Below are 72,089 nucleotides of genomic sequence, written 5' to 3' on the forward strand. Positions count from 1 at the left end.
TTACTCAGTTGAATCAATACAATTTTTTAAAATTAATCAAATTAAAATAATAAATTATAAAAAATATATATTTTATTGTGTTAATGATATATTATTCAATCCTAGTTGAATTTTAATTGGATCTTTGAAAACTTTTAACTCCACCAGTACAATAACCGGTTTGACCTTCAGAACCTTAGACACACTTAGTATGTGAGCAATTGTGCTAGTAATCTATTGTGTATTAGATCTTAACTCAAATGATAGATTAAAATTAAATAGTTGTTCAAAAAGAAAAAGCAAGTCACTGTTCTTACTCTCGTTTGATCCACTAGTTTCTGTTTTCTACTTTTCTTAACCATTCATTTTTTTAAGCAATGTTTAGTGATGACTATTATATATATAACAAATTGACACTCACAAGTACGACCAATGACTATTTCATATTCTCACAACTCTCTAAACAAAATTAAAGAACTCTTCTCCAACGTAAACCAGCTAAAAGATAAGATAAGAAAGAGTTGTGTGAATGATTACCATGAGAGAGACACCAGTGACACTGAACCATGAGTTGGCAAGAGTGGAACCAGCAAGCTGAAGGTCACCAAGGTGACCAACAAGCATTACTGAAACCAAAGTGATTAAGTAATACAACAAGTTTGTAACAATCATGGGCAGTGAAAACAGTAGTTGATGCTTTGCCTCATCCATATCCAAGATTCTCTTCCACCATTCTTCATGTTGTGCATCTTCTCCTTCTTCTCTATCACCTAATAAGAGAGGTGTTGTTGTTGCTGCACTGCCATGGCAACTTTTGTTTTTACTTCCTAACATTATTATTATTATTATCTCCGAATTAATGAGTTTTATGTGGTCACGTTTCCTCTCTTCTCTTCTACTTCGCTTGTATTTTGTTCAATTCTTTTCGGGAGCCGACGCATACATATTTATATCATGAAAAATATTTTTTATATTTAAATTATTTTTAATTAATAAATATATATATTTAATTATTAAAAAATATATTTATAATTATAGTGATTATATAAGTGTCGTTAAAATTAAAATTATATTTTTTATATATTTTAGTAATATTTTTTATTTTTAAATTTAAAAATGTTAAATCATTAAAAAATTACTTTAATTTTAATTTTATATTTTTTAAATACTGTAACTATCATAGTATAAGTACCATATATGCATATATTTTAGCAACATTAACGTTTTTTAAAATGAATATTGATATATTAAAAACAATTGTTTGTTTGACTCACAATTTAGTACTATCAGATTCACTTAGCATATTCAATATAGTAGGCCATATGTAAGACTCTTGTAGTCTTGTGAGTCCCACACCACTGGCGGATATATGAGACTATTCAACTTTAAGAGAAGAGAACAATCTTTAACATAAATGATAAAGATAAGACATGATATTGCTAAGGAAATATAAATGAGAAAGATATAAAAGGTAATATTTTTATACTTTATTTAGTTATAAATTAAAATAAATTATAAAAATCTAACTCTATAATTTAGATTTTTATAATTAAAAAAATATAATTATAAAAAATAATAAGAATAATAAAAAATAAAAAATAAATTAATTTTTTTATTAAAATAAACACAAAATATATTAATTTAATATTTTTAGATACAATATTTTTATCTATAATTTATCTGTCAAATATAAGTTTATATATGTCTCTCTGTTTCTATTTCAATGTTCCGTGTCTATAAACAAATGCAACTTTAATCTTAATAATACATGTAATAACTACTTACACTAAATGTTGATAACCACTTAAAATATTAGAATTTATTATAATATTAATATTCTGAAAGTTAATTGAAACGGTGATATGGGTCTGAACGTGAGGTTCAGACTCTTTTTGGGGCAGCGTCCGACTTCTGTTGGAGCCGAGATGCTGCCGTCCGAGTTCCTCGTGAGGATGTGAGGGTGGTACTTGCAAGAGACTCTGATATTTAAGTTAGTAAGGATTTTGGCAGATTTTTAATAGATTGAGTCCTGAATATACCTGAGATTATGTCAATGTATTTATAGTAAAAGGATAACCACCTTTAGAGTAATTCCACCTTTGATGGTGGATGATCGTTCCCTTTATCTTGGAAATTTATTGAGATTTCTCTTTTAGATAAAGTAGAGAGATAGTAGGAGATATTTAGTGGTAGTTACTTATTCAGATAAGTAGGGTTGAACCACCCTTGTCGTGCTCAGCCTCTTGAGGTCAGGTAAGTAGATGAGGCCACCATTTTGGGTGGGCTTTTATTCTTATTTGGCCTTTCTTTATATTTTTGGGTCAGGGTATGAACAGTCCCCCTACTGGAGTCCGAGTTTTTATGAGGTCGGACTCGAGCATTTGTGGCTTCATCAGTTTTCTTTGTTGAGTATACAACTTTCAAGAGGTCGGGTACTCGAGGTATTTTAAAATTTTTTGAAAACGTTGTGCCATTTAATGACATTGCATGCATTACATTATAGTTTTTTTGGGATCCATGCACGTCATTAATGAAGGGTACAAAATGTCACTTTTGCCCTTGGCGTCTTATAAATATTTCATTCTTCCTTCTTTCTTTCTTTTTTTGCTTCTAAAATGTTAGCTTTGTAACCTTTTTCACTCCTTCTTTATTGCACTTTGCTCCAGTATTCAAGATTTCTTCATCTTAAAACTTTTTAGAGGATTTTGTTCATGCTTTGGGAGAGGATCCTTTGAGTTTCTGCAGTTTGTATCGCCCTTCTGTTTTTGCGCTCCTTCAAGATTGGTGCTTTTATTCCTCTTTTGTTGTTTTTATGTATTATGGGTTGTATCTATGTTTGAATGAATGGTATTTTTGAAATCTTGCTTGTGATTGTCACTTTGACTTTGGAGTTTTGCGTTCTTGAAAATCTGATTTTGGTTGTTAAAAGATTTTTATTGTTGCTATGGTTCTAAACATGGGGTTCTATATTACCCCCAAATGATGCCATTTTCATGTAGGAGATGGCCTCATTTCTATGTGTAAGAGGTATTACATAACTGTTTGGGCTCTGGGAGGGTTTCACAATGTTGACCCGACCTTTTTTGAGTTTGTGAATGCATGTGTTGCTTTTGCTTTACATTCGGAATGTTAGTGTCGATCTTTGAAATTGCCCCGACCTTCTAATTGCTTGCTTTGTTTTGTCTGATTTGTAGTGATGGATTTTTGTTTTGTTGTATTATAGGTGTAGCTTATATGTGTCTGTCAGCAGTTCACAGCATATCGTTTAAGGTCCCATCCGACTTGAGATGAGTAGATTTAACTGTTCTTACCCTTGTCCTTGTGATTGATAATGAATATGCTGATGCCTTTTGTAGATATCATAGGTTATGTTTAAGTCAAGATGATGCGAGAAACTATGAGATTGTTGTTGCTAACCCTGAGAAGAGGGTCTGCTTCCCCCGACTTGATAGGTTGGAGTGACATTTAATATATGTTTATGATTATTTTTTCACGAAGTTAGGGGTTACCTTTCTTTTTTCTGAGTTTGAGTCCGAGGTCCTTAAATTCTTCAATGTTGTCCCTACCCAATTGCATTCAAATTCTTGGGGTTTCTTAAAAATATACTAAATTCTTTGTCAAAAACTGGATGTCGGACCTTTTCTTAAGGTCTTCTTTTACCTCTTCATTCTCACCAAACCTTTTAGCTCTAAAAAATAAGGTTGGCTCTCTTTCTGTGCTATGCAGGGTAGGAAAGTTTTAACTATTTTTAACGAGTCCTTCCACGACTTTAAGAATTATTTCTTTAAGGTCCGAGCTGTAAACGGTGTCTGATCTTTTTTTCTGAATGATGAGGATGAGCCTATTTTTCTTTTGTATTGGAAAGAAAATCCTGTGATAATTAAATATAACTCGGATGACTTAGACGAGGTAGAAGAGGGTCTGGTCGAGGTGTTTCAAGAGTTTTGGGGCCGAGCTCCTTATGTGGATACAAAAAGGTATTTAGAGAATCTGAGCCATCTTTAGTCCGAGCTAGGTAGTTCTATAGAGATTTGCATTGGCAAGGATCATTGTTATCACTACTAGATTGTAATGGCCAGGTGTCATCCATTGTGCATCCTCTTTTGTAAATGAGATTGTCGGTATATCAGAAATTCTATTATCTTCCCCGACTTGGTATACTTCTTTAAGATGCCTTTTATGGGAGGATTTAGAGATTCCTCCTCCTGCAAACCCTCCATTTATCATGAGTATGTGCCTCTCAGGAGTTTGTGAGGGTCGATCTCGCCGTCCTCCGTCATCATCGTCTCTTTTCCTCTTTCTTTGATCGTCCGATCTCTCGGACAAGTACCTTTCAAACCGGCCTTTTCTGTGCAATTTTTCTATGACATTCTTTAAATAATAATCATTAGTAGGATATCCGTACAGATTGTGGTACTCGCAATATTCCGTCTGACTTTCAGCCTTTTGTGTTTGATGGGCTGAGGAGGTGGAAGGTTTTCGGTGTGACATATCTCACTGTAAACATCTACAAGAGAAACTCGGAGTGGGATGTAGTTATGGCATCTTCGAGGCTTTTCTGAGTTGTACTCTTCCCTTTTCTTAGATTCCTTCTCCTTGTCTCGAGCTTGATTGGACAAGTTGGGCCACGGGAGAAGCTCTCTAAGTCAAAAATTTTCCTCCATATTGATATACTTTTCTGCCCGCTCTTATACTTCATACAAGGAGGTCGGGTGTCGCTTGGATATGAATTGGAAGAATGGCCATTATTACCGCTTCAGGAGGTAAGTTTTGTATTTTCAGATAGGCTTTGTTGAATATCTCCATATAATCTCCTTGTATCTCTCCAACTTCTTACTTGACCCCTAGTAGACTTAGAGCATGCTTGACTTTATCTTTCTGAATTGAAAATCGGGTAAGAAACTTTCTTGCCAAGTCATCAAAGCAAGTCACCGACCTGGGTGGTAAGTCTTCAAACTATTTCGTTGTTGCTTTAGTCAGAGTTGTCATTCCATCATAGAGAACTATGTCAGGGATCTTGAAATTTTTGGGTACCCTAGCTTGCATGATCTCTTCAACAAATGGATCTTCCCCTCCAAGAGGACTTTCGTCCTGATCTGTCCGTCAGCTTCTAATTTCAAGAGCTTTTCCTCCAGCTCTTTCCGCGTCGTACTTCTTTTTGTCTCTCTCTGCTTCTTGCTATCGTTCAGCCTCCAGCTCAAGTTGTTCCAATCAGCCACGATGGCCGTGAACTAACCTTAATATCTCCATTGGATGCGGAGGTTCTTCGTCTTCAGCTGGGTGGACCTCCGAGTGAATCCGTCACGGGTGATGGTTTCTCGATGTTCCCTCTTTTGGGGGGGGGGGGGGCATTTGTTCTTTCCAGGGGTGGAGGTAATGCCAGTGTCAGGTCATCGTTGTGAGATCTGGTTCTGACTCAAATACCGTATGACCATCTTCATAATGGTTGTCTGTCATTCGTAGGTGTAAACTTTTAGGACTCCGGCAATGGCGCCAATATTTTGAGGGTTACCTGAAACGGTGATATGGGTCTGAACGTAAGGTATAGACTCTTTCTGGGGCAGCATATGACTTCTGTTAGAGTCGAGGTGCCACCGTTCGAGTTTCTCATGAGAAGGTGGGGGTGGTACCTACAAGAGCTCTGATGTTTAAGTTAGCAAGGATTTTAACAGATTTTTTGTTGATTGGGTCCTGAATATGCCTGAAGTTCTGTCAGTGTATTTATAATAAAAGGATAACCACTTTTAGAGTAGTTCCACTTTTGATGGTGAATGACCGTTTTCTTTATTTTAAAAATTTGTTAAAATCTTCTTTTTAAATAATGTAGAGAGATAATAGGAGATATTTCAGAGAATAATTACTTATTCAGATAAATAGGATTGAATGATTCTTGTCGTACCCGACCTCATAGAAATCGGGTAAATAGATGATGCACATTTTTTTGTGGGCTTTTACTTTTATTGGGTTTGGTTTTATGTTTTTTTAGTCAGAATATGAATAATTAATTTATATTATCGTATTATTAATTTAATAAGAAAAACAACACTTTTCATCGTTGCAAAATCTTTAAATAAAAAAGTTTAAAATTTTAAATAACTAATATCTTCTTCTTCCATTAATTTAATAAATGAATCAATTTATAATAAAACTTTAATTTTACATTGATAAAATACTTATTTTACGCGTAATTCCTCCTGCATTTTTGTATTCCTTCATGTTGTTGTTGTTCTTGTGCATCTTTCACTTCTTTTCTATCACCTAAAAAGAGAGGTGTTGCCGTTGTTGCTGCAGTGCCATGGGAACCTTATTTTGTTTTTATTATTATTATTATCTCCGAATGAGTTCTATGTGCTCACGTTCCTCTGATTTGTTCTACTGCACTTATTTTTTGTTTTCTCTTTAATTTATTTGTTCAATGACCCGATGCATACATATAAACATACTTATATCACGAACAATATTATATAAACTAAATACATATTAATATTACATGAAAATCTCAAAACAAATAACATTACATATATGTTTTCGTTTATAATTTTATATAAATCGAATTATTAAATTTAAATTAGTTATTATAGTACTAAATCGAATAAAAAAAATTCGAATGAGTAGACTTCAATGTAAAATCGAATTTATTAGTATCAATTTACATAAGGTTGAATTTCAAAATGAGTACCTATCCATAATTTAGACCTCTAATAAATTGATACAAGTTATTTCAATTTAAGCTCATTGTTTTATACCTCCTAATAAATCGAATGGAGTGATTCGATTTAACAAATCCTAATAAATCAAATTGATTAAATTCGATTTATGAGCAATGGCCAGTAATGATAAATCGAAGCCACTAAATTTGATTTAACTTATATATACCTATATATAGAATTCGAATTCACATATTTCGAATTACATTTCACCAAATCCCAACTCTCTCCTTCTAAAAAAACACCAAAACTGAATAAAAATGAGGAAAGAAAACCACAAAATTTATACTGCGAAAATGGAAAATGACAAGAATCGTATCTATTGATTGGACGGAGTTACCCATATTGCTAATAGCATTCATGAAAAGGTTAGTGAATGAAAATATTTTTTCAAGATAGATTAGTAACATTAGTAGCATTAAGCCACTTATTATAGTAGTTGTTTATAAAGGTTAGATAGAAATTAGAATTTTTAAACTTGAAATGGTGGTTAGAGTAGTCATTTAGCGAGAGTAGTGATTAAAAATAACCGTTAGTTCAAGTAGTGACTAGAGACTCTATCAAATTTTGTAAGTTGGCAGAGCTGAGGCAGAAGCTTTGGAGGTTCTACCGACGGTAGAAGAAATCAGGGAGGCGGTTTGGGATTGTGATTCTTCTAAAGCACCAGGGAGTGATGGGTACAATATGAACTTCATTAAGAAATGCTGGGAAGATATTGGTCATGAGTTCACTGCAGCGGTGATGGAATTCTTCCATAGTTCAAAGATACCAACGGAATGTGAATACCACATGGGTGGCCCTGGCCCCAAAATTTGTGGGTGCAAAGGAGATCAAGGATCTTCGCCCGATCAGTTTGGTGGGATGTGTGTATAAAGTGATTTCGAAGGTCCTGGTCAGAAGAATGCGATCAGTTATGCCGGGGTTGGTGGGGGAGACTCAGACTGCGTTTGTCAAAGGCAGAAAAATTCATGATGGTGCTCTCATCGCCTGTGAGACTGTCTATTGGCTGAAGGCGCGGAGGAAAAAAGCAACAATCATCAAGCTGGATTTTCACAAAGCTTATGATAGAGTTCGATGGAGCTTTGTGGATATAGTGTTACAGAAAATGGGGTTTGGACAGCGCTGGAGGAATTGGGTGAAGGAGTGCGTTAGTACGGCCACTATGTCTGTTCTGATAAATGGGTCACCGTCCAAGCCGTTTCATATGGAGCGAGGCCTTAGACAAGGAGACCCTCTCTCTCCGTTCTTGTTTGTGCTAGTGGTCGAGGTGTTGCATCGGATGTTGGGAGAAGCAATTAGGAATGGACGCATTGCTCCACTACTGGTCGGAGGAGAGCATATTGAATTGTCACACTTACAATTTGCAGATGATACGATCCTGTTTTGTCCACCAGACACAGACACAATTGTAAATTATAAGAAACTGCTGCGGTGTTTCGAGTTGATGTCGGGGTTCAGCATTAATTTTGATAAGTCAAATCTGATATCAGTGAATTGTGATCAGGAATGGGTAGATCAGGCGTGTGGTATGCTGGAGTGCAATGAAGCGGTTTTACCAGTGAGGTACCTTGGCATCCCCTTGGTGCGAATCCGCGCATGGTGAAAACTTGGAAACCGATAATAGACAAGGTGGAAGAGAAACTTAGCCTATGGAAAGCGATGGTTCTGAACAAAGCGGGTAAGCTGGTGCTCATCAAATCAGTGCTGAATAGCCTACCAATATATTACCTTAGTTTGTACAGGATGCCAAAGGCGGTTGCGGATAAACTTATTGTGTTACAAAGGAGATTTTTGTGGTCTAAGGGGGATGGTAATGATGGTATCCCGTTAGTTAAGTGGGAGTTGGTTCAGGCACCGAAAAAGGTTGGGGGCTTGGGGATTGGGGATGCAATGCTTCGAAACACAGCTCTCTTATTCAAATGGTGGTGGCGGTTTTCAAAGGAGGAATGTCCATTGTGAAAAAAGATTGTACGCTCGTGTAACAACCTGAACTCTGATGAAATGCTCATAAATCAGCAGTTGCCGAGTAGAGGAGGGCCATGGAAAGACATTTGTCATTTGAACATTAAGGAGCAGCGGCTAAAGGACAAACTGCTTACTGGCCTGGCGAAGGAGGTAGGGAATGGGAGGAGCACCCTGTTTTGGGAAGATAACTGGCTGCAAGGTGAGCCCCTAAAACGGACTTTTCCAAGACTATTTTCTATTTCAAACCAACAAGGGTCTATGATAGGGGATTGTGGTTTTTGGGATGGACTCGAGTGGATATGGAATTTTCAGTGGAGAAGGGAGTTGTTCCAATGGGAGTTGGAGCTTGTCAACCAGCTTCATGAGAGGTTAAGGACGGTGACATTGGCAGATGGGCAAGAGGATCATAGTTTGGAAGTTGATTGTAAATGGATATCTCTACCAACTCTGTCGTGAAGGTCCTACAATCGGAGACTCTGTCAGCGGAGGTAACGAGCTACAGTTTTACAAGTGCAGTCTGGAGAGGAGTGGTACCTCCGAGAATTGAGCTTTTTGGATGGTTTGTGCTTGTTGGTAGAGTTAATACCAAGGAGAGGTTGACCCGGCTAGGCGTTATTTTGCCAACTGATAATATCTGTGTTCTTTGCAAGAAGGAGGTAGAATCGGTCAAGCATTTATTTCTTCTCTGTGACCTTACATGGAAGGTGTGGTGCAGTTGGTTGAGGTCCTTTGGTGAAGATTGGGTTATTCCTGGTACCGTTAGAGAACTGTTTGAGAGTTGGACTGGTTGGCATAAGCGAAAACAAGAACAGAAGAGGAGGCTGACTGGGTTCTTCGCAATGATTTGGAATATTTGGGTGGAACGAAATGTTAGAATCTTTAATGATAAGGAAACAGGTGTTGACTTCGTAATAAGGAGAACAATCCAGAGTTACAATGAATGGTCTGCTAGTGATTCTGCGGGTTGTTGATGGCATTGTCGATTTAGACTCATATGTTATATTTTTCCATGTAGTTTTTGTTGTTTAACTTGTTTGCTCCACTTTACAGTGTTGAGCTTCCTCTGTTTCAAAAAAAATAAATGTTGGATTGAATAGTGATGACATTATAAATGTTATAAATTAACTCGTAATAAGATTTTTTAAAAATTTTGTGTCTTACAAAAAAGTTTCATTTTTTTTGAAATAAGTGTGACATTATATACTTTTTTAGAATTTCTAGCATAATTGACAAATTTTTAGTTTCAAAATAATTTTGTACTCTATTTTTTATTTTTTAATTTTTTTTATTTTCTTAATTAATTATGATTGTAATTATTCATCACAAATTTATATTTTGTAGAAAACATTTATCAATTATAAAATTTCGAAGACTTAACCAAAAAATTTAAAAATATTGATTAATCACAAAATAAAAAATTATGAATGGTACTTTAATTATGTTGTAAAATACAAATTGAGACTATTTAAAATTATTTTTTTTACCATTAATGTTAACTTAAATTATAATAAGGTAAAAAGTAAAAATAGTATATAATAATTTAATTTAATTATTTATACTACTAAAATTATTCTTTATTATATCTCATTTATTTTTATTCATTGGTGATCTTTAATTATCTATTTTACATAAAAAATTGAATTGATTGAATTGATTTTTTTCAATTAGTAATATAATTATTGTGATATTTACTTTTTTTAGTAATATTTTTTAATTTATTTAATCTGATTAATCATTTTTTTCATATTTTATGCTAATTTAACTAATTAAAGTTAATAAAGTTTCAGTTATTTTAATTCTTGCAACTTTTTATTCTAATAATGTATTTCAATTAATGTATTAATACAATTTTTATATTTATATGTCATTAATAATAATAATTTTATTTTAAAATGACGTTTTATTTATTATCTCCAATATATTTATAATATGTTTAATTGTAAAAAATTTACTTTTTTTATACGATTAGATTAGATATATTTATATTCAATTTATTTGATTGCTTAATTAAAATTAATTATATTAAAAGATTATATTAAGATTTTGATAGACTAATTATATTATTATTAATTAATTATATTAAAAAATTATGATTATGATAGATTATCATTATTTTATTATTTTTTATTTTTTATATTAATTCAGATATTTAATTTTTTTTATTTTTATTTTTTATTCTCTTATTCTATGTGTTTATTTCCATAAATCTTACTAAATTATTAAACAAGATACTATATATCTTCTTTTTATTCCTCTTTTATATACACATAAAATTTATTAAATTATTTCTCTTCTGTTTAATAATTTGTTTCTCTTCTATTTATATTTCTTTCCTTTAATATTTTATGGGTTCTTATTTTTCTAAATTTTATTTTAATTTATATATTTATTCTTATTATACCTAATATTTTTTATTTATGTGTAATATACATTCTTATTGTTATAGAAATATGATTTAATTTCATTAACTTGCCAAATTTTTTAAAAAAATCTAAAGCTAAATCACAAAAATATATTTTTACATATTTTAAATTTTTTTAACTAAAAAGTATAATATTTTTTGTCATATTTGTTGAAATCCTAAGTTAAATATGAATATTGATTTTTGAAATAGAATAAATATATTTTAAATTTTTAACATCTAAAAATAATATTCTATCAATGTTAGAATTATTTAGATGGATAAGTAATAGTGAATATAGAATTATTTAGGATGAATAGAACTAAGTACATCTTTTTATTGAAAATATGAATTTAAAAATATTATATTCAATTTTTAATAGTCAACTTCTCATTGAACTATTGTAAGTTCAAAATATTTTTGAAAAAATGAAATAATTTTAGGTATATAATTTTTTGTAAAAATTTAATTAATTCAAGATATTTATTGTTGTTGATTAAAAAAGTAAATTGAAATGACAATTTTATTTCTATACTCTTAAAATATTATTTATTTATTTTTTTAGTATTCTTTACCATCCAATGATCACATTAATATAATTTAATTCAATAAATTTATTTATCATCGTTTGATTGAATAAAAATTCTATCTTACTGAAAATTTTAGGATTTCTCAACCTCAAGATTATTCATGTTAAATCATTAATAAATATAACTGAGAGTGCGGAAGCGTCTCTTTATTCGAGAGCATGATTGACATCAGAGAACTTGGCTTTTGTGGTTCTTTGATCTTCGTCAACCAAAACTTTATGTCTCCCTGATAGGGCTGAATCACAACTCCACTGTGAAAAAAGAGTTACGGAGGCGAATTTGATCTGTTGGAGACCAAAATCCTGAAGTCATTATTTACATTTGAGTGTGACACTCATTAAACCCTCAAACTCAAATAAAATAGTATTTGTGGTTTTAACCTCATTTATCCAAATCAAAATTAATAATAACTTATTTAATTCAATATTTATGACAATAAATGAAATCACCGTTATATATAAGTCATCTCATGTGAAATTACTTAATTTACGATTATAATTAATATATGTATTGCCCATAAATATATTAAGAAATAATAATTTTGTAACATTCTTCTATTTGTTCTATACATATATTTTTCTGAGATAATCACATCTTATATTTTTATGCGCATATCTGAATGTTATTTCCCTGATTACTTTAATAATCTCGTTTGTCTCATTTATAAGTTATGAAATTACCGTAACTTTTATCACATTAGTGTCGCAACGAAACCACAATGATCGCCGTACTAAAATGAGACCACATAGCTCAAATTTGGATGAGAAAATTCAGAAATTACATGCCAAAATGATCTCATGCATTCTTATTTCTAACTGGTCCAACTTGAATAAAAATTCTATTTTATTCGATGACAGACTCAAATGAAACTGTAAGGGCAATGCCTAGGCTCATAGCGACGGTGACTAAGTGATAAGTGTGTGGAAGAAGAAGAGAAGAACTCAACAGACTCACACCACAGAGAGAGAGAAAGAGAGAGAGGGGGAATTTACCTAGGGACTCGGCAAGAGAAAAGTGGCGGCGGGCTCAACAGCGGCAGTAACGAGATAAGCAACGATTGCTACATGAGCTGTGAAGGGGTAGGCGGCGATCGGCGCAGCAACGATGATGGCAGGAGCTATGAGGATTTTTTTGAAGAAGTCGAGAAAAAGAAGACTTTGGGTGAAGATGACTGGATTTCTCTTGCATGACTATAGAGTATGGATTGAAGTTATGAATCACTAAATCTGTCCTAATTCCTAAAAAAATATTTATATGTATATATTTGGGGTGGGTACACCTTAACCCCGACCATGTCCTGTCCTGAGCAAAATCAGCTCTGACTCGGATCAAGTTATTACCCTCCCCAACCGGGTATGGACAGGTCGGGTATCCGCGTATTCGTGTGCTCCTGCCAAGTTTAACCACGTATTGATGCTCCATTTATTAAAGGTTTACCGCTAGCCAATGGATTGCTACACATACAAGGCGAGATTCTAACTCCTAATAATTGTTTAAGCGGACGAATGAGATTATCACTCAACAAACTCAAATTGATTAAGATAAATACTAATTATTTTTAATATTTTAATATTAAAAATTTTGAGAATTTAATTTTAATTATAACTTTGTAAAATACTTATAATAATAATTATTACATATATTTTATTTAATTTTTTAATAAAATTTGTTATATAATTTTATGTATTATTCCATACAGAAAACAAAAACATACACTAGTTTTAATAAAAAATGAACTTAATTAGATGTAATTTATTTTAAGTTTTTTTTGTGTAGTATTGAATATTTGAATACATTAAAATTACGAATGGATCATAAACGCGAAAACTTAATGAAATATCCATACTTCATAAGAAATATATCACGAGTACTATTAAATCTTTATTTTATGGGACAAAAAATCTATATTTTAGTTATAGAACATGATATTATTAAGTCGAATAAGATCTATTCAAAACATAATTTGACTTTAACCAAAAACTAACACCAGATAAAAATAATAGATTCAAGTCGAATTTCAAGTTTAATAAGACTCTTAAACTTTTTTTATCGGAGAGTTATTTTTTTTAAAAAAATACAATAATTTTAGAATATTCTGTACTTTATTTTACATCAAACACAAAAAGTAAGTATCAATTCTTTTGTATTTTTAACAAAAATTAGCTCAAGAGAACATATTAAAATTTTTATTATAAAAGTTTAATTATAATTTTTTAAATTATAAATACCTAATAAAAAATTTGATGAAATTACGAGAATTAACATAGTAATTAGACTTAGAATGTACATGTTTGGTTTTAAGTGATGATCTATGTGGCGAAGAAATTACACCCAGTATATCTTAGGAAAAAAAAAAAGCGGATGATGTTTGTTTAAAATCGGGGCTAACGTGAGAGATGGTGAAGTGAAGGGGTTGACTTGGTATTAGAAGAAAATTGATTAAGGGTCAATTTCAAAATACATGACAGAACACATAAACCAGTAATTGAATTACATTAAAATTTGATAAGCGTGTTAAATCTAGAATGAATCTGAAAAATTAATAATGATCGGTCCACAATGAGTCAATATGAGTTCTAGATGTGTAGCATTTTGAATTTTCCAATTTAAGCAATTACTTGCAAATATATTGAGCATTTTCATAGTATAATACATGGATGATGCCAAATTAAGAACAAAGTAGATGCAATTTCTTGTGCATGCTTAGAATATTTTTAATACAATCAAAGAAATTAAAGTATATATATATAGATAACATAGTAAATTAAAATGGAGGTAATACATTACATTACAATAACATGGTGAATTTTCAGTCCTTCTTTTCTTCTTTCTTTTCTTCTTGCTTGGTTTCTTTGACCTCTTTGGCTTCCTTGACTTTTGCAGGGCCCTTCTTTGGCTTCATGAAGCAAAAGCATGAGCAACAAGGACACTGAAACAAGAACTTCATTGTCCCTATTCAATTCAATTCTTCCCTTAGATCTCAGATTCCTGCTCTACAATGGAAAAACAGAAAAAGCCTCACCTTTTTTATTATTGTTTTGTGACCTATCTGCTTTATCTTCTTTCCTAGTGTAATAATGTATACTACTACTTATTTAATTAATTCCTTTCTCTTTTTTTTTTCTGTTCCCTTTTTCTATATTTTCATTTATTTATTTACACTGTTTTGTACAAAGTAAATATTATTGGATATTCAAGTAACTGTTACGTTTCTCAAACACACTCAATGCAATTTTCTTTCTCAAAAATACAATACTGTGAACTATATGTTTAAAAAAATAATAATAAAAGGCATTTTCATACTTGTCTGATAATACTTGTAAATAATATAAAGAGAAAAAGATAATAGTAATTTTTGTTTCTAATTTTTAGAGAAATAAAAAAATAAATTTAATTTATGCCTTAAAATATATTTCCTATCTTGTACCTATCTCTAATTTTTAACTCATTTTTGTCTTGTCTGATCTTTGTATTTATCTTTGAATTCTAAAATACAATCGAAAAACTTACAATGTATTTTGTAAAAATTCAATTCTTAGTGTTAATGTAAGAATTATTTTGATAGATGTACCAGAAGTTTCTAGTATGAGTTGTGAGATGGATTTGATGCCCAAATCATAATGGATTTAAGAAATATAAGGTGTGAGGAATTAGTGAGCACCTCAGAAGATTTTTGGCTCCCCTTTATATAGCTAATACTAGTTATCTTATCTTATTTTATCTGGCTAAGACAATGGAAGTATTTATCATTTTATTTTATCTGGCTAAAATAAGAGAGATATTTAAATTCAAATATTGAATATATTGAAAATTATTGATTCATTTTTGAGCCGTGGGGATGGCCCAATCTTAAAATTGTCAGATTTACTCACCGTTCCGAAAAAAGACTCAAAAATGAAATCCTTAACAATAAATAATATATAAATATTTCTATCAGCATTTTAAGAATTATACATAGAAATATTTTGTATGCTCTAAGAACAAATAAATAAAATTTTTGTTTTCGTAATTTGTTTTTCTAATTTGATGTTAATTTTTATTTAAAATTTTAGAAATTAAAATTTAAAATTTTATTTTATTAATATTTTTAACCTTTAAATTAAAAATAATATTAAAACTATAATACTGATAAAAAAAAGACAATTAATTAATTACAATAAAAACACTTACATGTTTTGTAAACATGTGAGAATTTCTCTCAAATATTTAGTACGTTTATGAAAATAAGAAATAAAAAAACATTGCCCATTGGATTCCACCTCAATCACTTTCAATGAAGATGCTTATCTAATAACGCCAGCTTTAGAGTGATGAAAGGTTAGCGGGGCTAGGATAGCCATGTTGAAAATAGGTCTTATTAGTCCCAATTGCTGAGATAATTAGAATTTTAATTTTAAACATTTTTTGATATTATAATTTTAAATAAATCAATTGATTTTATAAAATTTGTATTAAATTTAATTATTTTATAATTTAACTTTTGTTATAATTTTATATTTTATGTATTTAATTTATTTTTTAAATTTCATATAAAATTACAATTTTTTCTTCCTTATCTATTATTGCTGCTTTCTTGTGGGTCAACTTGGCCATGCCATTGATGTACATTCTCCATTTTTCTTGTTCTTTGTCCACCACCAATGAACCTCCTAAGCTGGCAAGCAATTGAGCTATATATAATAGTAATAATTCTTGTTCTAGTTCTAGATCTAAAAGGAACCCTTCTTTTCTTGATTTGAAACTTTAGTCCTATTTTTTATAATAATGAACCAAATTTCAATCTCTTTTTATCATAGTAATATTTTGTATTTAAAGCTTAACTAAGTAAAGTTTGACAAGCCAACACCACACTCTAATTGTGGTTTTCTGTAAGACTATAACGTAAGGGTCGTGTATAAGATAACAGAATAAGGATCCACATCTACATTAAATACACAAGTATATTAATTAATAGATAATAGATAGTAAGAGTATACAATTTTTACTAATTTTATTCCAAGATTTTTCTTCCATATACCATATGTATGAGAAATTACTTGCATATTTTTACAGATCAGAAAATGTACGTAGAGATAGTGTAAAACATTAAATAAGACAAACAAAACATGTACAGATGTAATAACAATTCAATGACCATAGCCTTGCACTTTGTCGTGCCATGTGAAATGGATACATCATACACCAAACAACCTCCTCAAATCGGTAAAGGATCCAACAAATTTTAACAATAATATATATATAATAATAGGTGAATTATAGTGTACAGAACAAAAAATTATACAGATTTAAAGATATGCGTTTTTGTTCATACATTATACAACACATAGCTTGAGTGATGTAATGATAATGTAAGAAAGAGAAAATAAACTTGGTAATTATTACAGTATAGTTAGAGACTACTATTTTTGTTACGAAACAGTAAAAACACCGAATTTTTGAGAATTAAAAGATGACTTAATATTCTGTTAAAATTTTTTTAGTATAATATTAAATAAAAATTATTACAAAACATTGTTTATACTACATGTAGATTAAAATAATTTTAGATATAAATTAAAAATAATTTTTTAAAAATAACAGTTAAGACATTGTTTTTAATTAAATTTGTTCGAATAACTTAAAAAAATAATTGACAAAGATAATACTAATTTAATATTAGCTGAATTTATTTTATTTTTTTAACAAGAAATTAGTATGCTAAAATAATGTTCTTAATTTTTTAAATAATTTTGCTTCAAATAAATTAGTACTTAATAAATAAATATTGAAATTTTAATTCACGATATTTTATTGAATAAATTAGTTTTTTAATAATATAAAAAGACAAATTAATTTCTTCTATTTTCAATTTTGTTAATTTGATTCTTTTATTAATTTATTTTTAGAAAAATAAATGAAATTTGTCACTTTATAAAATAGGGTTTAGCTATTTTGTCTCTTAAAAATATATGTTAATATCATAAATTAATTTTTTTTATTGAAAACAAAAAATTTAAAATTTTAATATATTTATTTTATATTTATTAAATACAAATATTTAAAATATTTTACTAATAATAATCTTATTTTGTGTCCAAAATATACATATTAACTAAATTCTATAAAATATACTATAGCCTAAATTATTCCTTTTTTTATTAGAGGTTAATATATTTAATATTTTAAAATATTTAATGCTAATTTGATAATTTTAAAAAATAGTTTGGATGTTACTTTCTTAGTTTTCTAAATAAATAAAATACACATTAAGATAAATTACATATAATAATAAATATTTGGTTATATATATATATATATATATATATATATATATATATATATATATATATATATATATATTATTTGATTAAACTATCGAAATCGTATAATCCACTTCAAACTATAAGTAGAAGAGGTATATTTAGTTATAATGAGTTTGACTTTGTCCATATTAGATATATTATTTTTGTAAATTTATTAGATTTTATTAATTGAAATCAAGTGATTTAATAAAATAAATATACCGAATGATTTTAATAAATACAAACAACAAATTATCGAAAATTAAATATCTTGTTATTAAAAAATAAAAAATAAAAAAATATTATACTGATATTAAGTGTTAACTACTAAAATTATTTTTTAACATCATACATACATATATATATATATATAGACAAAATTATAATATTCTTTTCGCCTCTCATTTTATTTTATTTTTTTCTTTGATAAAGAACAAAACTTAAAATAAGATGAAAATTAAAGAAATGAATTTTTCTGTCTCAATTTAATTTTTTGAACAATTAAAGAAATTATTCTATTTTTTTTTTGTTTACACTTAAGTTTCTTAAAGAAACTAAAAAAATTATTCATTAAAAGATTTTAAAAAAAAAGTGGCTACAAGATTAGTTTAGAAGAGATTTTTATATCTCTTAAATTTAGACCACAACTCATAAGTTTACTAAAATAAAAAATAGATCAAATCATAATTGGACCTAAAATAAACAAAATAAAATAAACATAAAATAAATAATAATAAAGTGATGCATATTTGATCTACCTTAACTAATGAAAATCTTTAATACAATTTGTAAAAAGTAAAACGTTTAGGTTTCTTTAATCGTTAATCATTATCTTACCTAATTCTTGATGTATTTCCTAGACAAATGATTTAACTATATTTACAAAACGTTTTTTTTATTCTCTTAGTTGTTGCTTTTGTAAGCGAGCAATTGATATATGGCAGCTTTTAATTTGTCCCACAGAGTTCGTATTATTCCCTTTCTCCTAAAAAAGATTTGTCCTCGAACCTGCATCAAAATTAAAAGAAGATAGCTCAAAGACATTAAAAGTAGATGGCACATATATTCACCGAAAAGTCAATCTTGTAAGCATTGTCATTGATTCTTTCTAGCACCTGAAATAGACCATCACTTTTAGAGTCTAACTTGAATTTTATTTGAATAGGAAACCTCTTCTTTTTCAAATGAATCCATATCTAGCCACTAGATTTAAAGACAAGTTATCTTCGACCTTTATTCACTATTTGAACAGTCAACTTGTTTTTCTTATTAATTAACTCACTTGCTTTCAAGTGCATTACTTTAACCTTTTTAACTTTACCTTCTGCATCCGAATTAATAAAATCACTTAAAGGTAAAAATAATAAGTCTAAAATAATTCAAAAGAATTAAAACCATACATAAGTTTAAAATAAAAAAAACTTGTAGAAGAATAAATGGTTCTACTATAAGCAAACTAAATAAAAAGTAAATAATCTTTTCAAGTTTTTAAATTCTTACCAACAACAACAGCATATAATAAGATCCCTAACATTGATTTACCACTTTAGTTTGACTAGAATAGAGTATAATAATTTTGTGCTCAACATATTCCACAACACTTTCTAAAAATTATTCAAAAATTTTATGTCATGATCAGAAACAATAGTTTGGAGAACATTATGTAAGCACACAACCTCTTTAAAAAACAGATAAGTAATATTTGTTATATCATCAGTTTTGTGGCATTAAATGAAATGAGCCATTTTACTCAATCTATCTATCATAACAAAAATGTTATTTTTATATTTCTTAGTTTTAGGCAAAATAAAAACAAAATCCATACAACAATATTAACCTATAAATATACAAGAACAGATAAATTAAAAAAAAATATAAATGATGTAATAAAGATTTAGATTTAGTCTATTCACATACAAAATATTTTATCTTTTAAATTTTGTACAATAAAAGACATTTTAAAAAAAATTAGGCACCAAAATATTTCTATATCTCTTTTATATAATAAATAGATTATAATTATTTGATGTGATTTGAATTAGTAAATAATATATAATTTTGTTGTATATAAAAAATATTTTATGGCTGAAAATTGTATTTAAATTAAACTGTAAAAATTGGGCTATCTAATTTTATTAAGTTGTTTAAAATCTTGTATTAAGAATTTAATTGTTAGATATATAAATTTGAAAAACTATTTAAAATAAAATTAAAATCATCTTTCTTCAGGAAAGACAATGTAATTTTAATAAAAAAAAATACAGTTCATATACTTTGACTAAGTTATATATCATGTTAGAATAATTTCTGTTAATTAATAAAAATTAAACATAAATATAATAATGTTTTAATTTTGTTTAACATGTTTAATTATTTCCATGTAAAAATGAAAAGAAAACAAACTAATAAAATATTAAAATGTTTATAACAAATTAACAATATACGTTATATTATAATTATTTTTTAATATACACTTATAAATGAATATTTAACAATTTTTTTATATATCATAGGAATACTATTTCTTTATAATTATCATTTAAAAAGTTGTGAATAAAGACGTAAAGAAGAAAAAATAAAAAATGTGTTATTATTGTTTAAATAGTTAAATATGTATTATTTTACTGAATTATAATTATAAATTATTTAATCTATTGGTATATTATATCAAGAAAAAAAAAGAAAATAAACTTGAATCAATAATCCGAATCGAAAAAGTCATGGTCGCTGTATAAAAAAAGAAGTATAATAAATTTTAATAATTTTTAATTGCTTCAACTATTTTCAAACGGAGTTAGTAAGTAATATTTAATAAGAGGTAACTACCAATCGGTATCCGAAAAATTTTGACGCTGACAATATGGTACCTGATTTTTATTATTGACAAAATAGTCTCTAAAAAATTTTAAAATTTGACAAGCGTGTCTCCGAGCTCGTCGGAGTAAATCTCCGGCAAGTACAATGCTAAAGTGGCCACCGTAACCTGGCAAACCACCCCCAAACCCTAATCCCTCCCTCCCCAGCGCATACTCCCCCTTCCTCTCCCTCCCATCGCAACCCCCCTCCCCTCTCCATCCCCAATGCACACTTCCCCCTTCCTCTCCCTCTCCATCGCAACCCTCCCCCTACCCAATGCACACTCCCTCCCCATTGCAGCCCCTTTCCCTTTCCCTCCCCATCGCAGCCCCTCCCCAATGCACATTCTCCCCTCCCTCCCTCCACTACCACTTGCAGCAACAACCACCTCAACATCAACAGCAACAACAACAACAAGCAACTCCAACGCACACTTTTCTCTTCTTCCTATCGCAGCAACAACATCAAAAGCAATAGCAACTTCAACGGCAAGAGCACTATCAAGGACCATTGCCACCACCATCGGAGCGACAACAAGGCTTGGAATAGCCGCATCTCCTCAGCCCCTCAGCCTTTCTCTCTTTCTTTTTTTATATTTATATATGTAGGTTATGTGTTTGTGTAAATGTCTGTGTGTGTGAATGGATATTGTTATTGTTATGATTCTCCGATAAGAGAATGAAGAAACGAGGAAAAAGAGAGAAAGAGGAACAAGCAAGGTTATATTTTGAATGTGCAGGTTCTTCTATTGGTTCTATTTTGGGTTCTGATGGTGTTGTTTCTGCTGTTATTGAGGCTTCTGCTGCTGCAATTGGGGAGGGAGAGGGAATGAAGTAGTGAGCGTTGGAGAGGGGGCTGCAATGGAAAGGGAGAGGGAAGGGGGTTGCGATGGGGAGAGAGTGTGTATTGGGTAGGGGGTTGCGATGGAGAGGGAGGGAGGAGTGTCATTGGAAAGGGAGAGGGAAGGGGCTGCGATGGGGAGGAGGGACTAGGGTTTGGAGGTGGTTTACCAAGTCACAGCGGCCACATTAGCATTGTTCTTGCCGGAGATTTGCTCCGACGAGTTTGAGGACACGCTTGTCAAATTTTAAAATTTTTTAAGGACTATTTTGTTAATAATAAAAGTCAGGTACCATTTTATCAGCGTCAAAATTTTTCGAATACCGATTTGATATTTAACTCTAATTAATAATCTACAAATAATTATACGTATTACAATTACGGCCTTTGCATTTATATTGGAACTTTCTCTAATAAACGAAAAAATGGCACATATCACTAATTTTAACTAAAAAAAATATCTGTATAAAATCTGTAGAAAATAATCTTTACACTAGTGTGACCCATAATAATATCATGTGATTGTCATGCTTAATTAGAATATTTTGCTAAATAAAAAGTGATTAGTGTTAATGTTCTAATTAGTTATATATATAGTTCGTTTTTTATATAGAGTGGTTTTGCTATTCACTTCTTTTGTGTGCTCCTATTTCTTTCTTTCCTTCTTGCTAACCTCTTCATCTTCTTTTATTTATTGTTTCTATACCCTTAAAGTTTTAGTGCTTTATCATGGTGCGATGAGTCTTTCTCCTCTTCTTTTTTTCTTCCTTCGCACAACTTATCCAACAGAAATTGATGAGAGTGTATCGTCTCCTTTTCTTGTAATTGTACGAAACGATAACTCCGATCAACGAGTAGGCAAAAGAACGATTTAGATTTGTTCATTTCGTAGTGACTCTATGGCCGACTCCGTTTCCAGCAATAGTGTTTTTCCAGGGTTTGATATTCACACTCTATCTCATCTCCCCATCTCCTCAAGTGTATTTTTTCTTCATCCAAATAAAAATTCTGGAGTTTCAATTATTTCTGTGAAATTGGATACCAAAAACTACAATGAATAGTTCAGAGCGACGTTAATTGCGCTAAAATCTAAAATTAAGCTTGAATTTGTAGATGGCACATTACCGAAACCTAGTGTAGATGATTCCAATTTTTCAGCATGGGACAAGTGTAATACCTTTGTCGTGGCATGGATTCTTCAATCCTTGAGTAATGAAAATTCGAAGTGTCATTTGGAATGATATTGATGTGGATATTTGGAATGATTTGAGGCATCGTTACTATCAAGGTGACATCTTCAAGATTGCAGAACTGGAAGAAAATTTGTTCTCTTTGAAGCAGGAAGATTCAAGCATCATTGATTACTTTACAAACTTGAAGGCTATTTGGGAAGAAATTAAAAATTTTAAGTTTATTTCCCTTTGTGTAGCATGTGAATCCACGTGTATTTGTGGGCTGGAAAAAACTTTGAATTCAGAAAAAGGAGACTTATATTGTTCGATTCCTTAGGGACTTAATGAGCAATATCACAATGTTCGTTCACAAGTTATGCTTCCTAAACCTCTTTCAGATGTTAATGAATTTTTTTTTTTGTTCACACAACAAGAAAGACATTTGAGTTTGACCGATGAAAATATACATGATCCACAAATCGTGCTAGCTGCTGCAAATTCTTATAGCTTCGTTAGTCGTGACTGAAATTCAAGATTCAATTCTTGTAGTAGGGGTGGATCTGGAAGAAGCAATAGAGGGAGGGGTCGAGGTAGTTTTGGTAGAGGCTACCCTAAAATTTGTTCATTTTGCAATAAGATTGGGCACTTAGTAGATATTTGCTACCAAAAATACAAGTTCTTTCCCCATATGAAGCAGCAACCTAGAAGCACTAGCATCAACATGGCCACAGAAAAAAAATGTGATGACAAGAGTAGTTCAAACTCAACTCAACTGACAGATCCAACTAGCTCTACAATGACATTGTCTCTTGAATAGGCAACTCCTTATGTCTATCATCCAACAAGAAGATACTCAGCCTCAAGGTGCCAACCCAGCTCCTCATTCAACATATTTTTTCCTTGTTTACAATGAAAATTTTTTTTTCAAAATCTTGGATTATGGACACAGAAGCCACTGACCATGTTACTCACACCATATTAAATTTTGTAAGTTATAGACACATCAATCCTATTTTAGTTAAACTTTTCAATGGCTCGCAAATTACAACATAGATCATTAGCACCATTATCTTCACCAAAGACTTATTTCTCACCAATGTATATTTCATCACTCAATTTTAATCTCATTTCAGTTTTAAAATTAATTAAAAATCTATATTGTAAGTGTTCTATAACCGATTTAAGGTGTCAAATTCAGAATCTAAATACCTAAAAGATGATTGGCACAACTAAGATGAATCAAAAACTTTACATGCTCAAACTGTCTGCAAATCAGAAATTGATTTTTCTTCCAATTCAAGTCATATCACACATAGCACAAATAGACATAGCACATAAATTAGATAATAAAAGTTTTGTGGCATTTTAGATTAGGACACATACCACAAGATAGAACGTGTAGCATTCAAAAACTATATCCATTCATTCATGGTAAAAAAGGTATTATATCATGTGATTCTTGTCATTTTTCAAGACAAAAGAAATTATCTTTTTTCGATAGTATTACAGAAATAAAATGTTGCTTTGATCTTATTCATGTGGATATATAAAAATTTATTGCTACTTTTTTTATTAATGGTTACAAGTATTTTTTTACTATCGTGGATAAAAAAAGTAAATTTATATGGATATTTTTTATGAAACTCAAATCAAAGGCAAGTTCCCTCAATGACACTTACCGGATTGAAGATTTGACTTTGAATAGGATTTTTGTCCCAATTTATAACAGGAGTTTAGAAATATTTTTGAATTACAACGTATGTCCCTTTTCTCTACTCTAAATGGTTTTTAGAATTCTCCATCCATTGGTACTTTTAAGATTAATTGTGATGCTAGTTATTTTGGTTCGGGTGATAGTGTTGGTTTTGCTTGTGTTATTAGAGATTGTAATGAGAGTTGGCAAAGGGGGTGTTTGGGAATGATTGAGAGTAATAGTATTCTTCAAGGAGAATTGTTTGCTATTTGGAGAGGATATCTCTTAGCTTGGGATGTGGGTCAACGAGATGTTATTTGTGAGACGGATTGTGTGGAAGCATTTAATCTTGTTACTCAAGATAGTTTTGGGTTTATTGATCCATTGGTGCTCAAAATAAGAGATATCATGCATTGGAATTGGCGTGTTGACTTTCGTTTGATTATGAGAGATGCAAACACGGTGGCAGATACTATGGCAAAGATAGCGATGAAGTTACAACTTTCGCATGTGGAGCTTCTTTCACCTTAGGAAGAGTTTAAGAGTAATCTTAAACGGGACTGCCCCTCTATTTAAGCAGTTCCTTGTTTTGTTTGTTTTGTTTTTCTTTGTTTAATTTATTTCAGTCACCAAAAAAATATCGTGCATCTCAATTCACGTCCTCCTTATTCTATAGGATTCATTCTCGGACCATCTTTTTACTTATCCAAAATAATTCAACAGAAAAAATGATTGGAAGGCTTCTTCCATATTTTCAACTGAATTGTAAATAATGACCATTTTGAATGGGCTCATAAATTTTACTTCAGACAAAGTATGCCAATCTTGGAATAGATAAGAGATGGTGTCTTCCTCATCTATAGGAATTACTGACTCTCCAATAACACTCCTTTGCAATTTCTTTATCATACTTGGTTCCATACTACCTTTAACAATTTTCGCCATTACCCGATCTTTGTTTTTGCACTTCTCAACCACTTTATCATCTTTTCAATAATCAGAGCCAATAAGACACTCTTTAAAAGATCTTCTATAACCCACATGTCCGTTTTCCTCCGTTCTTTGAGAACATTGTTTCTCCTTCATGTTATAACCATTAGGATTGGCACTATAACCATCCTTAGTATCACCTTTCTCATACTTAGCTTCTAACACCGGTAACTATACTCCACTTACATTCCAACCATCACGGTGATAAACTGCCCTCTATATATGGTTGTTGAAAGCGTATCTGACAAAAGTAAACTTATGAGAAATCTTCAACCGTTTCTTTTTCGATAGAAAAATATCAACAATCTATCCCTCTTTACTAAATATTTCCCACAACCATTGAAGATTCACCAATTGTGGTATATTATCCACAAAAATAATAAATGATCTCTACTCTACTCTTATAAAATTTTTAAATGTCTTTGGGTTTCGAATATTTTTAGAATTTACTTCCTGCTTCTTAGCAAAAAATTCTCTATTTTAGAACTGATCTTGATGAATACTTGAGATTTTATTCTTAACATGTATTTGTTGACTTTTTTTTTCATCATCTTTCTATTTTTCACTTCTATTATCATTCTCCATAATATTCAAAGAAAAACTCCTTCTAACTAAAATATATATGAGAAAGTAGCATTACAGTGTGCCCGGACTCCGCTGGTAGCGCAAACAAAATGACCAATACTTTTTAAGCAAAAAAAAATTATTAATTAATAAGATATTTTTTGAAACGTTTGGACATTTTGATATGTTTTTTATTTGATTTTTGGAAATTATTTTTGGGCTTTCGATCATTTAGCTTAAATCACATTTTATACTCACTTTTTTTTTAACTTAAGACTACTATATACATCTTTAGTTTAAAATCTTGAGTCATAATGTATATGATGATTTCAGAAGGTATATGGGAGAATTGATACGGCATTTCATTCGACGAAAGAATCTTTATTGGAGCTAGCATATCTTCAAACCCCATCATCGTAGTCCAACAAGCACCTACAGTGTTTGTAGCTTCAATGGAATATGACCATGTTACAAGAAAAAATAGTATTTGTAATAAAAAAATTATTATAAAAAATTTGAATTTTGAAACAAAAAATAATTTATAACAAAAAAAATTATTACAGGATTATATATTGTAGTACATCTCATTATAAAAAATTTTTGTAACAAAAAATAAAATTATTATAATACAAAATAATATTTTATAACATTTTTTAATATAAAAACTAAAATTTATTACAAAAATAAAAATAATTTTTATTTTTAAAATATTTTTCGTAACAATATATTTTTTTTCATAAAAATTTTGTTATAAAATATAACTTAATTTTATAATATTTTTCATTCCTTTAGTTACAAAAACACATTTATTTTGCAACAATAATTTTTTTCATACAAATTATATAGATCTTTATATATAACAATATAAATTCTTTATGTGTAACAATATAGATTCTTTTTATAGGTCTAAATAAATTATTATTTGTTAAAATATACATAATTAATTTATTATTGGATACAATATTATAAAATTAATTTAAGTGGAAGGTGACCATATCTTTTTATAATAGTATATAAAATATATCATATATAATAATTCATCATGAACTTTAGATAGATTGGCATCCATTTTAAAAAATTTCCTAAAATCAAATAATGACAGATTCGGCCAAAACAATGTCTAAAAAGTCTAAAATAAAACATCTTATTAATTAGTAATAATTATTGCTGCTTAAAAAAATGGTTATTATCCAATTTAATCTCTTAGCTAAAGTGTGACAAAAGACTGCAACACATTTGACATTTGATGACAACTTGATGAAACTGTAACTTTTGTCGTTTTTTGGAGACATTTGACATTTGCTGGTTTTGTCGACAAATTTTTACACATGCAGATATGCACTTTTGAATTTTAAATGGGTATCACACAACATTATTAGGGATTATGGTGTTTGATGCTATGATGATAGAAGAGAGCAATCGGACGGTCATTTGAGTTAGTAACAGTTCGATTTATGTATGACAGCCACGTGTCGCACATGCACCAATGGCGTGCTCCACTAATCATGCGGATACTAGGGATAATAAACATCTCATGTCATAAAATTACTCATCCCAAAAACTTAAGTTGATTTTGGAGTTCACCAAGGATCGAACCCTTGACTTTTCAAAACTAGAATTCTAATACCATGTCATGAACCCACTCATCCCAAAAGCATAACCTAACAGGATAATATAACACTGATGGTCATATCTCTAATACTTCCTAAACCTCCATTATACACATTATACGCTTAGACCATTGGTTCCTATACTTTTCCTTATATTATTAATTATTTTAGTCATCTTAATATATAAGTTATTATTTTTAAATTTTTTTATTTAATAAAAATAATAATAATAATAATAATAATAATACAAAAACACATTTATTTTGCAACAATAATTTTTTTCATACAAATTATATAGATCTTTATATATAACAATATAAATTCTTTATGTGTAACAATATAGATTCTTTTTATAGGTCTAAATAAATTATTATTTGTTAAAATATACATAATTAATTTATTATTGGATACAATATTATAAAATTAATTTAAGTGGAAGGTGACCATATCTTTTTATAATAGTATATAAAATATATCATATATAATAATTCATCATGAACTTTAGATAGATTGGCATCCATTTTAAAAAATTTCCTAAAATCAAATAATGACAGATTCGGCCAAAACAATGTCTAAAAAGTCTAAAATAAAACATCTTATTAATTAGTAATAATTATTGCTGCTTAAAAAAAATGGTTATTATCCAATTTAATCTCTTAGCTAAAGTGTGACAAAAGACTGCAACACATTTGACATTTGATGACAACTTGATGAAACTGTAACTTTTGTCGTTTTTTGGAGACATTTGACATTTGCTGGTTTTGTCGACAAATTTTTACACATGCAGATATGCACTTTTGAATTTTAAATGGGTATCACACAACATTATTAGGGATTATGGTGTTTGATGCTATGATGATAGAAGAGAGCAATCGGACGGTCATTTGAGTTAGTAACAGTTCGATTTATGTATGACAGCCACGTGTCGCACATGCACCAATGGCGTGCTCCACTAATCATGCGGATACTAGGGATAATAAACATCTCATGTCATAAAATTACTCATCCCAAAAACTTAAGTTGATTTTGGAGTTCACCAAGGATCGAACCCTTGACTTTTCAAAACTAGAATTCTAATACCATGTCATGAACCCACTCATCCCAAAAGCATAACCTAACAGGATAATATAACACTGATGGTCATATCTCTAATACTTCATAAACCTCCATTATACACATTATACGCTTAGACCATTGGTTCCTATACTTTTCCTTATATTATTAATTATTTTAGTCATCTTAATATATAAGTTATTATTTTTAAATTTTTTTATTTAATAAAAATAATAATAATAATAATAATATAAATCAATGTTGCTTATAAAGATTAAGTGATAATTAGCATGTTGTATTTAGAGATGTTATGCACTGAATTTAGCTAATAATGTTGTTGACATAGGCTTATATACATTAGATAATACATGTTCCGGTGCGATTAGTGTATTTAATAATTATTAGAATTATAATTTTAGATATATTTAAGTTTTATTAGTAATTGTTAGAAATTAAATATAATTGTGGAATTTTTCTAAAATATATTTAGCATATTTTGAGTAACTAATGAGTTAATTATTATAATTATATTAGTTATGTGTTAATAAAAATATATGTTTTAAATTTAATTAATTAATTATTGTTATATATATAATATAATACAGTATATAACTATATATAATTAATATATTTATTATAATTAAATTTTTAATTTTTTAGATATAATTATTATCGTTATTATAATAATATTAGTTAAGTAATTAATATAATAGCCGTAAGTGTCAATGAATGAATTTAGTGTTAATAAATTAATTATATTTATTTAATACAATTAATTTATTAATACTAAATTTATTGTTAATTTAATAAATTATTTATTGTTATTAATAAATTAGATATTTTTAAAATTTTTGGATATATAAGTACTAAGTTATTTTAAGTAATTAATTATTATTTTAGTTATATAAGCCTTGTTTGTATGTATGTGAATAATAGAATAAACGTGGACCTCTACTTTTAATAATAATATTAGTGTTATTAAAAAATTATAATTAATTATGATATTATATTATTATTCGGATAATTAATAGTAATTTGTTAAATATAATTAAATTATGTTAATGACAACAAATAATTTTGTTTTTGACAGGATAATAGAACAGAATAACAGAAGTTTGTTAGAGTCACTTAGCAATTAGTTAGCAACTAATTAGTGGTAGCAGGTGCAGCAAGTCACGTGTCTCAACATATGTATATAAACTCTTATCAGCTGTAACTGCTACACAATAATCACATTCTCATTCTCTTATTCATTCATCTAAGCTTCATCTCTCTCTCACACAACACTCTGAGTTACCGATACCATTACATGGTATCAGAGTTCTAGGGTTCAATGACAGAAACGTCTCAAGCCATGGCTATTCCACCACCAGTAAGTGGAAGCATTGCAATAAATCAACCAGCAGCAGTGGTGCACAATTTTTCAATTCCGATTTCAATCAAGTTAGATTAGGAAAACTATTTTCCTTGGAAGGATCAAGCTGAAGCCTCCATCGAAGCTCATGAGCTTGTGGATTTCATCAATGGAGTGAATGTTCCAACACAATTTCGATCAGAAGAAGATAAAAGAAATGGCATAGTAACTGCAGAATTCAAGATCTGGAAGAGGCAAGATTCTTTCTTGAAAACCTGGCTCCTAGCCTCAATGACTCCGTCATTTGCAGCAAGAATAGTAGGATGTACAACCTCTCATCAGATCTGGCAGAGACTTTAGGGCTTTTTCGCTGCACAAATGAAAGCCAAGGTCAGGAAATTGAGAGCAAAGCTCAGCAACACAAAGAAAGAAGGTACAATGGCAAATTACTTGTTAGAAATAAAGAAAACTGTGGATGCATTAGTGTCAGTAGGAGCTCAAATTGATGAATCAGCACATGTTGAAGCCATTCTTGAAGGCCTCTCTGAAGAATATAGCTCCTTTATCACATCAATCAACACTAGAGACACGCCTCTTCAAATTGGAGCGTTAGAAGCAATGCTGATGGCACAAGAAGAATGGTTAGAGAAATTCAAGAAAGCAGAACCAATGATGGCAAATGTTGCACAGTTTCATCCGTCTCAACAGCGCAGATACAATTCTGAATCTATCTATGGTGATAGAGAAGGATATAGGAATTTTTCAAGCAATAGAGGTAGTTTCTTGCAAAGAGGACGAGGAAATGGCAGAATGAACTCTAGTCGAGCAAATCCGCGACGAGGAAGAAGAAACTATGGCAGCTATGGAAGAAATTATGATAGAATAGTCTGTCAAGTGTGCGACAAGGCAGGTCACAGTGCTCGTGATTGCTGGTATAGATACAATAATCAGAACAATAGTGGAGGTGGAAGCACTCAGTCAACTGGCAGAACTAGTGCTAATATTGCTACGAGCAACATTCTTCTAGATCAAGCAACAGTTTATGATCCAAATTGGTACCCGGATTCTGGTGCAACACACCACATGACTCCTGACAGAAGCAACTTCTCTGAATTTACATGCTACAATGGCAATGAGCAAGTAATTGTGGGTGATGGTAATGCCTTACAAATATCTAATATTGGAAGTTCCGTCTTAAAACCATTTTCTTCAAAGCACGTTTTTACGCTAAACAAATTGCTACACGTTCCTGAACTCACGAAGAATCTTTTGAATGTTCATCAATTCGTTTGTGATAATAATGTATGGCTTGAATTTCATCCTAACAACTGTTTGGTGAAATGTCCGAATTCCAAGGAGACGCTCCTCCAAGGAACTGTTAAGCAGGGTCTATATAGTTTTGGCCAAGCTAAAGCACAAAGCCTAAGCCCAGCTGCACTCACTGCCCATGTGCAGAAATTATCCAACTTCAAGCTGTGGCACAGGAGATTAGGTCACCCTTCTTCTCAAATTCTGTCCAAGATTCTTAATAATTGTAAAATACCCTATCAAATTCCCTCATCACTTTGTAGCTCTTGCTGTATAGGGAAATCCCAACAGCTTCCTTTCCCCACTTCTTCCTCAACTTTTTCTGCGCCTTTAGAATTGTTGTACACAGACATTTGGGGTCCCTCCCCTGTCCCTTCAATAAATGGCTCACGTTATTACATTCACTTTATTGATGCCTTTTCCAAATTTACATGGATTTATATTCTTCAAAGTAGATCACAAATTTATTCTGTCTTCCTTGCTTTTAAGAAAATGGTGGAACTCCAATTAGGTACTAGGATAAAAGCATTACAATCTGATAATGCAAAAGAATTTTTGTGTTTATCTAACTACTTGAGGTCTGAAGGAATTGTGCATAGGTTCTCTTGTCCACACGTTCACCAACAGAATGGTGTAGCAGAAAGAAAGCACAAGCACATCACAACCATGGGGCTCACATTGTTGGCAGAAGCAGCAGTGCCTGTTCAGTATTGGCCTGATGCCTTCATGACTGCTGCAACCTTAATAAACCTACTACCTACACCAGTGTTAAATTTCCAATCTCCAAGCTGCAAATTGTTAGGAAAAGCTCCCTCTCTTCAAATGGTGAAAGTATTTGGCTGCTTATGCTTCCCTAACACTCGTCCTTACAACAAACACAAGCTGCAATTCAGGTCTGAGCCCTGTGTCTATCTTGGCCCAGCAATTCACCACAAGGGGTTCAAATGCCTCAAAAAAGATGGCAAGATTCTTATCACAAGAAATGTCACATTTCAAGAAGATCATTTTCCCTTCAAAGACCCAACTCTTGGCTTTACTCCTCGTTCATTACCTTCTCCAGAATCACCCTTATCCTCCACCATCTTAACTATCCCTCTCATTCATTCCACCTTGCCTAGTTCAGTTCCTCCTCACCAATCTATTAACTCAGATCCCCAATCTACAGATTTGGCCTATCAAGTCAGCAATTCACATGCCAACACCACTAATTCCATCAACCCTTCAAGACCTGCAGCTGTCTCCACACTCTCTGCACCATCTAACACTCATTCCATGACTACCCGTGCCAAGAACGGCATCACCAAACCAAAACTCTTCAATTCTGAACTACACTCCTTCCCTTTACCCAAAACAGCCAAAGAAGCCATGACAATACCACATTGGCGACAAGCAATGGAAGACGAATATGCAACATTGATAAAGAACAGTACCTGGCAGCTCACTGCTCTGCCTCCGAACAGACGTGCAATTGGTAGCAAATGGGTGTTTCGTGTTAAACAGAATCCAGATGGTTCCATCAACAAATTTAAAGCCCGACTTGTTGCTCAGGGCAAAGGCCAAGCATAGACTTCAAGGAGACCTTTAGCCCTGTTGTCAAGCCAGCCACTATTCGGGTTATTCTCACTCTAGCATTGCAAAATCACTGGCCCCTAACTCAACTTGATGTGAATAATGCATTCTTGAATGGAAGCCTGCAAGAAGAAGTATATATGAGACAGCCGCAAGGCTTTGAAATTGGTGGCTCGGAGGTTGTGTGCAAATTAACTAGGTCGCTTTATGGTCTAAAGCAGGCACCCAGATCCTGGTTTAATACTCTAAGGGCAGCACTATACACTCTGGGATTCTCCTCTACCAAATCAGATGTCTCCCTGTTCTTCAAACACACCAGTGAAGCCATAGTGTTCCTCCTTGTGTATGTGGACGATATTATCGTCACTGGAACTTCAAAAGAGGCCATTGCCAAATTAGTGCAACAACTTCACTCCAAGTTCTCACTTCGAGATATGGGAGAATTAAAGTATTTTTTGGGCATTGAAGTCACTCGAACATCTTGTGGGGGCCTACTACTGTCCCAGACGAAGTACATTAATGATTTGCTAAAGAAGGCTAACATGGGAAACTCTAAGGCTGCTGCTACCCCTATGACTTCTAACTTGAAGTTGACATCCACAGATGGTGTGCCATTTGAGCATGTGAGTCTGTACAGATCTGTTGTTGGAAGCCTCCAATACCTCACTGTCACCAGGCCTGAAATTGCGTTCTGCGTCAACAAAGTCTGCCAATTTATGCAAACTCCGCTGGACAAGCATTGGAAGGCGGTAAAGCGTATCCTCAGGTATCTGCAAGGCACAAGGACCATGGGGCTTCATCTGCGCAAACCTACTGAATTGATCCTTACAGGATATACTGATTCTGATTGGGCCTCAGACATTGAGGATCGCAAATCCACTGCTGGCTATTGTGTCATGTTTGGGCCGAACCCTATTTCTTGGTGCTCAAAGAAGCAGGCTGCAGTATCTCGTTCCAGCACAGAGGCTGAGTACCGTGGCATTGCCAATGTGGTAGCCGAGCTGCTTTGGATTCGAAATCTACTTGGTGAAATTCACATTCTTGTACCTACCCCCAAAGTGTATTGTGACAATGCAGGTGCTGTGTTAATGTCCGCAAATCCTGTGCTTCATTCTCGCTCAAAGCATTTTGAGATTGATCTCCATTTGGTGCGAGACCATGTAGCCAAAGGGCGAGTCCAGATTCATCATATCCCTGGAGATGCTCAAATTGCCGATGTCATGACTAAGGCAGTCAGCTCCTCACGGTTTGTAACCTTTCGATCCAAACTCAAGATTGAGCAACCTCAATCGTTGAGTTTGAGGGAGGATGACAGGATAATAGAACAGAATAACAGAAGTTTGTTAGAGTCACTTAGCAATTAGTTAGCAACTAATTAGTGGTAGCAGGTGCAGCAAGTCACGTGTCTCAATATATGTATATAAACTCTTATCAGCTGTATGTAACTGCTACACAATAATCACATTCTCATTCTCTTATTCATTCATCTAAGCTTCATCTCTCTCTCTCTCTCACACAACACTCTGAGTTACCGATACCATTACAGTTTTACAGTTATAAATTGTGATAAAATAATTAAATATAATTTAATTAATAGAAATTTTAATTATTTAGTGTTTATAGATAATTTTGTTTGATGTAATATTTTACTACGTTTTGTAAGAATTATGAATGTTGATGTGTAACTACATTCTTACTTCCATAGGATCTGTACAATTTTATTGTTGAGGAGTATTTACGATAGATTAGTTTTTATTACGTTTTTTAAATTGGAGTAATTCAATGTTAGTCGACAATGGTAAATATTCTAGTTGAGAGATGACACTCAAATATACATATTGAAAGATGTGGCTGTAATTCTTAGTCTTCTGATAAATGGTATTTCAATGACAGGAATGACCATAAGTAATCACGATGACTTAGGCGCTAAATACTTGCACCAGTTTAGAGTTGCCTAAGAAGGCAGTTATAAAGTTGATGTGGCTTCTGAATAAGAAAGATCGTTTAAATTTGACGGATGAAATTGACATTCAGAGATACATGAAATGTCACATCATGTTATTATTTGGAGGTTTGGACAATCTTGTTTGAAAATAAGTCTGGGATAACAGTGCACTAAAAATTTCTGCCGTTACTCAACAACTTCTCCAGGATAAGAGAATTTATAGAGGGATCAGCATCTACCAATGACTTTATTGCTTCTGCAATTGTGTTGGAATCCAGCTTCGAATAGTCTTGAGAAATGATAGCTCTAGTACAAGTGTGACTACCATTGTACCTGTTTATCTCCTAACAGTACTTCCTGTAGATCATGCCAACCTTGATCAGTCAATCACAGCTTGTGTCATATTATATATATTTGGCATAAAATATCACTAGTTCCAACTCATACACTCTAATAGTATATACCTCTACAAATAGTATAATCTTTGATAGATGTAATAACAGCTCCTCTAATACTGAATTCCATTTTCAACCATCTGCTGTAATAGAAGGCTCTACTACAACAACATCATGAAATAAATATTTAATAAATAAATAAAATTAAGGGTAAATACCCTTTCCGGCCCCTGAGCATTTTAACTTGGGACATGTCGCACCTTTATCATCCAGAAACCTCAACCAGGTCCTCAACCATCGACATAAGTGGACAAATCGACCCCTGTGACCGGTTGCCAACAGGTTGCTTGGATGACGTGTCAGGTGGAGGCTGAGTTGTCAACTCCAGGTGCCACGTGTAAGAAGAAGTTGTTGCAGGGACTAAAAACCCCCTCCCTGCCCAAACTGTTCTCATCCCCACCGGCAACACCCTCCACTCACCACCCCTCCCCAGCACTCCTCCACCACATCCTTTCCCTTCCCAAACTATTTGCATCAGGGCTCACTCCTTCTCCGATCATGGAATCAAACATATCCACCACATCCTTTCCCTTCCCATGCATGGCCAACCCACCAATCATGGCATTCCACGCCACTACACTTTGCATACATGTCAACCAACCCAGTCCCCACCATGACACCCACATCCCACCCAATTTCCTTCACAGCATACCCATGAACCCACCTCCCCAAGCTCACATCCCCAGACTGCGAACAAGCCGAAAAAATCGAACAAAGGCTCACATCATTCAACACAAACCCACACCCAAAAATTATTTCCCTCAAAAGCTCAAAAGCCTCCCTAGTCATCCCATTCTCAACATACCCCACAATCATCACAGTCCAAGCAACCTCATTCCTCTCTGGCATTTCATCGAACACCTTCCGCCCATTCTCCAAACCCTCCCCTTTCACCACACCTTCCAAGACCACAGTCCAAGACACCACAGTCTTCAACCCCATATAAGCATTGCAGACTCTAACACACCCAGAAACCCCAAGCTTCACCACAAGTGCATGAAGCTGCGTTGTGATCAAGGAGAGAACGATCCTTCTTCGTTGTGGCTCAACGACCCTTCTACTTCACGGAGCAGCATTGAGGATGGAATACTGTCTTTTACTTCCGGCGTGATCTTGCCGGCTTCCAATGTGAAGTCCGGTGGTGGCGGAGGCGGAGATTCAGATCATTCGGATTTATTCGGATTTGGAAGCTTCTGTGGTGAAGGAGGCTGTTGAGCCGGAGAAGAGGGAGGAAGCCGGCAAAATGGAAGGGAGGAGGTGCTGAAGGGTTTCCTGGTTGAACGGCGGCGGAGGAGGTGGTTGTTGTTGCTGTGGTGGTGGTGCTGCGGAGGTGGAGGTGGAGGCGGCGGATTGTGGCGGAGGGAGCCAGAGAGAGGAGAGGTCGGAGGAGCTCATGAAGGCTGATTTTTGTTTTTTCAGAGACAGAGAGATTGGGTCAGGGAGTAGGTTGCATTTGAGTTAACTCAATGCAACGACGCCGTTTCAGTTGCAGGGAGGGGGGTTTTGAGTCCCTGCAACAACTTCTACTTACACGTGGCATCTGGAGTTGACAACTCAGCCTCCACCTGACACGTCATCCAGACAACCTGTTGGCAACCGGTCACAGGGGTCGATTTGTCCACTTATATTGATGGTTGAGGATCTGGTTGAGGTTTCTGAATGATAAAGGTGCGATATGTCCCACTTTAAAATGTTCAGGGGCCGGAAAGGGTATTTACCCTAAAATTAAAATTAAAATATATCTACAAATGATAAATTGTAAATAAATATTTATGAATTTATATTTTTAAAATCAATTAAAGTTATACATTATAAATAAATATTCAATAAATTAATATAAATATAAACATATATTTATTTCTAATCAAGTAATTATCCAAAATTCAACTAAAAAGTTAGTTAAACCTAGTTAGATAATTATCTCGAATTTAACTAAATAAACAAATAAATAAATACTAGTTAATAAATTATATTCCACAAATTACTTGTTATTAATTGATCTATAGTATAAAAAATGACAAAATTTTATTCTTTCTAATACTAGTCAAGTAATTATCTCAAATTTAACTAAATCTATAACATTAATCTATCGTACAAATATTCAAATTACATACATGCATTCGTATATTCAAGAAATTCCGGTGTCATGGCCTCCAAATCCAGCGCGTGCATGAAAGATAGCTCTTCAAACGAATGTACATTTGCCACTTCTGCGACATCTACCACCCATAGTGCCATCAATTTGATCTTCGTCTTTATTAGTTATTTGGATCAACGATCTTATAGTTGCTTTCAAACTTCTCCTCGTTATCACTATTGTAATCTTCTCATTCGATATTTCAATCGAATTCAAATTGTTCGAACTCAATATACATCTCGATGAACGATATATGTGAGTGAGTTTCATATATATTAAAAATATCTCTTACATGTTCGCTTCATCGATTACATATTTAGTTTAAAATTGAACGAACCCACTAAATACTATATATATATATATATATATATATATATATATATATATATATATATGTACAAATTTTATGATACTCTCTTTGATATTTGAAAATCTATTTTCTTACAAATCATACATTTTAGTTATTCAAATAAAAGTGTGAAAGGAATAACAATATCAAATAAATTTTCACATATAATTTCACTCCTTTAAATGTTTGTAATAAAGTCTAACCATAATAATATACTTTTAATATAATTCTATCATCTATTTTATTTTTTCTACTCACGTTGATAAAATTCAATTTCACTGTTGTAATTTTTGAAAACAAAGTAAGAGAGTATGAAGAGATGAGAGACCAAGAAGAGAAAAAAGAGAGTTCTGCACACATAAATTATAATTTGTCATTATCCTTTTAAATTTTTTTTATATACAAAATGAACCTACTGATTTAGGTGTTTTCGAAATAACAAATATTAAAAATTCTCAAATCAAATCATCTAATTTGAGTTTCTCTAAATTTAAGATTTTTTCGTCTAAAAAATTGGACTATCCAATTTGTTTGCATTTTTTATTAAAAAAATCAAACCCTCTGATTTTACTATTTTTAATTTTAAAAAACAGCCGCCCCATTATAGGATAACACGCCCAATTCTATATCAAAGTATAACACACGTACATTTTTCGTATAAAAAAAAAATGAGCCATAGATATGTTATCTACTTCTACATTAGAGAAAAATACTTTAAATTTAAGTATTCACTGCTTCTTTAAAAAAAAATGATAAAAAGCGGAGAAAGTGATTAAGTGAATGAATAAAGAGTATATACCCATTTTGGTCCTCAAAGAATTTCAGACTGGACACTTTAGTCCCCAACTAAAATTAATTATTCGATTGGTCCCTAACAATTAACTCCGTCAGTCACTTAAGTCCTTTATTCCGTTAATTCTAACGGAGGACAAAATAATCCCTGACAACTCTAACAGGGGACAAAATGGTCCCTGATCTCCTTTGTTTGGAAACGACACTGTTCTCTCCCAATTTTCATCATATCTCGCATAACACTAACAGTTTAATACTGTAACTACAAACTACACAATGCACACTCTATAAATTTAATGTTCACAAGAAAAAAATCCTCAACTTATTCTCAACCAATTCATACTCAGGAAACTAATGTCTATGTCTCTCAGCTAGTTGTCGTCTTCGATGGATCCCATGAATCTAGACGGCAAGTCTGATTTGTTAAGACTCGTCGTTGTTGTTGCCATCTCCCTCCTCCTCTGCCCTAACATCTCCATTACCACATTGTCCACCATTCCGATCACTTCCTTCAGCTTCTTCTCCGAACCAATGTTCAGTAATCGCTTCAGTTTCCATATGAGCGGCAACGACGACATTGTTCGTTGTAATAGCTTGGATGCGAGGTTGAAATTGTCTGCCAACTTAGACTCCGGAAAAGAAAGAATGAAACACTCGATGTCTATTTGAAATGAGAATTTGCATATGATGTCAAAGGAGAATCTTCTCATGATGTCCTAACGTCCAACAATCTATATTGGTTGCCGAAGAGTGGAGAAAGGCGTGCCCTTAGAGTAGTTGTGGAAATTAGTCTTGAGGATGTCGTGGACATTGTCGGGGTTAGGTGATGTTATCAAAAACGTGCAAGTGGATGCTTTTGGTGGGTGAAGTGCAGAGGAGGTGGATGTACCAGTCACAAAGATTTAGGAAGTGTGTGGTCCATGACATCTTGAGGTAGGTGCGACACGTGTGACAATTACACCATGGCTTAATCTTAGAGCTAAAGAGGAGGAAGGAAAAGATGGAAAAAAAGACTGTGAAAGTGAAGAAGAAGAGTATGAATGTTAGGGTTATGCGAGATATGATAAAAATTGGGGAAGAATAGTGTCGTTTTTGAATAAAGGGGTCAGTGATAATTTTGTCCCTTGTTAGAATTGTCAGGGATTATTTTGTCTCATGTTAGAGTTTTTAGGGACTATTTTGTCTTCCGTTAGAGTTGATGGAGCCAAGGACCTAAGTGACTGACGGAGTTAATTATTAGGGACCAATCGAGTAATTAATTTTAGTTGGGGACTAAAATGTCCAGTCTGAAATTCTTTGAGGACCAAAATGGGTATATACTCATGAATAAAAGACAAGTGGAGTTTGCAATAATCCTATGATAGCCGAATTTTAACTTCTTTTTTTTCTTTGGGTTTTGATCACGAAAACACTTTTAGTTTTGTTTTAAATTACATGGTATTTTTTGTGTTGGTTTTAAATATCGTTGGTGTTTGTTACATACACCAGTTGGGCCTTATTCATTTTCCAAACTATTAAAATCTTCAATTCATACTCGGCATCAAAATAAATTTTTAATTGAATTTTTTGATATTAAAGTTTTTTGGTGATATGAGCTTTTCTTGTGGCCCATTATCTAAAGAACACATTTGGGCTAGCATTCGTTCATCTTCTATACACCTCTTTATCATCTAAGCCCACAACTATACCATTGTAGAAATACCATAAAAGAGGTATCAATGACAAAAAAAAAGAGGTATCTATTACTGTACCAAAAAAAAAAGAAGTATATGTTAAATACTATGAAACACGGACACTTCACTGAGTTGTCATATTTGCGTGTCAGATACATCTTGGACACAACACTCGTCCAATACGTGTGTCTGTTATGTTCAATTGTGTTTTAATAAAAAATTAAAAAATTTTATTTAGACACGTTTAGACATACCTAAATATCATCACGTATCAGCATATCCAGTCTTATTCTTAATATATATTATTTAATAATCTTTAAAAAAACAAATATTTTCATAAAAACCCCATATTGAACAAATGGGTCTACAATAATCCATTGACAAATCATTTTGCTTTTTTTTTTTGTCATGTAAATCATTTTATTTTGAACAAGCCAAACATGTGTAAGAAACTCGAGCAAAACAATAACATGAAAACCAATGACTCTTAAAACAAATCAATGAAGAACATGAAGTGCATCAGGAGTAAATTTTTTTGAAATAAATTAAAAAAATTATTTATTTATTACGACAATCTTCATTAAAACTAATAAATTCCTATTTTCACAATTTAGATCGCATTGGTATAATTTTTTCATTTAATTAACATCATTTAAATAGATATCATTTAAATTAATAATTTAATTTAATTTAATAAAGATAAATACTATCATAATAATGTACTCATATAATTAATTATGTTTATTCAATTTTAAAAAAAAATAATTATTTTAAAATTGATAATTTTAAAAATAAAATTATTTGTTTTCGAAATAATTACTTTTTAAATTTATTTCTGAAAATTTTCTGCATACAAGAAACTGTGCAAAATGAATACAAGTTTTTATTAAGTATTGATCCTACTATTTTCAACAAATACTTTTACGTAAATATTTGTTTTTATTATAACCATATGTATGTGCATATGGATTAGAATAAGAATCTTTTAATTTTTAAATATATGTAAGTATTACAATAATATTTTCATAAATTATGCATATAAGTTTTACAATGATATTTTTATAGGGTATTTAACCCTAAGGAAGTCTTAGAAGTCAGAAAATTGTTATTTTGCTTAGGGTATTCAATTGATAGAGTTTGTAAAGCTCTCAGATAAGATGAAACTAATGATTAAATAAAATAACTATTCCATTTTTCTTAAATTCGTTTTATCTCACTCACTAGAAGTGACTCAGACCAAATAAAATATTAAATATTTGAACACAATATGTATTTATTGGAAATTGAAAAATCTTTTATATTTATTTATTTTATTTTATTTTTGATACTTTATATTTATTTTCATCTGGCCTTTTCTTATTCTTTTTCGGCTTAGCTTTACTTTTTTTTCGTCTTCAGCTTGGCTTTTTAAAAAATTGTTGAAGTAACTTTTGCTCTTTATAATTTTGATTTGTTGAATTGAAGAGTATAATATGATGTCAAAAATAAATAAATAAACGAGAATAGAAGAAATTAACGAAAAATAACTTTTGTTTTTGGGACTTAAATGAAAAGAAATTTTTTTTTTGTCAAATGAATTGGACAACTCCCAATCCTAGACATTACATTCATACACTCATGTATTACACATTCACACAACTCATTCACACATATTACATAGGAGTACACATAAATAGTTTTATATTCCTCCATAAAAACTTGAACCCAGTGTAGCTTTATAAGAAGCACACAAAGTGACCATCTAACCCAGGCCTCGGCTGCAACGAAAAGAAACTTGAAAAGGATAAAAGGAGGGTATTGGGCTAGATAGCTTTGCTTTATTACCCAGTAACCCCCTCTACAGGTCAAATTCAATTATGCTTAGCTTGGATCAAGAATAAATACATGTTTGCGAAAGAAAAAAAAATTAAAGCGAAAAGGAAAAGCATTTATTCCATTTCACTATCTTTATTTTCTTTTATTTTCTTTTCTTTTCTTTTCTTTTCTAATCCTTGTAACAGGAAAAGTTTGAGGAGGAACTTCGGAACTGGATTACTCATACTTGTTCACCCCATACCTTAAAGCAATTTAAATATTATCTAATGTTAAGTGTACTCAATAAAGAGGGACGTAGTAAGGTATAACGAGTTTTTAACTTTTAAAAGGTGACCATATATAGTAGTTTGTAAAGAATTCAGACATGAGGATAATATCATTTAGCTGAGTTTAATTTGCTTCTGTTCTGTAATTTTTCTTTTGATTTTGTCAGGTAAACAATAATTTTTATAAACAATATAAATAATAGATTTTAAAATTAATTCAATAAAATAAAAACATACTATATCTTTATAAAATTCAGAAGTAAAAAAAGAAAATTATCATATACATAACTACATTATTCACTAAATTCGTTATTTTCCTATACTTTTCTTTTTTCTAAATTTTTCTAAATCTATCATTATTTGTCGTATAAAATTTATTTTAGGGTAAAATATATTTTTTATTTTTAAAGTTTATGAAAAATTTTAAAAATATTTTTAAATTTTATTTTGTTTTAATTTTGTTCTAATATAAAAAATTTTATTTGCATCAAATATATCCTTAATAGTTAAATTTTTAAAAAATTTAGAATTAATCCAGTAATAATAAATGACAAATATCTCTGGATTGCTTGTATTGATGATTGTTCTTGATTTCTTATAAAATTATTGTTGAATTGATCTTAAGTATTTTAAAAAATTAGCCGTCAGAAATATATTTAATGCAAATAATAAATTTTTGAAACAAAATTGAAATAAAATAAAATTTAAAAATATTTTTAAAATTTTTAACAAATTTCAATAATAAAAAATATACTTTATCTCTTATTTTAGTATCCTCTTTTTAAAATCGAATACCTATAATCTTTTGAAGGAAAAAAAAAGTGTTATCAATCTAAACATGTTACTAGAAAGAGCAAACTATATCACTATAACACTATCAAATTAATCAAGTAGTAGGTAAGGTTGTCTTCTCTTCAATAATCTTGAGTTTAAAAAATATGATATTTATTTGTTTGATATATAAGGGATCATTTAGGCATACTTCTAAATTCTTTGACTATAGATATTTACTAAGTTCCCCAACTAAAATGATATACCTTTACATACAATAAATCAAGATGGAATTCACATCTTTTATAATACAAGATCGTTTCTTGTTGATTAGACGAACCATTTCACCTAGGGTGTGTTTGGAATTCTATAGAATTGGAATTCATTTGATTTAAAATTAAATCATTTGTTTGAATAGATATTAAAAGAGGAATAGAATTGATTTATAAATTCTATAGACTTATATTATAATTAAACTCAAATTTCTTAATTTTTTAAAAGATATAGTTTGAAATTAAAATGATTTGATGTCTTAATTAAAATATAAAAAGTCATGTTTACTATTTAAATATTAATGTAATTTTAATTGTCTAAACAAGTTATTCCGATCCAATCACTCGGGCAGTCAAGATAATCAAATGGACTAAGCAGACAGCACTAGTTGTTTAGGTAGATCGAACTGATTGTGATTATTAGTGGTGATAAAAAATTATATAGTATAAAATTTATTTTATTTTTTAAATTAAATTATTATTTTACATTATTAATTTTAAACACAATAATGTTATTTCTAATTCAATTCATTTCAAATTAAATCAAATAAATTCTAAGTATATTTTGGTAAAAAAACACCATTATTGTTGATAATGTATTGTTAATAATGTCTCATTGGCAAAATAAGTGAACATAGGGAGGGGTGGTTTGAATAAATAGCAATGCAAGGAGAAGATAAAACAAAAAACAAAAAACAAAAATTAGTAGTTACCTGGGGGTAGATGAATTAATTGACATCAGCAAAGTTTTGGGCGTATAAAATCTATTTTAAATATAAATACTCTCACTGTCTCACATTAACATTTTCTTTGAAAAAGTGATTGTTGCCTTCTTGGTCTTAATTTCTCCTTAAAATAATAAGCAGAAAATAAAACAAAATTGTTGAATTCAATTCCTGTGCCAAACCAAATAGCGAAGTCAAACCGCCGCCGTTATTTTGTGACTAAATCCAGCTAAGCAAAGTTGATATGATGTTTTTCCCAAAATCCACTTCATATATAAAAGCCAAGGTGAGTTTATTATTTATTTTTAAAGGGGAGTTTATTATTTATTACTCACGTGCATTGTCTCATTTTATTACTTATAAACCAAGTTTATTATTTATCATTTTTGTAAATACTAAATAGAATTTCTTTTTTCTTTAATTTGTGTTGAGTGTTAGTACTATAGAGGGAAGTGAGACATCATTATATAATGTTTTCTCTAATTAACTAGCTTCCACATTAATCAAACAAACAGAAAAAATTATCTATAAGTAAGGTGATTAATTATCTTTCATAGATAGCATAGGCTAATGTTGGGTCAATATTAGACCTAGGAAATATCTTGATATTAGGCCCAAACATATAATGTTGGTGTGTTAGTTTAACCAACAATCACATGTGGGATTTTATGAACCACATCTAAGCAACATTGGACTTGGAAAGTTGACTTTTGATTTTTGACATTATAAAAAAGGGCCTATTGAGAGGCATAATTTCTTTGTTTGAGGATCCTAAAACATTTCAGATCTCAAGGGACATCTATCCCAAAAAATCTATTTAATTAATCCCTCAAAAATATTATATTTCATTGTTCAAGAAAATTTCATTTCTTCAATATATTTATTATTTCTATATTTTAATATAATATTTATGAACCATTTTCATTTTTTTACTTTTTACATAATAAATAATAAATTTTGTACTTAATTATTGATTTTGGATTCTTAGTCGAGGTGAATATACAAAAATAACATAAGTATATAGTGAATCAAATGCAATATTATTTTTCTTAGTATAATCATAACAATATGAAATAATAGTAATATTAGTAAAATTATAGAAAGCTCCTCAATTTATTTATTGCTTGCATGGAAAAATGTGGTGTATTAATTACTTTAAAAATGTCAACGATCTAAAAAGAGAAGAGCATGTGAAAAAGGGTTATGATGGGTTGTGTCTATTGTGGACGGTGCCATCATCATGCACAAGTGTAAAATCCTCCTCTTTTTTCATAAGCTTGCTTGCCAAGATTTATCATAGCTAACTTTCATTCTTACAAAGAAAAAGAAAAGGTAATAAAATGAAAAGAAAATAAAGAAGAAGAAGAAAAAAAAAGTGTGCAAGTTACAAGCCAAAATAGCATAATGACCATCAATCTTACTTTAGTTAATTACTATGGGTTTGGTCCCTCTTCCTAAAAAGAAAAAATGTTTAGCCAACTATTCATATTAGGGATAAAATTCTACATGATTTGATTAATTCAAAAAGCAAATTTATTTTTAGATTAGTCAAAAATATAATTTAGTTAATTAATTAAATTGATTTTATATGATAAAATTAATTATTAACTGGTTAAAAAATTTTAAAATTGATTTTTAACTGATTATAAAAAAATTAATTTTAAAAAATAACCGATTTTTAAAAAATGGTTTTTATATAGAAAAATTAAATTAAAAAAATCAGTTTTTAATCGATTTGTAGAAAAAAATTAATTAAAAATTAATTTTTAAAATTTGATTATGGTTAATCACCTTTTAATAATATGAATATAATTTTTAAAATTATTTTATTAAATTGATTAACCAATATGTAGCTATAATTTTTTAACCGATTAACTACAATTTAATTATTTTATGTACATTCCTAATTAAGGATAGGATAGCATCACACTTAATTTAATACATACAAAGAATGTGATCTCATGTTACATGACATTTTTCTAAGTACTTAAGTTAGTATTTATGGTTATAGGTTTTTATTATTAATTAATTTTATGCAATTTTAATTAATATAAGGAAAAAATATATTGATCCAAGAAATAAATTATATAACTAATTAAAATAAAAGAAATGCTATGTTGTAGACATTGTTTGGATGTTCAAACAGAATAACACTTCTCATATAAACATTTGAATATGGATGGTTTCATTGAGAGAAAAAAAAAAAAAAAAGATGAAAGAGTAGATAACAAGCATTTTAAGGAAAGTAATTGGTTATGGTTTATAGATCCTAAGCTACAAAGAGAAGTGTTAATGCATATTATAGTCTATATAACACATTTCTCTTAAAATAATAATACTTACTAACAATAGCCTTCTCCTATTTTGACTAAAAACAAAAAGTTTATTGAACATCACATCATTCGCACTTAACTTCTGACTTGTGAGTTTGGATCTATACCTATTTCGGTTTTCGATATTTTTTCGAAAAATTACGACGTCCTCATATTTATTTTAGTCCTTGATAATTAATTTTATGAAATTAATTAGTTTTTTTAATAATTTCTCTCAGAAATATATTTATGTAATTCATTAATTATTAATATATTTTTTATTTAATTTTTATAAATAAAGATAATTTAAAAATTATTAATATTTCTTAATTTTACACAATAAATTTAGTTAATATATTTAAAAATATAAAAAATAAAAAAACTAATAATTATTTCTAAAAAGACAATTAAACTTTTAATAAAAAAATTTATCAATCTTAATTAGTTCTTAATAGATAAATCAATAATTTAATATATTATGTGATTTTATTCTATTAATAAAAAAATATTAACAAAAATATTAACCAACCTCACTGAAATAAAATTTAAGAGTCATTTAAATTTTTTCTTTATAAATTTTGTGATAAAAAATCAGTAGTGTATGTACTTATTAGAACATTTATGATGAGTCCTAACAAACTTTATTTTTGTCGTATATATATGCAATATCTTTCTTTCTATGCCAGACATGAAGACAAAGTAAAGCAGAAAATGTACTGAACCATGTAAGTCTAATTATTCATTTAATGTGGCTCATTCCTAAGTCCTAATCCTAGTAGTTGTATTTGATTGCACTTTTTGAAAATCAAAAGTGGTGGGGGAAAGCTTCAATTGAGGCTTTAATTAAACCACACTCCATATTAATTTGAAGAACCTTTTTTATTGATTCAATAAATATAATATTAGATATTAGACGACATTTTTCATACAATTGAGGTTGGACCAATTATTACATAATGTATTCTCGTATTAAATTGTTTGTGCTTGTCTTTTTAAATAAAATATTATTTTATTTATCAAAATAAATAATTTATAAATTTTTACAAAAATAAATCATATCTCTTATTCCATTTATAATATAAATAAAATAATATTATACGTATCTCGTTTACACAGTAAACAAAATATACACATCATAATTATATACCCTTATCTCATTTATAATATAATATTACAATGTAAACAAAATACATGTAGTATTACTTCGTTTACACTATAAAGGAGATACATAAATAATTATAACGTTTACACTGTAAACGAGATATATAAAAATAAATTTTAGCAGCTATAAAAAGAAGTGCAACCTTTTGTATTTTTTACAAACATTTCACTACTTCTTCTCTACCTTTTTGTTTCGAAGATAAACCAAAATATCTAGTAGTAGTCCATATTTGGGTGTAAGTATGTATCAAGGTTGTGAGAACCGGACCAGTCGAGTGATTGATTCAATAGTTCAATAGTCTAACCGAGATTGAACCGTGGTTGAATCAATTTAATTAAATATACAGTAAAATTATAAAAAAAATCAATATATAATAAAAAATTGAATATAGCATTAAAAAATTAAACAAATAAGTTTTCAACTAAACAAAAACACTACTCATCAGAAATCAATAAATCATAATCATTAGGTGTTTCATTATTCCCATCATAAACAGATAATCCAAATTACAAAATTGAATATATCATTCAAAAATTCAGAATCCAGAATCCAAAATATTCTATATAGCATTAAAAAAATAAAAAATAAAAATTGAAAAGCAGATTTTGAGTGGACACCGGATTGCAAAAGAGCCTTTTGTACTTTCTGTAACAAACAAACCACACAAACAGTTAACATCCATTGAAAATAAGACCATTCATTCATAGCAAAGTTATGTTATAGGATTTGGACCAACGATGGACTTGAACACACACTTATCTTCAATTGAAAACAAGATCATTCAGTCATAACAAGATCATCCATTGAAAACTCTTCTTCCAGTATCAAATCAGAGATAAATCCAGTTGAAGAGTACAAATATCTCAATTACATATTGACACATTCATTTCCAACAAAGTACCATCAACAACTCAGAATTAGAAGAATTAGAAAAAATCAGGAACTAACAACTCAGAAATCAGAATCAGTATAATAAAACAAAGCTAAAAAATCAGAGTCAATATAACAAACCAAGTTTTTAAGTTTAACTAATTTTACTCAGCAACAAGCCAACAACTAGTAAATTAACTCAGAATTAGAAAAATAATACAAAATAACTCAGAAAATTACCAATAATCAACAATAATTAACCAAAAGTTAGAACAAAACAACAACTATCTAGCTCTATTAACAACAATGAACAACAAAGAAAATTAACTCAGAAATAACTAATTAACCCAGAAAAAAACAATCAACAATCAACATAATTAAATCCATAAAAATAATAATTAACTCCCAAAAATGAAATTGAAAAAGCAGTGGAAGGATGGAGGCTTACCAACGTGATAGTGACTGAGCTAAGAGAGAGAGAGAGAGAGAGGGAGGGAGGGAGGGAGGGAGAGACGAAGCAAAAAAATGTCGACGAGAAGTGAATGTGCATGAGCGACGGCGATGGGAGAAGTCCACGATTGAGTTGAGACTTGCCGGTGAGAGCCATAAGCGAACCAAACTTAACAAAAACAAAAAAATCAGCAACTCAGGGCTAACCACGATAACTGGCTTGACCTTCGAGAGGGCCGAGCAGACCTTCGAGAGGGCTGTCACTATCGGCGGCAATAGTGGTGGGAGCTGGCACGCGTTATGGAGCTTGAAGGTGGCTGCCGCTCGGATAGGGTTTCGTTCGTTTGTGTGAGAGAATTGAGAGAGATCTGGTTTCTTTTTTTTAATATATAGTGTAGCGAACCAGGATGCCCAAAAACCCAGGCGGTTCAGACGGTTCATCGATTAAGCACCATTTCATCTGATTTTTTTCCGATTTTTTTGCAGATCAGTTTCTAGCATCAACCAAACCGACCAGATGACCGGTTAACCCGGTTGAACCGGCCAATCCGGTCCTGTTTGCAAAACCTTGGTATGTATCCCAATTGTCGTATGAGAAATAGTGATATTTGAGTGTGATAATCTCATTCTGTTGCATACCCCACGAGTAAGTTCTTTATTCGAGTTGAAGAGTCTGACATTAAGTAGCGTCGGTGGTAACAAGAGAAAAGAGATCGGAAGGGTTGGGTATAGATTGCTAGCATCGATGAGAAACAGAATTTTTTGATTTCGTCTATTTTGGCTCTATGGCGACGAGCATGTGCACCTGATGTTTGTCATCCATGGGAGAATCATGGCGAAACAAGTGATGAAACTTTCTGCATAGGTTGGTGATGTCGGTGGCAGTGGATCTAACTCGTCAGACTTCGTGTAGGATGACCCACCTATCGCACCCAAACCGCTATACGTTGCTGGTCCAGTGGAAGACATGGATGTTGACGGTGAGAACTCCAACGAGGAGTATGTTGCGGATAGCAACGAGAAAGGTTCCTCTGAAGATGATGATGAGGAGGAGTATGTACCAGAGACCCTGGTCGAGGCACCACATCGGTATCTTCTACCTGCCATGCACCCAATTCTGGCCTTGTTATCTGTACCTAGTCATTATCATACGTTGAATATAGCCACAATGCAAGAGAAAAATCCATTTTCCAACACGGGTGAAGATGATTACAACTTTTACAGTGGTGTGGAGTTTTGGGTTAGCCACAGATTCAAAAGCAGAGATGCAGTAATGCAGGGTGTGAAGAATTACAGCATTGGCAAAAGTACTGAGTACAGAGTTGTGGAGTCGGATCGATTAAAGTACCATGTGCTTTGTCGACAACATGAAGCAGGCTGCCCTTGGAGTCTCCGTGTTACTATCTCCGACAGAATCTCAGATATTGGTAAGTTCAAGTTTAATTGTGTTCTATATTCTCAATTATCATTGTTATGCTTGATATACATGTCAACTATGGTTGTTCTATTTCGTTAGAGAGGTGCGTATGGTGGGAGGAGCACACACGTAGCACCCACCATGTCTCGAGACTATCGACAGTTGGACAATAGTCTTATCTGCCATGTCATCCTCCTGTTGATACAATCCAATCCATCCGTCAGCATCTCTGTCCTACAAGGTGCAGTTAGGCAAAACTATCACTTCAAAATCCCGTACAGTAAGGTTTGGATGGCAAAGCAAATTAAAAGAAAATTGCGTAAATATACGATCATTGGGAGAAATCATACAATAAGGTGCTGAAATGTGCCAAGTCACGTTCAGTCAGTTGATGTGCATATCATGAATATCGGCGCGTCCCATAATCTTAAAGTAATTCAAAAATATGATTAAAAAGGATAAAAGTGAGAGAAAATGTCAAGAAATAGAAGTGAAAAGCTCTTAACTACGACTGTGAACGAAATGCATATATATATACCTGCTCTAGCCTTATCTCGTTTACAGTGTAAACAAAATAATATTCGTATCTCGTTTATACTATAAATGAGATAAGGGCGTTACACAACACGTGTATAAACGTAATACGACCATGTTATCTAGTGCCTTATCTCGTTTACAGTATAACGAAAATACATGTAATATTATTTCGTTTACACTGTAAACGAGATAAGAGATTCAATATATTTTAGTAAAAATAATACAAATTATTTATTTTAATAAATAAAATATTTATTTTATTTATTTAAAAAAAATCCCTATCTTTCTAGTCTCGTGACCTTTTTGTTCTCTTATTCTTGTATTCAATTATCAATTTTATTTTACTTTTATTCCTATGACTTCGTTGCAAGTTAAGTGAACATGCAAATCCTATAGGAAATAACTTATTTTGTTTCATGCAGAATTTCTATATGATTATTATTATGTATAAATTTTTGTCACCTACTCTAATAAAAGAAAATAAAAATTGATAAGAAAATTATGTGATAATGTCTTCTTCGACGGAAGGGAACTTTCTTGAACTACAACTACATATACAAAAACAACTAAAGAAGATCAACAATGTAATATATACCATACATAATCAAATTCTAATATATATTCTTTATATAACAAAAAAAAGATAGACTACATACATAAACTATTATGTGTGATCTTAACTCCGACATGGTTTGGAGTTTGGACATAGCTTGTATTGTATGGTAATGGTTATGTTAGACATACTAATTAGTATTTGTAGTTATTTTTTAAGAGAAATTTAAAGACCATTGTTAGAATTTATTGATTTAGTCACTTAATTATTAATTTAATTTTTTTAATTTAATAAATTTAATAATATATTTTATCTCATATTTTTAAATATTAATAATTAATTAATAATAAAAAATAATAAATTATAATAATTCTCTAACTAACCTTCTTTATTTTTTAATTATTACACATATATCTCGTTTATTTCATACATACACACAAACTTTTAAACTGCCAAGGTGGTACGGTCATAAGCAAATTATGCAACAAAATAAAAATAAAAAGGATATTATTATTATTATTGTGAAGGTATCAAACTTAAAAGAAGAAGAAGAAGAGTAAGAGAGGTAAGAGCAGAAAGGGTTGTGAGGAATGAAGAGCAGAGTGTGCTCTGTGTTGCTGAATTGAATTAAAAGGTAAAGTTTTTGGAAGCACTTGTAAATTCAGTTACAATATATATATATATATATATATCACAGTTGTCATCACTCATTGTGAACCTACACGTGCTTAACAAACCTGTACTAACAAGACTCTAACTAATCTAACTATATGAGTTAGCTGAAACTGTATTGAGCTAATTGTGCTGAGCTGGCTAACTAACTCTTTCAGCTTACTCATCATGACCCCTACTACTTGGCTTTTCTTCTGGTGTTTTGGTTAGTTCACTATCATGACTCCTACTGCTGCTGCTGCTGTCTTCGTTCCTTGCTTTCTCACACTGCTCTAAGTTCACTTCTCCCTTTGTTTCTTCTTCTTTAAGTCTGATAGAAGGAGGTTGGTGTTTCTTTAGGTCTACTACCATCAGCTTGGTTCTTGACTCCAAAAAGACAGTACTTGGTAGAGGTTTTGTTAACACATCAGCCAACTGTACAGTTCCAGGAACATGAGTAACTTGAACAATCTTCTTTGTGACATAATCTCGAATAAAGTGCAAATCAGTCTCAAAATATTTTGATTTTGAGTGCAAAATTGGGTTTGCTGCCAATAGAACTGCACTGAGATTATCACAGTGTATTGTAGGAGATGTTTGGAGTGGAATTCTTAGCTCAGCCATGAGACTCTTAATCCAAATTAACTCAGCAACCAGGTCTGCCATAGCTCTATATTCAGCTTCAGTGCTGGACCTTGCAATAGCACTTTGCTTCTTTGAGCTCCATGACACCAAATTTCTTCCAAGAAAAATACAAAATCCACCAGTTGATTTTCTGTCATCCGGATCACCTCCCCAGTCCGAGTCACTATATGCTGCAATGGTGTGAATGCTTGTCCTGTGTAGATACAATCCGAAACTTGTTGTGCCACTGACATATCTTAGCACTCTCTTTACCAGCTTCCAATGTTCATCCAGGGGTGTGTGCATAAACTGTGACAGCTTGCTTACACTATATGCTAGCTTTGGGCGAGTGATTGTGAGGTACTGCAGGCTCCCTACTACCGATCTGTAAAGCTTTGGATTGTGAAAAACTGATCCACCAGAGGCAGAGATTTTGACTGAGGATGGAAGGAGTGTGTGGCAAGGTTTACAGTTTTCCATCTGTGCCTTATTGAGTAGGTCTTTAACATACTTTTCTTGGGACAGGACCTGACCATCAGCATCTGTCTTGGTTACCTGAATCCCAAGGAAGTAGTGTAAATCACCTAAATCTTTAAGTGCAAATTTTTGGTTTAGCTGCTGAATCACTTGGGCAATTGCTTCCTCCGATTCCCCTGTGATTATTATGTCGTCAACATACACAAGCACAAATAATGCAGAATTTTGTTTGAACCTGACAAAGACAGAAACATCAGATTTTGTGGCATTGAATCCTAGGTGTTTCAAGGCTGTAGAGAGCTTGTAGTACCATGCCCTTGGTGCCTGCTTCAGGCCGTAGAGTGTCTTGGTGAGCTTACACACTAACTAACCATCTCCTAATTCATAGCCTCGTGGTTGCTTCATGTATACGTTTTCAGTTAGATCACCGTACAAAAATGCATTATTTACATCAAGTTGCCTGATCTTCCAATTTATGCATAATGCCAACGTGAGCACAATTCGAATTGAGGTGGGTTTGACCACAGGGCTGTATGTCTCGGTGAAATCAAAGCCTGGCCTTTGTGAGAAGCCCTGAGCCACCAGTCTGGCTTTGTACTTCTGAAGACTGCCCTCAGGGTTGTACTTGACTCGAAACACCCACCTGCTACCTACTGCTTGTCTCCCTTCTGGTAAGTGAACCAGCTTCCAGGTGTGATTTTGGATTAGAGCATTGTACTCTGCATCCATGGAAGCCTTCCAGGCTGGATTAATTAGTGCATCTCTCACTGATCTTGGTTCAACATGAGCAGAGAAGACCCTGGGCTTAAACACTCCATTTTTGCTTCTTGTCACCATGGGATGGACGTTCAAGGGGGCAGGCAGGGGTGTATCTGATAAGGGAAGGACAGTTTCAAAATCTGAGATGGGAATTGGGATTGCTGTGGCTGATGGTGCTGATGGCACATGGAGGGGGGAGGTAGTATGGTATGGCTGTGTGTTTGGTGCAATTGAGGGGCTAGGACTAGAGTTAAGGGTGTGGTGAGGTGAGTTTGATATTGGGGAATTGTTGCTTGAAGATGCTATTGGAGCTGCAGGGATTTTTAGTAGTGCAATAGTTGGTGCTGGTTGAGGTTGGGGTAGGGTGTTTTCTTTTTGTAGCTGTGGGAGCCTAAACTTGCCATCTTTGAAGGGAAACTGGTGCTCATCAAATATCACATTGCTTGAGATTACCACTTTGCCTTGTTTAGTAAGGCATTTGAAGCCTTTATGCAATGTGCTATAGCCCAAGAACACACAAGGTGCTGATCTGAACTCCAATTTGTGCCTATTGTAAGGCCGCAAATGTGGAAAACACAGGCAGCCAAAGACTTTGAGGCTTGTATAGTCAAATTGCCTTGCAAACAACTTGTCAAAAGGAGATTGTCCTTGCAACACCTGAGTTGGCAGCCTATTTATCAAGTATATTACAATTAGAAAGGCTTCACCCCAGTATTTTGTTGGCATTCCAGCACCTGCCAGCATTGCAAGTCCCTTCTCTACCACATGCCTATGCTTCCTCTCAGCACTGCAGTTCTACTGATGTTCATGTGGGCAGGAGAACCTGTGAACTACTCCTTGTTCCTGTAAATCATTGGCTAAACTTATATATTCAGCAGCATTGTCAGATTGAAGCATCTTAATTTTGGTATTCAATTGCAGTTCAACCATTTGTTGGAAACATTTAAAAACTGATTTAACTTGAGACCGAGTTTTAATGAGATATAACCATGTGTATTTGCTATAAGCATCAATGAAATTCACAAAATAGTAGTTGCCATTCAGATCAGAAATAGGAGCAGGGCCCCAGACATCTGTATACACTAGTTGTAAGGGAGCAGTATACACAGTATTAGAGGGAGGATAAGAGAGACAGTGGGACTTTCCAACACAGCATGACTCACAGGGACTTTTATTAGCAGGAGCAACAATGTTACACGACCTTAAAACAGAAACAACAACATTATTGGAAGGGTGGCCTAGTCTATTGTGCCAAAGAAGAAATTGATTATCTGCTGTAGACATAGTTGAGACAAAAGTAGCTGGATTACTTGATGGAGTGAAGTTGAGGAATTTGTACATTCCCTTTTCAACCTTTCCATATATGACAATCTTTTTAGTTGCCTGGGATTTTACACAGCAACCATTAGAGTAGAACTCAAAATAAACATCATTATCACAACAGAATTTGTACACACTAATCAAGTTCTTTGTGATATTAGGGACATGAAGCAGTTTGTATAGCAAAAAGTTTCTACTACTTAAATAAGTTTTGAAATAGGAGTTTCCAACAAGGTTAATATGCAAACTTGATCCATTTCCTATGATCACTTGATTTGTGCCTTCATAGTTTTCTTTTTCGACCAGATTTTGTTGATTTGAGGTCATGTGGTGTGTAGCACCCGAATCTGGATACCAGCTTTGATCTTGCAAGGTTGCTGATGTGGCTAGCACATTGCTCAGATTGGCTTTCACTTCTTGCAGCGGCTGTGACCTATTGTACTGTGTTCTTGAGTCATCATTTCTCTCATACCTGTACCAACAATTCTTAGCAGTGTGCCCAGGCTTATCACATACTTGGCAAATAGGTCTTGCATTGTTGAACTGTCTTGAAGACTGATTCCCTCCTTGAGACCTTGAACTGTAATACTGTGCACCAACCTGTCCATTTTCATTATAGGAGCCTCTGACACCTCTTGTGTTTCTGCCACCTCCTCGAGAATCACCTCTAAATCCACCTCTTGTATTGAAGTTCTGCGAGTACCCTTGTGTGCTATGTGCTACATTCGCTTGCATAAACGAATCTGACTTTTTAAATCTCTCTAACATGCTTTCGTGAGTTAACAAGAGTGATTCCAGTTCTCCAACTGTGATACTTACCGGTCTTGCAACTACAGAAGTAATTACCGTACCATATTCCTCAGTCAAGCCATTCAAGATTGCATTGACATTATCACTTTCTCTCATCGGTTCTCCAACAGAAGCTAACGCATCTATGGTTCCTTTTAATGCTAACACATAATCACTCATTGAATTGCCTATTTTAATTGTGCTCAGCTTGTTCTTCAGCTGAATTATTCTTGCCCTAATTTGTGAAGTAAAATGATCATCTAACCTTTTTCAGATCTCATGTGAGTAAACACAGCCTACCATCCGAGTTGTGAAAGGCTTGGTCATCAAAGCCAGAAGCCAAGATTCCAACAGTCCATCTTGTCTTTTTCAAATTGCAAATTCTGGTGTGATTTGTCCTAATTCATCAAAGCGTTGAGGAATTCTTTCTCCTGTGATATGGTGAAGTAGATTGTGACCTTCAATTGTGGACTCAGCTTGATCTTTCCACTGTAGAAAGTTATCATCATCAAGTTTCATCGAGATTGGAGAAGAGGTGAAGCTTGGAGATACAGCTGATTGATTCATTGTAACTTCTGTTGTTGATGAGCTTTCTGCCATTGAAGAAGAAGCTCTGATACCATGTGAAGGTATCAAACTTAAAGAAGAAGAAGAAAAGTAAGAGAGGTAATAGCAGAAAGGGTTGTGAGGAATGAAGAGCAGAGTGTGCTCTGTGTTGCTGAATTGAATTAAAAGGTAAAGTTTTTGGAAGCACTTATGAATTCAGTTACAATATATATATCACAGCTGTCATCACTCATTGTGAACCTACATGTGCTTAACAAACCTGTACTAACAAGACTCTAACTAATCTAACTATATGAGTTAGCTGAAACTGTATTGAGCTAATTGTGCTGAGCTGGCTAACTAACTCTCTCAGCTTACTCTATCATGACCCCTACTACTTGGCTTTTCTTCTGGTGCTTTGGTTAGTTCATTATCAATTATTATTATTATTATTATTATTATTATTATTATTATTATTATTATTATTATTTTCCAGGACAATATTGCAATTTTTAGCACTATGAAGAAAAAATGAATTGGTTAGACGATGGTTAATACATATATATATATATATATATATATATATATATATATATATATATATATATATATATATATATATATATATATATATAGCAAAATCGTATGAAAATTTCTAACATCTAATTATATGTTATTGAATAATTAGAAAATAAATAATTGATTTTTAGGTTTACCATTTTAAAAAATCTTATACATATATATAAACTTATTTCTTCACTTTAATAAACAAGCTAGCAAGATTATTCCCAGGGAAAAAAAAAGGAAATAGTAAAAGAGAAGGGAGTGAGTAATTGATTTGAGTGAATGGGAACTACATAAAGAAAATGCTTCAGACAGACATAGTATAGGAGGAAGGAAAATGCAATGTACCGATACGTTTAGTATAAAAAATGTAAAAAATTGAATAGTATTAATTTAAATATAAAATAAAAACAAAAAAAATCGTGATCTAATATTGTTCTTGACCACTTACAAGCACAAAATCAAATAATACCCTAATACACTATACATAATTATTAACTATAATTATAATCTATCTCTGTATATATTAATATTTAGACATTAATAAAATTAACAATAAAAAATTAAATTAATATTATATTTATAAAAGATTAATAGTGTTTGATAAAAATATTAAACCGTTAAATTTAGAGTTGACTCTGATCCATTAAAAATGCTATATTTTTTTATATTTTTTACATTACAATTCTTTAACCTAACTGAATCAACTATATAACTCTATAATAACAACCTTTCATCTTTTACTTCACCTTTTATTCTTCTCCACTCACTACTCTCAATTACTTAACATCTCAACCATCTCATCTTTTACTTCACCTTTTATTCTTCTCCACTCACTACTCTCAATTACTTAACATCTCAACCATCGTTTTTGCTGGCTCAGTCTCACTTACTTAGTTACCGCGACGACCTCATTCACCTAAATTACCTCCCTTATCTTTTCTTGTAAGTCACTCTCAACCGGATCAGCCACCTCTAGTGACCTCCAACACCCTTAGATCGTTGTTGCCTTATCCTTGTTACATCTACTCCTTCTTACCAGTATTGTCATTGTGTTGTGACTATTAAATTGTCTATTATTCTGTGCTGCTGACAGTTTTTCGCTGCTAGTCTTGTCGTCAACTGTTCTTTTCACTTTTATCTTATTTCATTGTCAACAGCTTTGCTGTTGACTGCTTTTTCTCGCCTCCTTTCTCTTTTTCATTGGTGATAGTTCTATCGTGTCACCAACACTTGATTACTGTATTTTTTATTTTGGTCTGAATTTAATATTAAAGTTAATTTTGGTTTTGAATTTGGTTTTTGTTCTTAGAAGATGTTGAAGAGTTGAGATGGAGAAGATAATAAAAAGTGCAATTTGAGAATTGTAAAAAAATTTTAACAGAGTCACCACTAAATTTAATGATTAAGTATTTTTGTCGGGTTAAGTATGATTTTGATCCTTAAGGTATAGGTCGAAATTTGTTTTCGTCCCCAACCTTTTTTTTATATAAAATCGTTCCTAAGGTTTAAAACAAAGTTCTGAAATTGTGCTTTTTAATTAAATATTAAAATTTTGGACCAAGTTACTCTTAATAAAAAAAATTAAAGCTATTTACGATTAGCCTCTGCCTCAACTTCCGTCACCACTTCTGTATAGTTTTGATCCCTAAGATAAAGACAATTCTAAAACCAAGTTAAATCTTAGAAAACAATTTTATATGCAAAAAAAAATTTAAGATGAAAAAAAATTTCGACTATACCTTAAAAACCAAAATCATATTCAACCCTGTTTTTGTCAAATTATATTATTTTTTTATAAATACAACATCAATTTATTTTTTTAGTTAATTTCGTCGGCACTCAAAATTTAATTAAAAATTGTTGTTTACTCCAAAAAAAAAATGGATAACATTGTTGAGCTTTTTAGCATCACTAGCACAATTTTGTTGAGAGGAATAAAATCTAATTTTTTAAAAATTTTATTAGTTCACGCATTTTTTAGCTATTTTGTTATATTATCTTTTATTTATTATGTCATAAAGTATATATTTTATATATTAGTGTATTAATATATATCAAAATATTTATTACTTTGCTTTTTATTTGTTAGATATATAAAATTATAAAAAAAATAAAATTAGTCAAAGTGATAAATTCAAGTCCTTTTAGTAGCAAAAAAATATTTTTTAGCTATATATATATTTAAAAGTAAAATTTATCAACTAAATTATTAAAAATTTAGATTAGAGTGTATGATATTAATTAATTTCACATTGCAATTATATACATTTAATAGTAAAAAATGGATTAGTAAGCATATTAATATTGAGAGTGGATCTTCTCCAATGAAAAAAAAAATTGGATAATATTCAATGTTTAATCTCATCTTTCATTATTTTCTCTCTTCTATTTAATTTTGGTTCTATTTATAAAATTAAAGATGAGATATCACACTTTATTCTCTTACATATAAATTTATTATTTATTATTTTAATTTAATAAATTCTATTTGGAGCTAAAAGTATAGAAAAAGCTTGAAATACGAATGCCATTGGGGCACTCACTCTCCGTGACGTTCGCCTACAGCCTCCCATTTCTCAACTCTCTCTCAAGTGCGTCAATTCCACTCGCTACGCACTAATAAATCAATGTCAAAATATTCATACTTTCTCAATTAAAAAAAAACATCTAATTATCTAATATTATATCATAAAAATTAATTATTATTTTTATTAATTATATAAATAATTATTAAAAAAAATGTAATATACGACTATATATTTTATAATGTTAGTGTATCAAAAATTTAAAATTAAATTCTAGAAAAAGATAAAATATACATTTTGTTATTAAAATATTTTAAAAAATTTAAAAAAATATATTTATTAATTTTATTCAAAAAATTTTCAGTGTATATTAAATATATCTTAACAATTAAATTTTTAAAAAATTTAAAACTAAAGTAAGTGTTAAAATTAGAATCCAATTTTTTTCAACCTTAAGGAATATATTCCAACACAACAATATGACGGTTTCTTGATTCCATTGCATTTTTTAAATTTGATAAACCGGGAACAAAGGTCTTCAGATAGGCAATATCAACCGGATACAATGCAATATTATTATTAATGGCGATGGAGTTAGTCAAACATTTGTTACACTTTTTTCTAATTTATGGTTATACGTCATTATAATTTATACATCTCCCTCTGATTGAAGCAATTTGAGTTGAATCATAAGAAATTGACCAAGGGGAAACAGGTCAATAAACATATAATTATATAGTATTAGTGGGGGTGTTAGATTGCCATCAATCGCAAACAAGGTTGAATCGTACCCATATTTGATCATTTTCTTTACTTAGTATTCCTTTTTGGTTGTTTCTTTTTTATTATTTTCATTGGTTTGAAACTTTGAATAGAAATTTAGTAGATGTTGCAACATGCAATGCAAGGTCATATATGACAAAAATGAAAAATGTATTGACTATTGTGGTATGTCCACGTGCATAGAAGGAGACTGAAGATTGAAGATTGAAGATTGAAGATTTATTAAGGAAGAAAACAAAGGAGGAGTTATTTGCTTTTTTCTGCTCCTCGTTTTACCGCGCACCCACTCCTTCAACTTGTCTTAATCTAAACGTCCAACCCCCTCAACTAACCACATTTCATATTAGTTATGTCAAGTTTCAGTAATTTACTAATTTACCCATTCTAAAGATAGGTAGAATACACCTACATTAGGTGTCCTGCCGTTGACAATTTACAGAAGCTATGCTTATATTAATTAACAGAAAAATGTATTATATTATATTAAATTTTGTAATTAGAACCCGTCTAAAGTTAAAATATTTCTAAAGTGAAAAAAAAACATTTTAATAATTTTTTGAATTAAAATAATAAAACTCATTAATAATAGAAATGATAAATTTAACTGTGATTAAAATATTTATTTTTCATTTTACTAATTTACTCATATTTTAGCATTATTTTTTTTTAAAATAATTTGTTAAGTGTGGATGAGACATCTGTTTATAGGTATTCAAGTAGTACTATCATAATTAATAATTAATAATATGAAAATTCATCATCGGGAGGGAAAAAAAGGCCATGTGTTTCTAAGTCAGCAAGTGAGACTATTTCCAATACACTAATTTTATACACAAGTGACCTCATTTTCAAATCCAATGGCACCTATCACCCCCTATAAACTATTTGTTAGTATATTTATTTAAAAAAAAACATAAAATAATATATAAATATTAAATAAGAGAAATAATACAAAATAATGGAGGAAAAAATAAAATTTTCGCTTTATAAAAATTTATGATAGTAGTAAATTTTTACACTTTGTAATAAGAATGTTCACGAATCGAATTATATTCGTGTTTGATCTGCAAATTACATATATGATTCGATATTTAATTCGCAATATGATCCGATCTAATCTATACTATAATCGGATCAGGTCGTAGATATCACATTTATATCTGCAAATCTGCATCAAATAACAAATAAATAAAATAATATATATTGTATTTATTTTTTATTTTAATTAATACTTATTATTTATATATTATACTTTTTATTATTATTTAAAATAATTAATTTAATAATATTTTAAAAGTAAGCATATTTAAGAAAAAATGTTTTATTAGAATAATAAAAGAGGTTTTATTGATTTCTGATTATAGAAATAAACTATTTTAATATACTTTTGAATATGCGGATAAGATCATATTTGAGTATAAAAATGTACAAATATTGGATCCGTTTAAATTTAATGAGTTTCTTGCCAATCAAATCGAAATTTTGACCATATTGAATATGTAAAAACTCTTATCCTATAGCAAATTATAATAATAGTAATCAATTTTCACATAAATCTCTACATCCTATAGTAGTTTATGTATAACTTTTGAAATATCTACTTTTTATAACGATATATATAGAATAAATATAAAATTAAAATGTAACCATAACAACAACAAAGTTTTATCTTATTAAGTAGGGTCCGCTACATGAATCAAACGAGGTTATTGAGCTCTATCATGTATCATATCAAAAGAAAGACCGTTTACATGTAGATTTCGTTTGACCACCTCATGGATGGTCTTCTTATACCTTTCACCCCCTTCCATCTTCCATCTCATCCACCCTCTTGACTGGGTGTTCTGTCGGTTTTTTCTCACATGTCCGAACCACCTGAGACGCGATTCTACCATCTTTTCCACAATAAATGCTATTCCAACTCTCTCCCTTATATCTTCATTTTTATTCTATCCAATCGTGTATGACTACTCATCCATTTCAACATCTTCATCTCTGTTACACTTAACTTATGTTCATGCTCCCTTTTGGCCGCCAACACTCTGTACCATAAAGTTAGCATACCCGGCCCGATAACAGTGCGATAGAATTTACCTTTAAGTTTTAAAGGAACTTTTTTGTCACATATAAAAACAGATGCACTCCGTCATTTTGACCAACCTGCTTGGATCCTATGATTTACATCCTGTTCAATCTCTCCATTATCCTATATGATGCACCTAAGATACTTAAAACTCATAACTTTTCACAGGATGTTATCTCCAATCTTCACCTCTATATTAGAGTTTTTCCTGTCGAACTTACATTCAATATATTCCGTCTTACTATGACTTATGCGTAGACTATATACTTCTAGAGCTTCTCTCCATAACTCCAACTTCTTATTTATGTCTTCCCTTGACTCTCTTATAAGGACGATATCATTAGGGGTATCCGCGGATCGGATCGGATCGGATATGGTCGAAAATTCGATCCGATCCGCACAATTTCTATTAGATCAGATCGGATATGATATCAGCGCTTTTTAGTGCCGGATCCGATCCGATCTGCAAATGTGCGGATCGGATCGGATATCGGATATATCCGCATAATTAAACCTTTTCTTTTTAATCCTATTTCTATGTAAAAAAATTCAATAAAAATATTTCTTTCATACTTTTAAATTTATTTATTCCTAAAATATTTTTAATCAAGCTCTTTTTAAATAACAAAAATAAAATAATACAATATATGAATAATAATTACTAACTAAAATATACAAACAAATAAATATAATACCAAATATATATATATTATTGTGCGGATCTGTGGATCCGTGGATCGGATCGGATCGGATCGGATCCGATCAATTTGCGAATCGGATCGTATCCGCAATTTTTAGATCGGATGCGGATATTTACCGCGGATCTGCGCATACGATTCGATCCATGAACACCCCTAAATATCATCGGCAAAAAGCATGCACCATGGTACATGCTCTTGGATATACTCTGTGAGTACTTCCAAAACTAATATGAAAATGTATGGACTTAACGATGATCTCGGGTGTAATCCTAAACTAATAAAAAAATTTTCTGTCACACCACCTTGAGTCTTCACACTAGTTGTAATTTTATCATACATGTTTTTAATTGCACAAATATATGCGATCGTTACTCTTTTCTTTTCTAAAAACTTCCATAAGATCTCCTTTAGCACTCTATCGTATGTTTTTTTTTCAAGTCAATAAATATCATATTTAGATATTTTTATTACTACAATACCTCTCTATCATCATTTTTAATAGATATATCGCTTCAGTAATGAATTTGTCAGACATAAAACTAAATTAATTTCTTTTTTCTTGTAGATAGATACCAAAATAATTTTTTCACTCGCTTGGCATATTCTTAAAGAAAAATAATTTATTTATGCAATTTATCAATAGATATGGCCAAATATATTAATTTAAGTATGTGATTCAAATCCAATCCCGGTGTTCTTTTATAATAATACTAATTTAGTAATATAAGTTTTATATATTCTAGCTGAGACAAAATTTATTATTATTTTATTAAATAGCATTAACCTATTTTTATAATAAGCATTTCAAAAATATAAAATAAAGTTAAAATTAAAAAAATATTTTATTGTACAATAATTATATTTTGTTTCAAATATTAATATGTATGATCCTAGTTCAAACTTTATTATATTATCCCTAATTTAGGATTAAACTCTAAACATACAGACAAATTAAAAAAATGCTAATTAATTTGATCATCACAAATCAAATAATAATTAGGAACTATGAGAAAATAAAAAAATTTATCTACGTAGTTAAATTTTAAGAAATAATTGTGAAGATAACTTTAACTTTTTTTATTTGTAAGTCAAACTTTGTCAAAAAAATTTTTTATACTTAAAAAAATAAATTTTTACATTCAAACAAAATACTTAATCAGCTTTAATCAAATTGTTATAACAACTTTTTAAATAATTATGCGCTCTTTCTCCTTTTTTGTTTCCTTCTTCTTCTTCTCCTCCTCTTTCTCCTTTTGTTCTCCAACATTGCGTCTTCTTCTTTTTCTTTTTCTTTTTTGTTATCGTCATCACCAATAACACCAACATTTTGCTAATACCTTTATTAATTCTGATTTTCTCTTATGCCATCATTAAATAATTTTGGTTTATTTCTTAATTTATTTCGGTTTATTTGTGTGTTAATTGAAGTTCACTTGATGCTGCTGATAAGTATTGACCAAATTTTTTATTTTTTAAGTAATTTTTTAACATTTTGTTCAAATCTAAATTAAATTCAGTTTATTTGTGAATTAAGTTAGGTTCACTTGATATTACTTTTAAGTATTTACCAAATCTATTATTCCTTAAAAAATTCGATTCTAATCTAATATTTCTAATTGACTATTAGTCCAATATTGCCAAAGAATATTACATACCAATTGAACAATCCTACTATTTTTTTAAACTACCAGCTAATTTTGATCCCAAACAATTATTATCCAAGTAAATTAATAACATTAAGATGACATAATTCTTCTATATTAAAAGTAATTATAGTCAATTTCTGGACTTCAAATATTCAAACAATTTTTTTTTCAATGATAATAATTGATTAAAGCGTTAGTCCAATAATATAAATGAAAAATCGTATGAAAGCCTATCTAGATGCAGAAATAAATTGAAATATGCTTTTTTTTATTGATTGAATATTTATTACTTTTTGTTTAAATCTGAATTGAATTCGGTTTATTTATGAATTGAGTTAGGTTCACTTGATATTACTTTTAAGTATTCATCAAATATGTTATTCCTTAAAAAATTTGGTTCATCTTTTAGTTTAATTGAGTTCATTTGCATGTAGAAATGAATTGAACTGTGCTTTTCTTACTAATTCAATGTTTATCACTTTTTGTTCAAATCTGAATCGAATTCGGTTCATTTGTAAATTGAGTTAAGTTCACTTGATATTACTGTTAAGTATTTACCAAATCTAAATCAAATTTGGTTTATTTCTGGATTCAAATGAACCTCAATTAAAAGGAGAAAAAAAAACGCAGCAACAATAGCAACAATAAAAGAATGACGATTGAGAGAAAACATGCGAAGAAAAGAAGAAAGAACGCGAAAAAGAAGAAGGAAGGCAAAGAAAAAGAAGGAAGAACGCGAAAAAGAAGAAGAAGAAATGCGAAGATAAAGAAGGAGGAAAGCGAAGACGAAGAAGAAAGAACGCGAAAACGAAGACGGAGAAGAAGAAGCGTTATTGAAACGCGCGTGTATACATGCGGATGTAATAAAAGTGATTTTTGTTAAGTTTAAACCTACTTTATTGGTCTTGGGTACAAAAATGCTTAAATGTATAATTAGACTCTTAAAAATTATTTTTATCAATTTCTAACATTTTCGATAATATTATTATTAAGATAAGAAAAGCTTGTTTTTTTTTTTTTTTTTTACAAAAGAGAAGAAAACATTGTTGCCCTAGTATAAACAAGAAAAATACAAATATGACCAATATAAAAATATTATATTACTGTAATAATTAGGGTTCAAATTCAAACCGATCCAAATTAAATCGCTTATCTAATTCAAACTAAATCGAAAATCGATTAAAACCGAACTAATTTGGATTTGATTAGATTTTATTTTTTGCAAATCACTGAATTGTATCGAATTTCAAATCTACTTTTTATAACCGATCCAATTCAATCCAAACTGCACAATGTGCTATAATATTGTTATATTTACAATTATACTTATAACATGTTCAATTTGTTAGACATTTTTATATTATTCATGTATTATTATTATTTAATAATATTATATGTTTAAAATGTGATTTATTTATTTATATTAATTAATCTATAATTTTATTTCTATTGTTATATTATTATTAGATTTTTAAGATATTATTGAAATTTATTATATCAGTGTTGGTTATTTTTTTGAGAAGTGCTACACATACAAGTTATTTTTGTTTATAAGTCTTACAAGTTGGGCCTAACACACGTTACTGAAGAGACACAAAAAAAGAAGAAGAAGAAGAAGAGGAAGAGGAAGCACGGAGAAAGAAGAAGAAGAAAAAGAGGCACAAAAAAAATGTGAAAACGGCGTGAATATAAATGACTTGTATGATTTGTATGGAAAAGCGTTCTTTCTTTGTCTTCGATCTCCTTCTGCTTTTTTTTATTTTCATAGTTTATGAAATCAAGTTTTGAAATTGATTTGAAGATAATGGAACTTCAGAAATACACCCGAACGATTACAAAAATACACCCAAACGATTATAGAAATACATCTAAAGAATTACAGAAATGCACCGAAACAGTTACAGAAATAAACCAAACGATTACAGAAATACACCCAAAGGATTACATAAATACACCCAAAAGATTTAAGAAATACACCCAATATAGGGGGAGAACAGTATATTTATTCTTGAAATCTTTTAATGTTTTACTGGTTAAGGATGAGGCACATGACAAAGACAATTTAGAAAAAAAAATCTAGAAGAACAGTAAAACAGTATCTTGAATAATGTTTTTTCATTTTTTCTTGGTGATTTTAATGAAGGAGAAAGAGAAAACGAAAAGAGGAGAAGAAATTTCAATAAAAAAAGAGGGAGTAAGAGGTGGTGTTGATGACGATGATAACGAGAGAGAAAAATTGTGAAAAAGAAGAAAAAGAGACATGGAGGAGGAGGAGGAAGATGAAGAAGAAGAGAAGGAGGAGGAGGAGAAGGAGGAAGAGGAGGAAGAGGAAGCACGGAGAAAGAAGAAGAAGAAAAAGAGGCAAAAAAAACGTGAAACGGCGTGAATATAAATGATTTGTATGACTTGTATTGAAAATTACTTGTATGTGGAGAATTATTCTGTTTTTTTTTGTGACTACTATGGTTAGTTATTTAAAAATTGACGTTGAGACTTGTTATATATATATATATTTAATTTTTTAATTTACAAAACTGTAAATTCAATCTAAATTGTACCACAAATAAAACTAGTGTTCAAATTGAATAAATTTTTGGCTCAAAATCCATCCAAATTGAGGGACAAAAACACCACAATAACAATACAAATATTTAGGCACCCACCATTTTAAAATTATTAATTATATAATTGTTTATAAGTGGAGAAGAAATTTTTAATACTATAGGTTTATAGATTCCCACGAAAGATTAAGAACTTTCCTTTTCTGTCTTGCACTATGCGAGACTTGTGCTCCGGTTCCCATCTCTCTCTTCCAAACCCACTGTTCCTTGATTTGAAGTTTCTGCTATCTTTGTCTTCCTCTCTAGATTCTATCATCTATCACTGTTTTGGGTTGAATTTCAGAGACACAGCTATAACCCCCTTTGAAAAAGAAAAAGAAAATTAAAAATTAAAAAAAACAAAAACACAATCTTAGGAGAGAGAATATAGAAATGACGTTTTTGGTTTGGAAACTGAAGCAGAGGTGTTTGACGAAAGTTTGCTGAGGTTAGGTTCAGAGTCCACTGTTCTTTGTTTTCTACCCCTTTTCTTTATTCTTCTCATTCAAACTCCCTGGGCTTAAATTTCAAACCTTTTCTGGTTTCTGCCACAAGAAGTAACCAAAGGTTTCATTTTTTATGAGAAAGGGCTATCTGGGGTTTGTGTTAGTGTTTGAAGAGGTCATTGTTGAGTTGAGTTTCTGAGAAATATTGAGTCTTGGGATTTTGATTTTTGGGTCAAAGATCTTAAATTTCTATTTTTTTTTTCATGTGGGGACTGAATGGGATCTCAACCTCACCGGCTAACTATACTCCTTTGTTGTTGTTGTTGGTATTGATTGTTGTCTTCACTTTATTTTTTTTCAATGGGCACTATTGATTGCTTCATTCACAAGCTGTTGCCATATGGTCCCTATTCTATTTTCTTTGGGGTTTTGGGGATTTGGGATATAAGTTTCTTCATTTGAGCATCCCCTATCTCTTTCTCCAAGAGGAGGTGCTGTTTTTAAAATTTTCCTCTCAGGTTGTGTAAGGGGGGTTTTGGGGTTTTCTGCTTCAATCTTTACTGTCTTAGATCTCTTTGTTCTTGGGATTTGGTGTTATTTCTGGTTGGGATTGGTGATCTGAATATTTTACTTGGAAGTTGGTGTTTGGTGCTTTCCTTTTCAAGTTGCTTGCTGCTTCAATTTGAGGGGATTGTGAATTTTGTTTGAAGCTGTGATTAAAGGTTCCTTCTTCACTTTCCCAGTGATAGTAGCTACCACTATGTGTATGGAAGCTTAGCCTTTGATTTTTTTTGAGCATACACATATCAAGTTATTGTTTTCAGCAATGGTGATTCTCAGATGTTTGTCAGTGACAATAATTCTGCAGTGGTGTATGTTGGCTTGCTTGCTATGGCAGGCCATATCATCATCATGTGACCCTCTTGATTCATCAGCACTGAAGGAATTTGCAGGCAACCTTACAAAGAACAATTTCATGACATCATGGTCTAATGATGTTTCTTGCTGCAAGTGGTATGGTGTTATTTGTGGTAATGTAACTGGTGGTGGTGGTGGAGCAGCATCTAGCAGAGTTACTAAGTTGAACCTCCCTGAAATTGGTCTCAATGGTACAATTCCAGCATCTTTATCAAAGCTAGATCAGCTAATTTTTCTGAATCTGTCGTTCAACCATCTTGGAGGTAGATTGCCTGTGGAATTCTCCAATTTGAAGCTCCTGAGGATCCTTGATTTGAGCCATAACATGCTTTCAGGACCGGTTTCAGCAGCGATTTCCGGTTTGCAATCCATTCAAGTGTTGAACATTTCCAGCAATTCATTTGATGAGGACATGCTCAAGCTTGGTGAGTTTCCTCAGCTCCTTGCTCTCAACATGAGTAACAATTCATTCAATGGCAGGTTCAATTCCAGAATTTGCAGTTCCTCAAAGGGTCTTCAAACCCTTGATTTATCTGCAAATCATCTTGTTGGTGGTCTTGAAGGCTTGGACAATTGCGCCAAATCTCTTCAACAGTTGCATTTGGATTCAAATTCATTCACTGGCACTCTTCCAGATTCATTGTATTCATTTTCAGCATTGGAGCAATTCTCAGTCTCAGCCAACAATCTCTCTGGCCAGTTAAGCAGGGAATTAAGTAAGCTCTCTAGCCTAACAGCTCTTGTTGTTTCGGGGAACCGGTTTTCCGGGGAGCTCCCGAATGTGTTTCAGAGCCTCTTGAACCTAGAACAATTGGTAGCACATGCCAATTCATTTACTGGACCATTGCCTTCTACCTTGGCTTTTTGCTCAAAGCTTAAGGTGCTTGATCTTAAGAACAACTCTTTGTCTGGTCAAATTGATCTTGATTTCACTGGCTTGTCTAATCTTAGCACACTTGATCTTGCTACTAATCACTTCAATGGATCCCTTCCGAACTCGTTGTCCAATTGCCGTGAATTGAAAGTCTTAAGCCTTGCTAGGAATGGGCTAACTGGTCGAATTCCCGAAAGTTATGCCAATCTCACTATGCTTTCTTTTGTGTCTATCTCAAATAACAGCTTAGTTGACTTATCCGGGGCTCTATCTGTTCTGAAGCAGTGTAAAAACCTCACCACTCTTATCTTCACAAAGAATTTCCATGGTGAGGAAATCCCGCAAAATGTAACGCTAGGATTCGAGAGCCTTTTGATTTTGGCATTCGGAAATTGTGGTCTTAAAGGCCAAATTCCTCCATGGATATCAAATTGCAGGAAATTGGGAGTCCTTGATTTGTCTTGGAACAATTTGAATGGTAGTATTCCTTCTTGGATTGGTCACATGGACAGTTTGTTCTACTTGGATTTGTCGAACAATTCTCTGACCGGAGGAATTCCGAAAAGCTTGACAGAGTTGAGGGGCCTCATGTCGACGAATTGTACCCGGCCGAATCTCACGGTATCCTCCGGCATTCCACTCTTTGTGAAGAGAAATAAGAGTGCTAGTGGACTACAATATAACCAGGCCTCGAGTTTCCCTCCATCAATTTTGTTGAGCAATAACATGTTGAGTGGAAGTATATGGCCTGAAATCGGTCACTTGAAAGATCTTCATGTCTTAGATTTGAGCAGGAATAACATTTCTGGTACCATTCCTAGCACTATCTCAGAGATGGAGAACTTGGAAATGTTGGATTTATCTTACAACGACCTTGTTGGATCAATCCCTGAATCATTTAACAACCTCACATTCTTGTCGAAGTTCAGTGTGGCATATAATCGATTGCAAGGAAAAATTCCAGATGGAGTACAATTTTATAGCTTCCCTAGTTCAAGCTTTGAGGGCAACTTGGGGCTTTGTGGATCCATTGATTTACCCTGCAAAAATGTCCCAAGTTTAAAGCCCAATTCGTCTTCTGGTTCTTCGAGAAAACGAGCTAATGTACTTGGCTTAACGATCGGCATAGGGATAGGGCTTGCACTGCTTCTTGCAATTATTCTGCTCAAGATGTCAAAGAGGGAAGATAAGCCAGTTGATAATTATGATGAGGAACTCAGCAATAGGCCACACAGGTTATCCGAAGCACTTGTTTCCTCGAAATTGGTTCTGTTTCATTCGGATTGCAAGGATCTAACTGTTGCGGATTTGTTAAAATCCACAAACAATTTCAATCAAGCAAATATTGTTGGTTGTGGTGGGTTTGGCCTTGTTTACAAGGCATATCTTCCGAATGGCACAAAAGCCGCCGTCAAGAGACTCTCCGGGGACTGTGGTCAGATGGAACGAGAATTCCAAGCCGAAGTAGAGGCCCTTTCAAGAGCTCAGCACAAGAACCTTGTTTCACTTAAAGGTTATTGTAAGCATGGCAATGACAGGCTGCTAATTTACTCTTACTTAGAGAATGGAAGCTTGGATTACTGGCTGCATGAGAGTGTGGACGGGAATTCGACTCTAAAATGGGACGTGAGGCTCAAGATTGCGCAAGGTGCAGCTCGCGGATTAGCTTACTTGCACAAGGGGTGCGAACCATACATAGTGCACCGTGACGTTAAATCCAGCAACATACTGTTGGATGACAAGTTCGAAGCTCATTTGGCTGATTTTGGTCTCTCAAGGCTACTTCAACCTTATGACACTCATGTCACAACAGATTTAGTAGGGACATTAGGGTACATTCCTCCAGAATATAGTCAGACACTGACGGCAACCTTCCGGGGCGATGTTTATAGCTTCGGCGTGGTTCTTCTCGAGCTTCTTACGGGTAGAAGGCCTGTGGAAGTCATCAAGGGGAAGAATTGCAGGAACTTGGTGTCTTGGGTGTTTCAGATGAAATATGAGAACAAGGAGCAAGAGATCTTTGATCCAGCAATTTGGCACAAGGATCATGAGAAACAGCTCTTGGAGGTTCTTGCTATTGCATGTAAATGTCTAGACCAAGATCCAAGGATGAGACCTAGCATTGAAGTAGTTGTTTCATGGCTTGATAGTGTAAGATTTGATGTCCCTCAACAGTGATCTTTATATATAGTTCTTGAAGTAATGCCTTTAGTTATCTGGGTTTTGGTTGGTGTTATCAAAATATCATCATTCACAATACATTTTGTAAAGCAAGTTTGTTGTAATATGAAAGGTGCAGTGTTTCTTAATACAGCTACTACCTTGGTTTTTTTTTTCCTTTTGAAGC

At 31.5% G+C, this 72,089-nt stretch overlaps 3 protein-coding genes across 3 annotated transcripts in view; 2 read left to right on the plus strand and 1 right to left on the minus strand.

Annotated features, from left to right (window-relative positions):
* LOC130944087 (protein DETOXIFICATION 19-like) overlaps window positions 1-879 on the minus strand; it is a 3,774-nt gene extending 2,895 nt beyond the window's left edge. The window contains exon 1 of the mRNA XM_057872232.1: window positions 517-879. Within this exon, the coding sequence (XP_057728215.1) occupies window positions 517-813 (297 nt within the window). The 5' untranslated portion in view covers window positions 814-879. The remainder of the gene's footprint in view (window positions 1-516) is intronic.
* Window positions 880-33,072: 32,193 nt separating this feature from the next.
* LOC130945997 (uncharacterized mitochondrial protein AtMg00810-like) lies at window positions 33,073-34,296 on the plus strand. Its single transcript, XM_057874679.1, has one exon. The coding sequence runs from the start codon at window positions 33,073-33,075 to the stop codon at window positions 34,294-34,296; it is 1,224 nt and encodes a 407-aa protein (XP_057730662.1).
* A 33,352-nt stretch (window positions 34,297-67,648) lies between these two features.
* Window positions 67,649-72,078, plus strand: LOC130944384 (phytosulfokine receptor 2). The gene has a single exon (XM_057872692.1). It carries the CDS (start codon window positions 68,777-68,779, stop codon window positions 71,918-71,920), a length of 3,144 nt encoding a protein of 1,047 aa, XP_057728675.1. The 5' UTR covers window positions 67,649-68,776; the 3' UTR covers window positions 71,921-72,078.
* Window positions 72,079-72,089: the final 11 nt, after the last annotated feature.

Source organism: Arachis stenosperma, chromosome 8 (genome assembly GCF_014773155.1).
Source record: "Arachis stenosperma cultivar V10309 chromosome 8, arast.V10309.gnm1.PFL2, whole genome shotgun sequence".
In the NCBI taxonomy this organism is placed as follows: Eukaryota; Viridiplantae; Streptophyta; class Magnoliopsida; order Fabales; family Fabaceae; genus Arachis; species Arachis stenosperma.

Coding starts and splice junctions, on each gene's coding strand:
- LOC130945997 (XM_057874679.1), top strand. CDS start 33,073: ATGAGACAGCCGCAAGGCTTTGAAATTGGTGGCTCGGAGGTTGTGTGC.
- LOC130944384 (XM_057872692.1), top strand. CDS start 68,777: ATGGTGATTCTCAGATGTTTGTCAGTGACAATAATTCTGCAGTGGTGT.